General features: G+C 35.3%; 3 protein-coding genes and 1 long non-coding RNA gene across 8 annotated transcripts; 2 read left to right on the plus strand and 2 right to left on the minus strand.

The window, feature by feature from the left end:
• Nucleotides 1-28624: 28624 nt before the first annotated feature.
• LOC139870057 (uncharacterized) lies at nt 28625-29236 on the minus strand. Its single transcript, XM_071857910.1, has one exon. It carries the CDS (start codon nt 29234-29236, stop codon nt 28625-28627), a length of 612 nt encoding a protein of 203 aa, XP_071714011.1.
• A 14713-nt stretch (nt 29237-43949) lies between these two features.
• On the plus strand, nt 43950-46311 carry LOC139873610 (uncharacterized). Of its 4 annotated transcripts, none has more exons than XM_071861548.1 (4): nt 43950-44350; nt 44447-44533; nt 45350-45678; nt 46004-46311. In XM_071861548.1, exons 1-4 carry the CDS (start codon nt 44077-44079, stop codon nt 46190-46192), a joined length of 879 nt encoding a protein of 292 aa, XP_071717649.1. In that variant the 5' UTR covers nt 43950-44076; the 3' UTR covers nt 46193-46311. The 4 variants fall into 4 exon arrangements, with proteins under 4 accessions (XP_071717649.1, XP_071717651.1, XP_071717652.1 ...); XM_071861551.1 differs by having other exon boundaries at nt 44249-44350; nt 44434-44533; nt 45347-45678; XM_071861552.1 differs by having other exon boundaries at nt 44249-44350; nt 44434-44533.
• Nucleotides 46312-47994: 1683 nt separating this feature from the next.
• Nucleotides 47995-50728, minus strand: LOC139871884 (chloroplast stem-loop binding protein of 41 kDa a, chloroplastic). The gene is made up of 6 exons (XM_071859631.1): nt 50323-50728; nt 49778-49899; nt 49584-49686; nt 49301-49439; nt 48440-48717; nt 47995-48329 (listed from the first exon to the last, which is right to left on the minus strand). Exons 1-6 carry the CDS (start codon nt 50698-50700, stop codon nt 48147-48149), a joined length of 1203 nt encoding a protein of 400 aa, XP_071715732.1. The 5' UTR covers nt 50701-50728; the 3' UTR covers nt 47995-48146.
• A 5368-nt stretch (nt 50729-56096) lies between these two features.
• On the plus strand, nt 56097-60719 carry LOC139872406 (uncharacterized). Of its 2 annotated transcripts, XR_011767032.1 has the most exons (6): nt 56097-56464; nt 56552-56674; nt 57395-57621; nt 57739-57902; nt 58184-59248; nt 59332-60719. It is a non-coding gene; the product is annotated as an uncharacterized lncRNA (long non-coding RNA). The 2 variants fall into 2 exon arrangements; XR_011767031.1 differs by having other exon boundaries at nt 58184-60719.
• The last annotated feature ends 9283 nt before the right edge of the window (nt 60720-70002 follow it).

Here is a 70002-nt window from a genome sequence, read left to right on the forward strand (position 1 = left end):
AATCCTGATACATCTTAACAAGATGTTTAGATGTTCGGCAAGTATTAGCCCAGTGGCCCATTCTACCACATCTGTAGCAAGATTCTTCAGAATTTTTAGAAGAATTTTCTTCAACATCTTGTTTAATGGGCTTGTTTTGTGGTTGATATTTATATTTTCGTGGATTACTATTTCTTTGACCACCACGGCCACGACCACGACCACGTCCACGCCCATTACCATTACCATAGGGATGGTTTCTACCATAGTTATGGCTTTTGGCATGATGATGGTGATGGTTATTATAACCACGACCTTGCCCGCGTCCTTGTCCCTGTTTATAATTATTTGCAGTATTTGCTTCAGGGATTGCAAGTGTACCAGTAGGACGGGATTGCTGATTTTTCATTAATAGCTCATCATTTTGCTCTGCAACTAAGAGATATGAATTAAGTTCAGAATATGTTTTGAACTTTAGCATTCTCAAATTTCTTTGCACTGTGATGTTTGCAGCATTCATTGTGGAGAAAGTTTTCTCCATCATGTCTGCATCACTAATTTCATGTCCACAGAATTTAAGTTGTGAACATGTATTATACAGAGCTGAGCTGTATTCATTTACTTTCTTAAAGTCTTGGAACCTTAATGTTCTCCATTGTTCCATTGCAGCTGGAAGTAAAATTTCTCTTTGATTATTGAATCTGCTTTTGAGACCTTCCCATAAAACATGGGGATCTTCTACAGTCACATAATTATTTTGTAAGCATTCATCAATATGTTGATGAATAAAGCAACATGCCGTAGCTTGTTCTTTTTCAGAACAAGTGTTGTTTTCATTTATGGTTTCAAGAATGCCCATTGATTTAAGATGCATTTTTACTTTTATAACCATGGCATGTAGTTGTTTCCAGTTGATTCTAAAGGAGTAAATTTAAGCTTTTCCAGATTCGACATTTTCTATTATCAAAAATTAAAACAAACATCATGATAAATTAGAGTCAATTTATATTCATAAGTATATAAACATTAAACATAAATTTAATATAACATAAATGATAAGTAGGTGACAGTGTCGACCATGTGTAAGCAATCATAAATAAATGTTATATAACAAAAATATAAATATTAGTAAACATAAATGAAAATTTGGCGACAGTGTCGACCATATATTTTTTTCAGGTGGTATAACCGACCTATATCATTCTGGTGGTATAACCGACCATATATCATTTTGGTGGTATAACCGACCATATATCATTTTGGTGATATAACCGACCATATATCATTTTGGTGGCAGAGCCAACCATATTTAGTATTAAGATTATCGTGCTGATAACGTGTTATAATTCAGTAGGCTTATAACTACCTTTAGTGGTTTGATTCTTGATGTTATAATTCAGTAGGCTTATAACTACCTTTAGTGATTTGATTCTTGATTTAGAATACTAATAATGAAGTGTAAGAATAAAGATGATAATGGAGAGAAAGAAAGAAACACTTTGTAAGTGTGAGAAATGGTGCAAGTTTAATGCTTGCATTCATGAGTATTTATAGCCTAAAATCTCAATATAAAAATACATACTTTGTGTACCAAAATTGACTATATGTATACACCAAAATTGACTATCCATATCTATATTATTATTATTATTATAACAGTTTTTTAAAAACTTAGGCTTGATTTAAAGTTTAGAGTTTAGATCTCTAAACTCTACACCGTTAGTGTAAAAAACATCATTTTTGGTTATCATACATTAAATGTAAATGTATGATAACTGTCTGAGAAAAGAAGATATTCGAAACAATGTAAGAAAAATAATATACTCTCTTCGTCCCAAATTAATAGTCATGTTTTGACATTTGAAAGTCTTCATTTCTTAACTTTCAATTTAGATAACTTTTTTTGTTTCATATAATATTTGATGAATGTTATACCAAATGAAACAAATATATAACTTAAATTATTCATATAAACTTCATCAAAATATGATTATTAATTTGGTACAGAGGGTGCTAATCTCTTAATCCTAACTCTATATATTTATATATGGCAAGTAGGCAAACACCCGTGTTAATTTAACATCAAATTATTAATAAATTACCCTAGGCCCTAACTAGGTGTTAAGGTTAAGGTTGTTAAGGCACGTGAGAAGAAGATGAAAAAAGGTCCAAATTCGGAACAAGCTTCTTATTTTAATGTGAATATTATAATGACTAATTTCGAACCTTATAATAAATCACACAAAAAAATTGCACGAATTAATAAAAAAGAAGAAGAAAAAAGAGGCGTACAATCACAAGATCGAGAGCATAGATCCGATTTTCTTGGCGAAAACTGGAATTCAATTCATTCAACTTTTGTTGGAGGAGGTCATCATTATCATTATTGACATAATCATCCTGGATCTTCGCACGTTTCGTACAAAACAATTCAACTTTCTTAATGATTTCGCTACTGCTGTCCACTTTTATGACGTCAGAGTCGTACTTGTAAGCGGATTCGACAACTTCAGACTCCCTCATAAAAAGCTTAGCGTCAATGCATATCTTGTCCGAACAAACAATATTTATGATGATTTCGCTACCGTTTTCGACTTCAGCTATTACAATCAACCAATCAATGAATCAATCAGTCATGTTTTTAATAATTGAAGAATAAGATACTCTAAAACGTCCTTCAAAATTGAGATTAATCAAATAATTAATTAATTGAAGAAGAAGAACAAGAAGAGAACATTATGAATTTACTTATATTAACCTTATACACTAAAATTTTGAGATTTCAATATTTTATGTTGAGTTTCAACATGAGTTGGACATTATTCTTCATAGTTCATAATGAGGAGTTTCATTGGTTCATCAATATCACAAATGGTTTACATGTCAATTTCAGTTACTACAAACAAACAAACAGTGTTAACGATATGACCCACGATCCAAACATGTAATTAAACTGATTAGTGCCAAAAGAAAATCGAAGAACCTGTTTCTGACTTTGGAGGAAGTTGCTCGATGATGGTTTCACTACAATGAAAGCGTCGGCGTTGTTGACAAACTTAAAAGTAGTATGATCAGGAATATATAAGAGAAAGCAGAATTAGATAAAATTTCAAAGATAATAAAACTGGGAAAAAAAATACTCACCGTTTATTTAAAATATAATGTGCTGCTAGCCATTGTCGTCTACAATATTTTAATTCGAAAGGATAACAAAATTAGGCAGGCAGGGTTTATATGTACATATGTAACGTAATTAATATAGTAGCCATAACAAAGTACCAAAAGAGTACATTAAATAATAATAATAATAATAATAATAGTATAGTTAACTTACTGTTTTTCACGGGATATAGTTTTAAACTCAGATAATGCCTTTTTTAGTAATCCAAGATCCCAATTATTGCCTACAATCAATCAAGTTGTTATAAATATGAAAAAAAATCAACAATTGAAGTCGATATTTTATTAATTATTACTGAAGGAGAGAAAAAAATTAAGTATGCAAGTTCGTACCTCTCAAGACTGGTTTATCTGAATCATCATCGGTCTTAGGTTTGAAGAGTTCTGTAGTGGCCCGTGAATGGTCGGAAACAACCATGGAGTAATCCCGCTTGGCTGCGTACATAAGAGTATAAGGTTGGATTACTTGCCCTCTCGGGTAACTCGAACACGAAAAAACCTTGCAACTTTTTAGCATCATGAAGTTTTCTGTTACAATCAATCAATCAATCAAGTGTTAATAATACAAAAGTAATGAATTCTTAAACTCCTTCAATCAATAGAGATGGACTAATTGAAGAACAGAACAAGAAAATAATAATAATTAATTAATAATAATAATTAATAATAATAATAAATTAATAAATTAATAATAATAATAATAACTAATAATAATTAATCAAGAAATGGGAAAAATTGGAAAATAAAGTTTTCTGTTACAATCAATCAAGAAATGGTAAAAATGGACCGTACCAAAATGTATATTGGATACCTGATAAAAAAAAAAGGAGCTACTGTTTGTTCATATTCAATATTTGTTTCATGTTTATTCAAGCTCAAAATTTGTTGTTGGGAAGATATTGATTTTGATTTTCCAGCTGTGCTTTTTTCGTAACATGCTACAAAATTTGTTATCCAACTTTTATGAAACCGAACCAAACAGCTAATATTTGGTCCCCGTCCTCGATAAATAGAAGCTTGAAAAGCTGTGAGTGAGGACTGAAATGAAATCGAAGTAATGTGAAATCGAATTAGATAATTGAACTCGAATTAATAGCGGCTAAATGAGAACTAGGTTAGAGCGTGAGACCAAAGTGGGTCGAAGGTGTACCGTACAACTGAGAAAGAGTTTAATTAAAACTGAAATTGAAAAGAAATCAAACCTTAAGAAGAAGCTTTGCTTCCTTGAGATGACAAGTTGATGGCGTGATTATTACTGTGATCATAGATCTAAGAAGCCCCGGCAGTAAATGAAATAAAAAGGAAACCCTAACTATTACCATTCACAGGTAATAAAAGTTTTTGAACGTTTTGACCCTTATCTTATTTCTCATTTTCTCATACCAATAATTAGACTGATTCTAACCCTGTGATATGCAGATTTATACTTTTTGGCTCAAAAAGTACAAATGCCTGTGACATGGCAGTGTCAAATTTTGACCCCTAATAACCCCAAATGTCAAATGACAATGTCAAATTTAGTAGGGTCCATCAATTTTTTTTTCAAATGATTTAAAATGGTAAATAAATACAACAAAATAAAATAAATTACATTAAAATGGTAAATAAATACAATAAAATAAAATAATAAAATAAATAACATTATAAAAAAAATAATTAATTTTTGATAAGAATTTAAAAGTACATAGATTGACGATTACATAGATTAAAAAAAACTAATTCGCATTGCGAAAAGTCGGTGGAAGGTTCCAAATATGCTCGACTAAATCCTCGGTGAGTTGGTTGTGCATATCTCGATCCCTTATTTCTCTTGCGAAGATATCTCGATCCCGTCCACTGTTTCGTATACGTTGCATACCATTTTTCATTTCTTCGGTAGTGAATCTTTCTTCCCATTTAGAAAGTGCAAAGCCGTTATCTTCAAGTATCATGTTATGTAATATGAGACAACATTCCATCACTCTTCGCATCCTATTAACACCCATACTTCATGAAGCTATGCGTATAATATGAAAACGACCTTGAAGAACCCCAAACGCCCTCTCTATATCTTTTCGGACACTAGCTTGAAATCTTGTAAACTTAATCGTTGGTTCTTCAGTAGGATATGAATATTCTTTAACTAAAGTTGCCCAATCGGGATATATACCATCCGCAAGGTAATATCATTTGCTATATTCATGCCCATTTATCTCAAATGGTGCGGATGGAAATGTTCCGTTCTTAAGTTTATCAAATATAGGTGATTGGTTCAAAACGTTAATATCATTGTTGAAATGTCCCGTTCTTATTGATTAAAAACGTTCCATATTAATTGATTTCGTTGCGAGGTTTTGACCTCTATATGAGACGTTTTTCAAAGACTGCATTCATTTTTAAACAAACCATAACCTTTATTTCATCAATAAAGGTTTAAAAAGCTTTACGTAGATTATCAAATAATGATAATCTAAAATATCCTGTTTACACACGACCATTACATAATGGTTTACAATACAAATATGTTACAACAAAATAAGTTTCTTGAATGCAGTTTTTACACAATATCATACAAGCATGGACTCCAAATCTTGTCCTTATTTAAGTATGCGACAGCGGAAGCTCTTAATAATCACCTGAGAATAAACATGCTTAAAACGTCAACAAAAATGTTGGTGAGTTATAGGTTTAACCTATATATATCAAATCGTAACAATAGACCACAAGATTTCATATTTCAATACACATCCCATACATAGAGATAAAAATCATTCATATGGTGAACACCTGGTAACCGACAATAACAAGATGCATATATAAGAATATCCCCATCATTCCGGGACACCCTTCGGATATGATATAAATTTCGAAGTACTAAAGCATCCGGTACTTTGGATGGGGTTTGTTAGGCCCATTAGATCTATCTTTAGGATTCGCGTCAATTAGGGTGTCTGTTCCCTAATTCTTAGATTACCAGACTTAATAAAAAGGGGCATATTCGATTTCGATAATTCAACCATAGAATGTAGTTTCACGTACTTGTGTCTATTTTGTAAATCATTTAAAAAACCTGCATGTATTCTCATCCCAAAAATATTAGATTTTAAAAGTGGGACTATAACTCACTTTCACAGATTTTTACTTCGTCGGGAAGTAAGACTTGGCCACTGGTTGATTCACGAACCTATAACAATATATACATATATATCAAAGTATGTTCAAAATATATTTACAACACTTTTAATATATTTTGATGTTTTAAGTTTATTAAGTCAGCTGTCCTCGTTAGTAACCTACAACTAGTTGTCCACAGTTAGATGTACAGAAATAAATCGATAAATATTATCTTGAATCAATCCACGACCCAGTGTATACGTATCTCAGTATTGATCACAACTCAAACTATATATATTTTAGAATCAACCTCAACCCTGTATAGCTAACTCCAACATTCACATATAGAGTGTATATGGTTGTTCCGAAATATATATAGATGTGTCGACATGATAGGTCGAAACATTGTATACGTGTCTATGGTATCTCAAGATTACATAATATACAATACAAGTTGATTAAGTTATGGTTGGAATAGATTTGTTACCAATTTTCACGTAGCTAAAATGAGAAAAATTATCCAATCTTGTTTTACCCATAACTTCTTCATTTTAAATCCGTTTTGAGTGAATCAAATTGCTATGGTTTCATATTGAACTCTATTTTATGAATCTAAACAGAAAAGTATAGGTTTATAGTCGGAAAAATAAGTTACAAGTCATTTTTGTAAAGGTAGTCATTTCAGTCGAAAGAACGACGTCTAGATGACCATTTTAGAAAACATACTTCCACTTTGAGTTTAATCATAATTTTTGGATATAGTTTCATGTTCATAATAAAAATCATTTTCTCAGAATAACAACTTTAAAATCAAAGTTTATCATAGTTTTTAATTAACTAACCCAAAACAGCCCGCGGTGTTACTACGACGGCGTAAATCCGGTTTTACGGTGTTTTTCGTGTTTCCAGGTTTTAAATCATTAAGTTAGCATATCATATAGATATAGAACATATGTTTAGTTGATTTTAAAAGTCAAGTTAGAAGGATTAACTTTTGTTTGCGAACAAGTTTAGAATTAACTAAACTATGTTCTAGTGATTACAAGTTTAAACCTTCGAATAAGATAGCTTTATATGTATGAATCGAATGATGTTATGAACATCATTACTACCTTAAGTTCCTTGGATAAACCTACTGGAAAAGAGAGAAATGGATCTAGCTTCAATGGATTCTTGGATGGCTCGAAGTTCTTGAAGCAGAATCATGACACGAAAACAAGTTCAAGTAAGATCATCACTTGAAATAAGATTGTTATAGTTATAGAAATTGAACCAAAGTTTGAATATGATTATTACCTTGTATTAGAATGATAACCTACTGTAAGAAACAAAGATTTCTTGAGGTTGTATGATCACCTTACAAGATTGGAAGTGAGCTAGCAAACTTGAAAGTATTCTTGATTTTATGAAACTAGAACTTTTGGAATTTATGAAGAACACTTAGAACTTGAAGATAGAACTTGAGAGAGTTCAATTAGATGAAGAAAATTGAAGAATGAAAGTGTTTGTAGGTGTTTTTGGTCGTTGGTGTATGGATTAGATATAAAGGATATGTAATTTTGTTTTCATGTAAATAAGTCATGAATGATTACTCATATTTTTGTAATCTTATGAGATATTTCATGCTAGTTGCCAAATGATGGTTCCCACATGTGTTAGGTGACTCACATGGGCTGCTAAGAGCTGATCATTGGAGTGTATATACCAATAGTACATACATCTAAAAGCTGTGTATTGTACGAGTACGAATACGGGTGCATACGAGTAGAATTGTTGATGAAACTGAACGAGAATGTAATTGTAAGCATTTTTGTTAAGTAGAAGTATTTTGATAAGTGTATTGAAGTCTTTCAAAAGTGTATAAATACATATTAAAACACTACATGTATATACATTTTAACTGAGTCGTTAAGTCATCGTTAGTCGTTACATGTAAGTGTTGTTTTGAAACCTTTAGGTTAACGATCTTGTTAAATGTTGTTAACCCAATGTTTATAATAACAAAAGAGATTTTAAATTATTATATTATCATGATATTATGATGTACGAATATCTCTTAATATGATATATATACATTAAATGTCTTTACAACGATAATCGTTACATATATGTCTCGTTTAAAAATCATTAAGTTAGTAGTCTTGTTTTTACATATGTAGTTCATTGTTAATATACTTAATGATATGTTTACTTATCATAGTATCATGTTAACTATATATATATCCATATATATGTCATCATATAGTTTTTACAAGTTTTAACGTTCGTGAATCACTGGTCAACTTGGGTGGTCAATTGTCTATATGAAACATATTTCAATTAATCAAGTCTTAACAAGTTTAATTGCTTAACATGTTGGAAACATTTAATCATGTAAATATCAATCTCAATTAATATATATAAACATGGAAAAGTTCGGGTCACTACAGTACCTACCCGTTAAATAAATTTCGTCCCGAAATTTTAAGCTGTTGAAGGTGTTGACGAATCTTCTGGAAATAGATGCGGGTATTTCTTCTTCATCTGATCTTCACGCTCCCAGGTGAACTCGGGTCCTCTACGAGCATTCCATCGAACCTTAACAATTGGTATCTTGTTTTGCTTAAGTCTTTTAACCTCACGATCCATTATTTCGACGGGTTCTTCGATGAATTGAAGTTTTTCGTTGATTTGGATTTCATCTAACGGAATAGTGAGATCTTCTTTAGCAAAACATTTCTTTAAATTCGAGACGTGGAAAGTGTTATGTACAGCTGCGAGTTGTTGAGGTAACTCTAGTCGGTAAGCTACTGGTCCGATACGATCAATAATCTTGAATGGTCCAATATACCTTGGATTTAATTTCCCTCGTTTACCAAATAGAACAACGCCTTTCCAAGGTGCAACTTTAAGCATGACCATCTCTCCAATTTCAAATTCTATATCTTTTTTTTTAATGTCAGCGTAGCTCTTTTGTCGACTTTGGGCGGTTTTCAACCGTTGTTGAATTTGGATGATCTTCTCGGTAGTTTCTTGTATAATCTCCGGACCCGTAATCTGTCTATCCCCCACTTCACTCCAACAAATCGGAGACCTGCACTTTCTACCATAAAGTGCTTCAAACGGCGCCATCTCAATGCTTGAATGGTAGCTGTTGTTGTAGGAAAATTCTGCTAACGGTAGACGTCGATCCCAACTGTTTCCGAAATCAATAACACATGCTCGTAGCATGTCTTCAAGCGTTTGTATCGTCCTTTCGCTCTTCCCATCAGTTTGTGGATGATAGGCAGTACTCATGTCTAGACGAGTTCCTAATGCTTGCTGTAATGTCTGCCAGAATCTTGAAATAAATCTGCCATCCCTATCAGAGATAATAGAGATTGGTATTCCATGTCTGGAGACGACTTCCTTCAAATATAGTCGTGCTAACTTCTCCATCTTGTCATCTTCTCTTATTGGTAGGAAGTGTGCTGATTTGGTGAGACGATCAACTATTACCCAAATAGTATCAAAACCACTTGCAGTCCTTGGCAATTTAGTGATGAAATCCATGGTAATGTTTTCCCATTTCCATTCCGGGATTTCGGGTTGTTGAAGTAGACCTGATGGTTTCTGATGCTCAGCTTTGACCTTAGAACACGTCAAACATTCTCCTACGTATTTAGCAACATCGGCTTTCATACCCGGCCACCAAAAATGTTTCTTGAGATCCTTGTACATCTTCCCCGTTCCAGGATGTATTGAGTATCTGGTTTTATGAGCTTCTCTAAGTACCATTTCTCTCATATCTCCAAATTTTGGTACCCAAATCCTTTCAGCCCTATACCGGGTTCCGTCTTCCCGAATATTAAGATGCTTCTCCGATCCTTTGGGTATTTCATCCTTTAAATTTCCCTCTTTTAAAACTCCTTGTTGCGCCTCCTTTATTTGAGTAGTAATGTTATTATGAATCATTATATTCATAGATTTTACTCGAATGGGTTCTCTATCCTTCCTGCTCAAGGCATCGGCTACCACATTTGCCTTCCCCGGGTGGTAACGAATCTCAAAATCGTAATCATTCAATAATTCAATCCACCTACGCTGCCTCATATTCAGTTGTTTCTGATTAAATATGTGTTGAAGACTTTTGTGGTCGGTATATATAATACTTTTGACCCCATATAAGTAGTGCCTCCAAGTCTTTAAGGCAAAAACAACCGCGCCTAATTCCAAATCATGCGTCGTATAATTTTGTTCGTGAATCTTCAATTGTCTAGACGCATAAGCAATCACCTTCGTTCGTTGCATTAATACACAACCGAGACCTTGCTTTGATGCGTCACAATAAATCACAAAATCATCATTCCCTTCAGGCAATGACAATATAGGTGCCGTAGTTAGCTTTTTCTTCAATAACTGAAACGCTTTCTCTTGTTCATCATTCCATTCAAATTTCTTCCCTTTATGCGTTAATGCAGTCAAGGGTTTTGCTATTCTGGAAAAGTCTTGGATGAACCTTCTGTAGTAACCAGCTAGTCCTAAAAACTGGCGTATGTGTTTCGGAGTTTTCGGGGTTTCCCACTTTTCAACAGTTTCTATCTTTGCCGGATCCACCTTAATACCTTCTTTGTTCACTATGTGACCGAGGAATTGAACTTCTTCCAACCAAAATGCACACTTTGAAAACTTAGCGTACAATTCTTCCTTCCTCAATACTTCTAACACCTTTCTCAAATGTTCACCGTGTTCTTGGTCATTCTTTGAGTAAATAAGTATGTCATCAATGAAAACAATGACAAACTTGTCAAGGTATGGTCCACACACTCGGTTCATAAGGTCCATGAACACAGCTGGTGCATTAGTTAAACCAAACGGCATGACCATAAACTCGTAATGACCGTAACGTGTTCTGAAAGCAGTCTTTGGAATATCATCTTCTTTCACCCGCATTTGATGATACCCGGAACGTAAGTCAATCTTTGAATAAACAGACGAGCCTTGTAGTTGATCAAATAAGTCGTCGATTCTCGGTAGTGGGTAGCGGTTCTTGATGGTAAGTTTGTTCAACTCTCGGTAGTCGATACACAACCTGAATGTACCATCTTTCTTCTTGACAAACAAAACAGGAGCTCCCCACGGTGATGTGCTTGGTCGAATGAAACCACGCTCTAAAAGTTCTTGTAATTGGCTTTGTAGTTCTTTCATCTCGCTGGGTGCGAGTCTGTAAGGAGCACGAGCTATTGGTGCAGCTCCTGGTACAAGATCTATTTGAAATTCAACGGATCGATGTGGGGGTAATCCCGGTAATTCTTTCGGAAATACATCAGAAAATTCTTTTGCGACGGGAACATCATTGATGCTCTTTTCTTCAGTTTGTACTTTCTCGACGTGTGCTAGAACAGCATAGCAACCTTTTCTTATTAGTTTTTGTGCCTTCAAATTACTAATAAGATGTAGCTTCGTGTTGCCCTTTTCTCCGTACACCATTAAGGGTTTTCCTTTTTCTCGTATAATGCGAATTGCATTTTTGTAACAAACGATCTCCGCTTTCACTTCTTTCAACCAGTCCATACCGATTATCACATCAAAACTCCCTAACTCTACTGGTATCAAATCAATCTTAAATGTTTCGCTAACCAGTTTAATTTCTCGATTCCGACATATATTATCTGCTGAAATTAATTTACCATTTGCTAATTCGAGTAAAAATTTACTATCCAAAGGCGTCAATGGACAACTTAATTTAGCACAAAAATCTCTACTCATATAGCTTCTATCCGCACCCGAATCAAATAAAACGTAAGCAGATTTATTGTCAATAAGAAACGTACCCGTAACAAGCTCCGGGTCTTCCTGTGCCTCTGCTGCATTAATATTGAAAACTCTTCCACGGCCTTGTCCATTCGTGTTCTCCTGGTTCGGGCAATTTCTAATAATGTGGCCTGGTTTTCCACATTTATAACAAACTACATTGGCATAACTTGCTCCGACACTACTTGCTCCGCCATTACTCGTTCCGACACCATTTGTTCCTTTCGTTCTATTAACCCCTGGTCCGTAGACCTCACACTTCGCCGCGCTATGACCATTTCTTTTACATTTGTTGCAAAATTTGGTGCAGAACCCCGAGTGATTCTTTTCACACCTTTGGCATAGCTGCTTCTGATTGTTGTTGTTGTTGCGGTTATTATTGTTGTTGGGATGATTGTTGTAGTTGCTGTTGTTGTTGTTGTTGTTGTTGTTGTTGGGCCGTTTGTTGTAGTTGCGATTGATGTTGCGATTGTTGGGATAATTGTTGCGATTATTGTTGTAATTGCTGTTGTTGTTGTATTGGTGATTCTTATCACCGTTTTCCTCCCACTTTCTTTTGACTTGCTTCACATTGGCCTCTTCAGCAGTCTGTTCTTTAATTCTTTCTTCAATTTGGTTCACGAGTTTGTGAGCCATTCTACATGCCTGTTGTATGGAGGCGGGCTCGTGTGAACTTATATCTTCTTGGATTCTTTCCGGTAATCCTTTCACAAACGCGTCGATCTTCTCTTCCTCATCTTCGAATGCTCCCGGACACAATAGGCACAATTCTGTGAATCGTCTTTCGTACGTGGTAATATCAAATCCTTGGGTTCGTAACCCTCTAAGTTCTGTATTGAGCTTATTGACCTCGGTTCTGGGACGGTACTTCTCGTTCATCAAGTGCTTGAATGCTGACCACGGTAGTGCGTACGCATTGTCTTGTCCCACTTGCTCTAGATAGGTATTCCACCATGTTAACGCAGAACCTGTGAAGGTATGCGTAGCGTACTTTGTAGCGACCCGACCAAATCGTCATTGACGGCGCCGTCTACTTAGGTCCCGTTACGTGGTCGTAAGTCTTTAAAACAACGTTTGACCAAAAGATATGTCGCATTCATTTCAAATGTAAAGGTTGTTCAAGTTTTACAAGAATAGTTCCACCACAAGTTACGATACAAAGTTTTAAGTACAAATGAAACTTATGCGACACAATTTAAAAGTATCCAAAAGACGCTCCATGTATGCATATATACTCGACATCCCATGCAAGTATCAAAATAATGAGCGGAAGCATGTATCATGTATCGTTCAAGGACCTGAGAAAAACATAGAAATCTGTCAACGAAAACGTTGGTGAAATCATAGGTTTAAGCAAGTAAGTACAAGTGAACCACAAGATTTGCATCAATGAAATAATAGTAATACATTCCAAAAGTTTGTTTCACGAGCACCCAATTATCAAAGCTTAACATTCCTTCCATTGTATACCCCATCACTTAGTGCTAGAACAAACACTGATTCTCGAAAATATATTTCATCCGTAGACGGTAGCGAACCGTCAAAGATGAGGGTTGTCAACCCATATGGCCATATAACATAAGTTCTCGCTTACACCCGGCAAGTGTAACTAATGATAATCGAATTGAGGATTTTTGTTCTAAACTCGTATGTAGAATGTTTGTTTTCCCGTTCTTGTGTTCACTTAGTTCAAAAGAATCGTTTATGTTTTCTCATCCCAATATAAGTTCAAAAGAGTAAAAGTGGGACTATGATCTCACCTTTAATGCACGAGTAGTAAAGTACTTCGACAAGTAAACGTGTGCAAAGAACAATGCTAGTCTTGACCTAAACAATAGGTTTGTATCAATAACGGTAAACACGATAGGTCAAAGATGTTCAATTAGTCCTATGGCTCGTTAAGACTCGATCCTAATAGCATGTGAATCAAATTGTCATGTTTCATGCAAGGTATAAGTATAAAAAAACATGTTAGAACGATTGCACAATTATTTGGTTAAGTTTGATTAAAAGTCAACTTGGTCGGGTCAAAGTCAACAGAAAAGTCAACGGGGTCGGGTTGGATATCCGACAATTTTTCTAAGTTATATAATCATATATGAGCATGTTGGCCAAGTTTCATGTTAATCGGAGGTCCGTAGCATAGCAAACATTTTCATGTCAAATGACCAAAACAAACAGCCAGTTTTAGCCAAATGGGACGGCGTCCCAAATGGCTAGACGGCGTCCCGGTTTTAAGGTTGGGACGGCGTCCCGAGAAGCTAGACGGCGTCCCGGTTCAAAAGGTGGGACGGCGTCCCAAGTTTCTGGACGGCGTCCTGATCTTTTCCCAGGCCCTGTTTGCTGTATTCCTCAAATGGACGAACCAAAACACAAACAATCACATTTTATGATCCGCAAACAATTAGAACATGTATTTTATATCATCGGAAAGCTCTTTCGACAAGGAACGCAACTAAGCACTTTTCATCAAGCAAAAACATCATATACTATAACCGAAATCCCGTCAAGTGATCAATAAAGGTTTATTTTCAAGTTTCAAGTTTATCAATTGAAATTTAAGTTTCGGGAATCCAATTTATACATATGATATGCCGTTTTGAAGGTAATGAAACATGTAACACAACTAAACACTTATCAATAACATTAACAAGCATTCAACGCATCAAAAGTTCGTTTTAAGAGTTGTCAACCCTAACCAAAAGTTCACAAAATCAATAATCGCGTTTATGAAGTTTCTTAAATCAATCTATACATCAAAATGAAACTAATGATACTAGGAACACAATTAGAACATGAACTTTTAACATCTAACAACATATGATCATCCAAAATTCAAGAACAACACACCAAAATTCAAGTTCATGCTAGTTACACTAAAACAACGAGATCGAGCATACAAATTATATACACGACATCACAATGAGCCATAGACACTAACTAACACCATTTCAAGTCAAAAACACGAATTTAGAGAAATCTAGAGTTTTAGAAATGTTACCCAAACGAGATGAAGTTGGTACCAAAATGAAGAGGATGAAGAGAGGATCACGAATATGTAATTTATTTTGTTGTAAGCCTCCTAGATCGGATTTAGATGATGATTGAATGAATTTGGTTTTGAGTGTGTGTTCTTGCTAGAGAGAAAGAGAGAGAGATGGAGGTGGAAATGAATGGGTGAAAGGGGTTTGACCCTTTGACCTAGTCAAGGGTTTAATCCCTTGTCAAGTTTAGTCCCTCAACTTTCGTTCGGGTGCGGGAATTACCTAAACGAGATAATTTAAAACGCGTATCAACGGGAGATGTTATAAACATATAACGGACTTTATATTAGTATAACGGAAAAGTAAATGGAAAAAGGCGGGATGTTACATTACCTACTCCTTAAAAGAAATTTCGTCCCGAAATTTAAGTAGGCGTAGTAGTCGTTGTTTCTTCCTCGAGATCTTGCGTTTCCGAATTCACGAATAGATGAGGATACTTCCTTTGCATTTGATCTTGTCTTTCCCAAGTAAACTCGGGTCCCCTTTTGGCGTTCCAACGGACTTTAACAATCGGGATTCGGCTTTGTTTTAATGTCTTGACGGAGGTGTCCACAATTTCAACCGGTTCCTCCACGAAATGAAGTTTGTCATCAATGGTAAGCTCCTCGAGAGGAATGACTATATCGGGTTCGGCAAGACACTTTTTCAAGTTGGATACATGGAAAGTAGGATGAACGGAGCTCAATTGAGGCGGAAGATCTAAACGATAAGCAACGGTTCCAATACGCTCCAAGATTTCGAAAGGACCAATATACCGCGGATTTAGCTTCCCGCGTTTCCCAAAACGGATTACACCCTTCCAAGGTGCGACTTTTAACATTACTCGGTCACCGACTTGAAATTCAAGATCGTTGCGTCGTTTGTCGGTATAGCTCTTTTGACGACTTCGGGCCGTCCTAAGCCTATCTCGGATTTGAATGATTTTCTCGGTGGTTTCGTGAATGAGTTCGGGTCCGGTGATTTGCACGTCGCCTACCTCGGCCCAACAAAGAGGTGAACGACATTTGCGGCCATATAGCGCTTCAAAGGGTGCGGCTTTAATACTCGCGTGATAACTATTGTTGTAAGAGAACTCGGCGAGAGGTAAGTGCTTGTCCCAAGCTTTTCCGAAATCAATCACGCAAGCTCGTAACATGTCCTCTAAAGTTTGAATTGTACGTTCGCTTTGTCCATCGGTTTGAGGATGATATGCGGTGCTCATGTCTAAACGTGTTCCCAACGCTTCTTGCAATGTACGCCAAAATCTAGAAACGAAACGGCCATCTCGGTCGGAGATAATCGATAAAGGTACACCGTGTCGGGCTACGATCTCCTTAATGTAAAGTTGTGCAAGTTTCTCCATTTTGTCCGTTTCTTTCATGGCCAGGAAGTGTGCGGATTTGGTGAGACGGTCAACAATAACCCAAATGGTATCATAACCGCCCGTCGTTTTTGGTAGTTTGGTGATAAAATCCATCGTTATTCTTTCCCACTTCCATTGCGGAATCTCGGGTTGTCGAAGTAGTCCGGACGGTCTTTGGTGTTCGGCTTTGACTTTGGAACATGTCAAACACTTGGAAACATAAGTAGCTACGTCCCTTTTGATGTTCGGCCACCAATATAGCTGTTTAAGGTCGTGGTACATCTTATTGGCACCGGGGTGAATCGAGTATCGTGACTTATGGGCTTCCTCTAAAATAAGGCTTCGTAGGTCCCCATAACTAGGCACCCAAATCCTTCCGGCGAAATATCGGAGTCCGGTTTCTTTAACTTCGAATCGAGAGGTGAGGACGTTCAAGTGTTCGAGAGAGATGTTTTCATCCTTGAGAGCCTCATCTTGGGCTACCCGAATTTGGCTATTAAGGTTTGTGTGAATGGTGATGTTTAAGGCTCGGACACGAAGAGGCACCACTCTTTCTTTTCGACTTAAGGCATCGGCTACTACATTTGCCTTCCCGGGATGGTAACGAAGCTCGCAATCGTAATCGTTTAAGGTTTCAATCCACCTTCGTTGTCTCATGTTTAGTTGCTTTTGATCGAAAATGTGTTGAAGGCTTTTGTGATCGGTGAAGATAGTACTCTTGGTTCCATAAAGATAGTGTCTCCACATTTTAAGTGCAAAGACAACGGCTCCGAGTTCGAGATCATGTGTCGTATAGTTTCGTTCATGAATTTTGAGTTGTCGAGAAGCATAAGCAATGACTTTCGTTCGTTGCATCAATACACACCCAAAACCATGTTTTGAGGCATCGCAATATACAACAAAGTCATCATTGCCTTCGGGAAGTGACAAGATAGGAGCGGTGGTTAGCTTCGTTTTCAAGATTTGGAATGCGGATTCATGTTCGGTCGCCCAAATGAATTTCTTTCCCTTGTGAGTCAATGCGGTTAGAGGACGTGCAACCAAAGAGAAATTTTCGATGAATCTACGATAGTACCCGGCGAGACCCAAAAATTGACGAATGTGAGTAGGAGTAGTAGGAGTCTCCCATTTGCTAATGGCTTCGATTTTCGTTGGATCGACTTTAATACATTGATCACTTACAACATGACCAAGAAATTGAACTTCCTTCAACCAAAATTCACACTTGGAGAATTTGGCATAAAGTCGTTCTTGTCTCAAGAGTTCAAGCACAAGTCGGAGATGTTGTTCGTGCTCTTCTTCATTTTTAGAATAGATCAATATATCATCAATGAACACAATAACGAATTTATCGAGATACGGTTTGCACACGCGGTTCATAAGATCCATGAACACCGCCGGTGCGTTAGTGAGACCAAATGGCATGACAAGGAATTCATAACTACCATAACGAGTTCGGAAAGCGGTTTTGGAGACATCTTCCCCCTTAACCCTCAATTGATGATAACCCGAGCGGAGATCGATTTTCGAATATACACAAGACCCTTGTAGTTGATCAAAGAGGTCATCGATGCGAGGAAGAGGATATCGGTTCTTAACCGTCAATTTATTTAGTTCACGATAATCGATGCACATTCGTAGGGATCCGTCTTTCTTTTTAACAAACAAAATCGGAGCGCCCCAAGGTGAATGGCTAGGTTGGATAAAACCACGATCAAGTAGTTCTTGGATTTGACTTTGCAATTCTTGCATTTCAGATGGAGCGAGTCTATATGGTGCACGTGCTACGGGTGCGGCTCCCGGAATAAGATCGATTTGGAATTCAACCGGTCGATGAGGTGGGAGACCCGGCAATTCGTCGGGAAATACATCGGAAAAGTCACTAACAATTGGCACATCATCGATATGCTTCTCATCGGACTCGACTTTCTTAACGTGGGCAAGGATCGCAAAACAACCCTTACGGAGCAGTTTTCTAACTTTAAGGCACGAAACGAGGTTGAGTCTGGTGCAACTCTTATCGCCATAAACAATCAAAGGTTCACCATTCTCGATAGGAATTCGGATTGCGTTGAGATCACAAAGAATGTGAGATTTCGTTTTGACTAACCAATTCATACCGATTATTACATCAAAGCTTCCTAGTTCCATGGGTATCAAGTCAATTTCAAATTCCCTACCCAAAATGTTTAACGTACACCCCCGGTAATATGTGTCGGCACTTAATAGTTTTCCGTTAGCCACTTCAATGGTATAAGTGGTATCTAATGGAAGAGGTGGAGTGCTAAAAGAATGAGTCAAAGTCTTGGATACAAAGCATTTATCGGCACCCGAATCGAATAAGCAAGAGACATAAGAATTGTTGAGAAGAAACGTACCCGTGACTAGTTCAGTGTCATCCCGGGCTTCCTCGGTGTTTATGTTGAAAGCTCGGCCGCGCGTATTGGGGTTATCTTTCTTCTTTGGGCATGCATTTCTATAATGACCCGTTTGGCCACATTCGTAACAAGTGCCCGTTTTTGGTGCATTGGGCCACTTTCGAGCGACGGGAGTGGCACTTTTACAATCGTTGGCCTTATGACCAACTCCTTGGCACCGGTGGCAAATTAACTTACTACATTCGCCAAAGTGATGTTTGTTGCATTTGTTGCAAAGAGGTAGGTTCCCGGCATAACCTTTCTTGCCGTCGGAGGTGTAAGGCTTCTTAGCAAAGTTGTTGTTGCTTGATTGGGAGGGTTCCCACTTTCTTTTGTTGCCGCCCGATTTATCCTCGGCCTTAGGTGCCGGAACTACGATTTCGTCAACCGTTTCAATTAGTTGGCGAGCCATGTTCATAGCGGCTTGATGAGTAGTGGGTTTGGATGACATCACCCCTTGTTTGATGCTTTTTGGAAGACCGAGCATGTAGAGCTCAATCCTTTGAGATTCGGGGTTAACAAGATTAGGACACATCAAGGATAGTTCGGCGAAGCGTTGATTATAAGCTTTAAGATCGTTTCCGACCGCTTTCAAAGCTCTTAGTTCTTCCTCAAGCTTTCGGGTTTCTTCGCGCGGAAAATATTCAACAATCATCTTTTCCTTTAGATCGGCCCAAGAGAGGGCATGAGCCTCATCGGTACCCACCGATTGAACATAGGTGTTCCACCATGTTAGAGCAATTCCGGAGAAAGTGTGAGTGGAGTATTTGACCTTGTCTTGGTCCCGACAACTGCTTATGCTAAAGACGGCTTCCGTTTGCTCAAACCATCGGGTGAGCACGACCGGTCCCCCGGTTCCATCAAAAGTGTGAGGTTTGCACCCCATGAAAGCTTTATAGGAGCATCCCTCGTTTGAGTTTCCGGCTCCATTGTTGTTGTTGTTGTTGTTGTTGTTGTGGTTGTTATTATTATTGTTGTTGGATGAGTGACCGGCCATGGCCGCATCTACGGCGGTAGCTATCATCCGTTCGAGAGCTTGTTCGGGAGTTTCATTGCGGCGTACACGACGAGGAGCCATTGTTCCTTCAAGACACAAGAATATCATTGATTAGTATTCTCAATAATACTAACCGTGATATAGAATAAAGATAAAGAGAAGTTTTTCCTCGACTCGCCTTAAATTCTTTATGCCATAATGTCGGAACGTTCATATGAGTCACCGTAATATAATCCCGGAAATTATATTACCCTGATTCATATGTGCATTCGACATTATTCTATAAAGTCAAGGTGGCGTGTCAATCAAATTAAACAACGTGAGATTAAGATGAACTAAGAATAGATATGAGTAGAAGCGTTCGAGTATAAATGCACAAGTAGTCAAGTAATTCCTACTTCAAGTCTATATGCCGGTTGTAGTCTAGACTCACCAATGTACCCTATGACTCGAGGTTGACACCAATGAACTCTAAATCCCTACAACCAACGCTCTGATACCATCTGTAGCGATAGATGGGGTAGAAACCCACCCAGTGCCTTTCCAGCTAACCGCTTGGTGACCACTGAGTGTACCTCAGACACTGATTTTACGGCCCGCATTTCTGCCAAACTGCCAACCCTCAAATTCCAAGGGATCGCAAGGGGTAAGAGCCAATGCTTCGTCACAGGTAACACTGTGAGAACCCCCTCTACGATTAACCCGCCAAAAAGCATAGTCCGTATGAGTGCCCGGCCTGACAGCCGGCGCGCGTGACTACCTTTACGGCTAAGGTTAAACCAGCTCTGATACCATCTGTAGCGACCCGACCAAATCGTCATTGACGGCGCCGTCTACTTAGGTCCCGTTACGTGGTCGTAAGTCTTTAAAACAACGTTTGACCAAAAGATATGTCGCATTCATTTCAAATGTAAAGGTTGTTCAAGTTTTACAAGAATAGTTCCACCACAAGTTACGATACAAAGTTTTAAGTACAAATGAAACTTATGCGACACAATTTAAAAGTATCCAAAAGACGCTCCATGATGCATATATACTCGACATCCCATGCAAGTATCAAAATAATGAGCGGAAGCATGTATCATGTATCGTTCAAGGACCTGAGAAAAACATAGAAATCTGTCAACGAAAACGTTGGTGAAATCATAGGTTTAAGCAAGTAAGTACAAGTGAACCACAAGATTTGCATCAATGAAATAATAGTAATACATTCCAAAAGTTTGTTTCACGAGCACCCAATTATCAAAGCTTAACATTCCTTCCATTGTATACCCCATCACTTAGTGCTAGAACAAACACTGATTCTCGAAAATATATTTCATCCGTAGACGGTAGCGAACCGTCAAAGATGAGGGTTGTCAACCCATATGGCCATATAACATAAGTTCTCGCTTACACCCGGCAAGTGTAACTAATGATAATCGAATTGAGGATTTTTGTTCTAAACTCGTATGTAGAATGTTTGTTTTCCCGTTCTTGTGTTCACTTAGTTCAAAAGAATCGTTTATGTTTTCTCATCCCAATATAAGTTCAAAAGAGTAAAAGTGGGACTATGATCTCACCTTGAATGCACGAGTAGTAAAGTACTTCGACAAGTAAACGTGTGCAAAGAACAATGCTAGTCTTGACCTAAACAATAGGTTTGTATCAATAACGGTAAACACGATAGGTCAAAGATGTTCAATTAGTCCTATGGCTCGTTAAGACTCGATCCTAATAGCATGTGAATCAAATTGTCATGTTTCATGCAAGGTACAAGTATAAAAAAACATGTTAGAACGATTGCACAATTATTTGGTTAAGTTTGATTAAAAGTCAACTTGGTCGGGTCAAAGTCAACAGAAAAGTCAACGGGGTCGGGTTGGATATCCGACAATTTTTCTAAGTTATATAATCATATATGAGCATGTTGGCCAAGTTTCATGTTAATCGGAGGTCCGTAGCATAGCAAACATTTTCATGTCAAATGACCAAAACAAACAGCCAGTTTTAGCCAAATGGGACGGCGTCCCAAATGGCTAGACGGCGTCCCGGTTTTAAGGTTGGGACGGCGTCCCGAGAAGCTAGACGGCGTCCCGGTTCAAAAGGTGGGACGGCGTCCCAAGTTTCTGGACGGCGTCCTGATCTTTTCCCAGGCCCTGTTTGCTGTATTCCTCAAATGGACGAACCAAAACACAAACAATCACATTTTATGATCCGCAAACAATTAGAACATGTATTTTATATCATCGGAAAGCTCTTTCGACAAGGAACGCAACTAAGCACTTTTCATCAAGCAAAAACATCATATACTATAACCGAAATCCCGTCAAGTGATCAATAAAGGTTTATTTTCAAGTTTCAAGTTTATCAATTGAAATTTAAGTTTCGGGAATCCAATTTATACATATGATATGCCGTTTTGAAGGTAATGAAACATGTAACACAACTAAACACTTATCAATAACATTAACAAGCATTCAACGCATCAAAAGTTCGTTTTAAGAGTTGTCAACCCTAACCAAAAGTTCACAAAATCAATAATCGCGTTTATGAAGTTTCTTAAATCAATCTATACATCAAAATGAAACTAATGATACTAGGAACACAATTAGAACATGAACTTTTAACATCTAACAACATATGATCATCCAAAATTCAAGAACAACACACCAAAATTCAAGTTCATGCTAGTTACACTAAAACAACGAGATCGAGCATACAAATTATATACACGACATCACAATGAGCCATAGACACTAACTAACACCATTTCAAGTCAAAAACACGAATTTAGAGAAATCTAGAGTTTTAGAAATGTTACCCAAACGAGATGAAGTTGGTACCAAAATGAAGAGGATGAAGAGAGGATCACGAATATGTAATTTATTTTGTTGTAAGCCTCCTAGATCGGATTTAGATGATGATTGAATGAATTTGGTTTTGAGTGTGTGTTCTTGCTAGAGAGAAAGAGAGAGAGATGGAGGTGGAAATGAATGGGTGAAAGGGGTTTGACCCTTTGACCTAGTCAAGGGTTTAATCCCTTGTCAAGTTTAGTCCCTCAACTTTCGTTCGGGTGCGGGAATTACCTAAACGAGATAATTTAAAACGCGTATCAACGGGAGATGTTATAAACATATAACGGACTTTATATTAGTATAACGGAAAAGTAAATGGAAAAAGGCGGGATGTTACATACTTTACTTTGTCCTCTTCAGTACACTTACTTATGGCAAACACCGATTCGACCTTCTCGGTCCACCGTTTCAATCCGATCGGTCCTTCGGTTCCATCAAATTCCAAAGGTTTGCAGGCAGTGAATTCTTTGTAGGTGCATCCTACACGATTTCCTGTACTGCTAGATCCAAGGTTATTGTTGGTATGTAGCGCAGCCTGTACTGCGGCTATGTTTGAAGCTAGAAAAGTACGGAATTCCTCTTCATTCATATTCACGGTGTGTCGAGTAGTCGGTGCCATTTCCTTCAAAATAGTTAAATGGAACAAGTTAATCATACAGAATATTAAGAGTAGTTAATAGTATTTCGTAGCATAATATGAACTCATTTATAAAAGCTTTTTCTTCATATTAGCGTTTTATAAGTTTAAATTCGGGTAGTACCTACCCGTTAAGTTCATACTTAGTAGCTAATATACATTTCAACTACTACAATTCTATATGAAAAACTGATTATAATAATATTTCGCGTTCAAACTTTTATACAATATTTTACAAACTTACAATACCTCTTATTTTACATAAAGCATGAAATATAGCACACAATAACTTTGATACAAGATAGTTGTGAAGATAATTCTAGCTAGTACACAAGTCGTTCAGCAAAGGCAATAAAGACACGTAATTCATACGTCCAGAAACAAGTCATGCATTCTGGTTTTACTAGGACTACTTCCCATCCTTGGTCTTGTGCAACATAATCGTTATGGCCGTTGATAAGACAGCGTGTTGTAACGTCGTCAAAGGGACGAGGGTTACGTAATGTCCAACAGTCCCGTAACAATCTAAAAACCTCATTTCTTACCCCAATTACCGACTCCGTCACTTGTGGGAACGTTTTGTTTAATAGTTGTAGCCCGATGTTCTTGTTCTCACTTTGGTGAGAAGCGAACATTACTAATCCGTAAGCATAACATGCTTCTTTATATTGCATGTTAGCCGCTTTTTCTAAATCACGAAGTCCAATATTCGGATATATTGAGTCAAAATAATTTCTTAACCCGTTGCGTAAAATAGCATTTGGGTTCCCCGCAATATATGCGTCAAAGTAAACACATCGTAACTTATGGGTTTCCCAATGTGATATCCCCCATCTTTCAAACGAAAGTCTCTTATAAACCAAGACATTCTTGGAACGTTCTTCGAATGTCTTACAAACTGATCTCGCCTTAAATAGTTGTGCCGAGGAATTCTGGCCGACTCTAGACAAGATTTCATCAATCATGTCTCCGGGTAGGTCTCTTAAAATATTGGGTTGTCTATCCATTTTGTGTTTTTAAACTGTAAAATAGACAAGAGTTAGATTCATAAAAAAATACTTATTAATACAAGCAATTTTTACATATATCATAAAGCATAAGAACACTATATTCCATATATTACACCACACGAATACAACTATCTTATTCCGACTCGCTCGTTTCTTCTTCTTCGGTTTTGGTTCGTTTTGCCAAGTTTCTAGGGATATATGATGTTCTCCTAATACGAGCCGTCGTTGTCCACATTGGTTTAGAAAAACCTGGTGGTTTAGAGGTTCCCGGGTCATTGTTACAACTTAAGGACTTCGGGGGTTGACGATACATATAAAGTTCATCGGGGTTGGAATTAGATTTCTCTATTTTTATGCCCTTTCCCTTATTATTTTCTTTTGCCTTTTTAAATTCAGTTGGGGTAATTTCTATAACATCATCGGAATTCTCGTCGGAATCCGATTCATCGGAGAATTGGTAATCCTCCCAATATTTTGCTTCCTTGGCGGAAACACCATTGACCATAATTAACTTTGGTCGGTTGGTTGAGGATTTTCTTTTACTTAACCGTTTTATTATTTCCCCCACCGGTTCTATTTCTTCATCCGGTTCCGATTCTTCTTCCGGTTCCGATTCTTCTTCCGGTTCCGACTCTTCTTCCGGTTCCTCTTCGGGAACTTGTGAATCAGTCCACAAATCATTCCAATTTACATTTGACTCTTCATTATTATTAGGTGAGTCAATGGGACTTGTTCTAGAGGTAGACATCTATCACATAATATCAAACACGTTAAGAGATTAATATATCACATAATATTCATATGTTAAAAATATATAGTTTCCAACAAAAATGTTAAGCAATCATTTTTAAAGAAAACACGGTCGAAGTCCAGACTCACTAATGCATCCTAACAAACTCGATAAGACACACTAATGCAAATTTTCTGGTTCTCTAAGACCAACGCTCGGATACCAACTGAAATGTCCCGTTCTTATTGATTAAAAACGTTCCATATTAATTGATTTCGTTGCGAGGTTTTGACCTCTATATGAGACGTTTTTCAAAGACTGCATTCATTTTTAAACAAACCATAACCTTTATTTCATCAATAAAGGTTTAAAAAGCTTTACGTAGATTATCAAATAATGATAATCTAAAATATCCTGTTTACACACGACCATTACATAATGGTTTACAATACAAATATGTTACAACAAAATAAGTTTCTTGAATGCAGTTTTTACACAATATCATACAAGCATGGACTCCAAATCTTGTCCTTATTTAAGTATGCGACAGCGGAAGCTCTTAATAATCACCTGAGAATAAACATGCTTAAAACGTCAACAAAAATGTTGGTGAGTTATAGGTTTAACCTATATATATCAAATCGTAACAATAGACCACAAGATTTCATATTTCAATACACATCCCATACATAGAGATAAAAATCATTCATATGGTGAACACCTGGTAACCGACAATAACAAGATGCATATATAAGAATATCCCCATCATTCCGGGACACCCTTCGGATATGATATAAATTTCGAAGTACTAAAGCATCCGGTACTTTGGATGGGGTTTGTTAGGCCCAATAGATCTATCTTTAGGATTCGCGTCAATTAGGGTGTCTGTTCCCTAATTCTTAGATTACCAGACTTAATAAAAAGGGGCATATTCGATTTCGATAATTCAACCATAGAATGTAGTTTCACGTACTTGTGTCTATTTTGTAAATCATTTAAAAAAACTGCATGTATTCTCATCCCAAAAATATTAGATTTTAAAAGTGGGACTATAACTCACTTTCACAGATTTTTACTTCGTCGGGAAGTAAGACTTGGCCACTGGTTGATTCACGAACCTATAACAATATATACATATATATCAAAGTATGTTCAAAATATATTTACAACACTTTTAATATATTTTGATGTTTTAAGTTTATTAAGTCAGCTGTCCTCGTTAGTAACCTACAACTAGTTGTCCACAGTTAGATGTACAGAAATAAATCGATAAATATTATCTTGAATCAATCCACGACCCAGTGTATACGTATCTCAGTATTGATCACAACTCAAACTATATATATTTTGGAATCAACCTCAACCCTGTATAGCTAACTCCAACATTCACATATAGAGTGTCTATGGTTGTTCCGAAATATATATAGATGTGTCGACATGATAGGTCGAAACATTGTATACGTGTCTATGGTATCTCAAGATTACATAATATACAATACAAGTTGATTAAGTTATGGTTGGAATAGATTTGTTACCAATTTTCACGTAGCTAAAATGAGAAAAATTATCCAATCTTCTTTTACCCATAACTTCTTCATTTTAAATCCGTTTTGAGTGAATCAAATTGCTATGGTTTCATATTGAACTCTATTTTATGAATCTAAACAGAAAAGTATAGGTTTATAGTCGGAAAAATAAGTTACAAGTCGTTTTTGTAAAGGTAGTCATTTCAGTCGAAAGAACGACGTCTAGATGACCATTTTAGAAAACATACTTCCACTTTGAGTTTAATCATAATTTTTGGATATAGTTTCATGTTCATAATAAAAATCATTTTCTCAGAATAACAACTTTAAAATCAAAGTTTATCATAGTTTTTAATTAACTAACCCAAAACAGCCCGCGGTGTTACTACGACGGCGTAAATCCGGTTTTACGGTGTTTTTCGTGTTTCCAGGTTTTAAATCATTAAGTTAGCATATCATATAGATATAGAACATATGTTTAGTTGATTTTAAAAGTCAAGTTAGAAGGATTAACTTTTGTTTGCGAACAAGTTTAGAATTAACTAAACTATGTTCTAGTGATTACAAGTTTAAACCTTCGAATAAGATAGCTTTATATGTATGAATCGAATGATGTTATGAACATCATTACTACCTTAAGTTCCTTGGATAAACCTACTGGAAAAGAGAGAAATGGATCTAGCTTCAATGGATTCTTGGATGGCTCGAAGTTCTTGAAGCAGAATCATGACACGAAAACAAGTTCAAGTAAGATCATCACTTGAAATAAGATTGTTATAGTTATAGAAATTGAACCAAAGTTTGAATATGATTATTACCTTGTATTAGAATGATAACCTACTGTAAGAAACAAAGATTTCTTGAGGTTGGATGATCACCTTACAAGATTGGAAGTGAGCTAGCAAACTTGAAAGTATTCTTGATTTTATGAAACTAGAACTTTTGGAATTTATGAAGAACACTTAGAACTTGAAGATAGAACTTGAGAAAGTTCAATTAGATGAAGAAAATTGAAGAATGAAAGTGTTTGTAGGTGTTTTTGGTCGTTGGTGTATGGATTAGATATAAAGGATATGTAATTTTGTTTTCATGTAAATAAGTCATGAATGATTACTCATATTTTTGTAATCTTATGAGATATTTCATGCTAGTTGCCAAATGATGGTTCCCACATGTGTTAGGTGACTCACATGGGCTGCTAAGAGCTGATCATTGGAGTGTATATACCAATAGTACATACATCTAAAAGCTGTGTATTGTACGAGTACGAATACGGGTGCATACGAGTAGAATTGTTGATGAAACTGAACGAGAATGTAATTGTAAGCATTTTTGTTAAGTAGAAGTATTTTGATAAGTGTATTGAAGTCTTTCAAAAGTGTATAAATACATATTAAAATACTACATGTATATACATTTTAACTGAGTCGTTAAGTCATCGTTAGTCGTTACATGTAAGTGTTGTTTTGAAACCTTTAGGTTAACGATCTTGTAAATGTTGTTAACCCAATGTTTATAATAACAAAAGAGATTTTAAATTATTATATTATCATGATATTATGATGTACGAATATCTCTTAATATGATATATATACATTAAATGTCTTTACAACGATAATCGTTACATATATGTCTCGTTTAAAAATCATTAAGTTAGTAGTCTTGTTTTTACATATGTAGTTCATTGTTAATATACTTAATGATATGTTTACTTATCATAGTATCATGTTAACTATATATATATCCATATATATGTCATCATATAGTTTTTACAAGTTTTAACGTTCGTGAATCACTGGTCAACTTGGGTGGTCAATTGTCTATATGAAACATATTTCAATTAATTAAGTCTTAACAAGTTTAATTGCTTAACATGTTGGAAACATTTAATCATGTAAATATCAATCTCAATTAATATATATAAACATGGAAAAGTTCGGGTCACTACAATTGTTGGAACCCGCCATCCCAAAAAAAATGCCAAATCCACAAGTCATAAGAAGCAACAGCTTCAAGCATAAGGGTCGGTTTCTTGTGATCACCCCTAGTGTATTGTCATTTTAAAGCAACAAGACAATTCCTCCACTCCAGTGCATACAATCTATACTCCCGAGCATACCCCTAAACCCATGTCTCTCCTCGTGAGCACTATATAATCTAGCAACATCGTGTGCATTCGGAGATCGCATGTATTCCTTTTTGTACAATGTAATAATACACATACAAAAGTAATCTAGACATAGTATTGATGTTTGCTCACTCATTTGCAAATATTCATCCCACATATCGGGAGCGGTGCCATACGCCAATTGACGTATAGCCGACGTACATTTTTGTAAAGTAGTAAATGTAGGCCTACCGATAGCATCAACTCGTTGAGAAAAGTAAGTAAAATATTCTGGCATATTATCACTTTGGAAAGTAGTTATACCTTGCACTATCTGGAGAAACAATTGTATTCGCATGCGAAAACGGCGTTTAAATTTTCTTTGTGGATATTTTGGCGTCTCACAATGTGCAGCAACCTCCCGTTCCCTAGGAATGTAACCTCTAACTCTCGGAATAGATGGTGCCGATTCGACTTCGGAATCATCATCTTCTATTTCTTGAATTAATTGAACAATCCGCAAATCTTCGGAGTCGAAATTAGACCCCCGTAACCTCGAACCCATTCATAAACTAATAAACTTTTGTAAAAAAAAAAAAAGTAGAAAGAAATAGAGTAAGTAAGAATGAATTGTGTGAAAAATGATAGATTGTTGGGGTTTAAATAGGAGTAAAATGGAGTAAAAATTGAATTTAAAAAAAAAATATAAAAAAACTGGTATATATCCGTTGGGTATCGGATATATTACCCCACCCAATCATATGCTGCCACGCCACCAATTGAAGCCCTTTTTTCAGTCAAAAAACACACTGACGCCCCTTAGCGTCAAAAACTGAAGCCCCGATAATGGCGTCAGGGGCGTCACCTGGTGCCAACTCGTCTGACGCACCCCCATCTGACGTCGCGTTAGTTTCAGTCTTACAAATTTACAATGATGTTATAACATTGTGTTTGATTTGAAATTTTTATTTATACGTATCCCTTATGCTTCAATAGTCAAAGATTTTTGAGACAAGTTTCACTAACATGTATGATAATTATTTGATGAATAGAGTTTGTATACGGACTCAGTAACATATGTGATAACTATTTGATGAATAGAGTTTGTATACGGAGTACTTGATTAATAGAGTTTGTACAATGAATTGTGAATTGAATAATATAAATACTAGTTTAATACCCGCAATCTTGCGGGATTAAGACATAAAATACTAATCATGTCAAACATTATGATATCGGATATATAATACTGTATATATTATGCACTACTTACCAACGTATTCATATAGCTTATAAGTAGATACAAATAAATAAGACATTTCACGAGATCAATATGATTATTCGAAACAAATATTTTATTAATTCAAAAACAAAATTGATTTCAGAATGCAACTTAAACGTAAGAACATCCATTGCTATCTAGCAATTTTTTTCATCACCTTTTTGTGACAATTAGCAATTGAATTCCACTTGTAAGAAATGAATAGGGTTCAAACCGTGAACAAATATTAATTTGAAATATACAATGAAAATGTCGATAACAACATCAACCTCGAGTTGCAATATCTTCACATGTATCCATTTGAATCCAGTGAACAAAGGCATGTTATGCATATTCTAATCATAACATTGAATCAATAAATCTTATACATTATAATTTTTTAATCATAACCCATCAATTGATCAATTGCTAATCAGCTCACATACGTGAATCCTGAGACACACTTCTAAAAATAGAAGTTAAAGAGCATATATGGTGTTGTACAAAAATGCTACGCATTTATCATAAATCTGCTCTTGGAACCTATCAATGCAGTCTTCTGTCTTCTATATGTAATCATGATAATGATAGTCCATGAAATCTTCAAGCAGTGGCAAATGCTAAATTTTTTCTTTAAGGCTTGAACAAAGTCGATTGAATTCCTACATACAATAAAACTTAATAAGCAGAGTCTGCTAAACACTTATGAGTAATCCATAAATAACCGAGTTCACAAGATTCATGGTAAATATATAAATCACTATTAAGAATCAAGAATACAGAGCTATGAGCCTATAGAACAGATCATACTCAAGTATTATTAAATATATAAAAAAACTGAGTTCACATGAGTACTGTTAAAATTCGCCAAAGACATTAGAAAGATCTTAACTTAATATTTACTTTGCTACATTTAAACATTATATTAGTAGTGTTTACTTTAAGTACACTCGATACAATAACTATCACAAAATGAAAAAAAATAATAATAAAATAAAACAAACCTTAGTCCACCAATTTGTAACGTGTTTACTTAATAGACTTCATAATTACTTTTAAATAATACAAAACTTAAATGCAACAACCCATATTCCGATTCTAACTTATCAACTTACCATAGTCCACTCATATGCCCTATTCTAGAATATTTTCAAAACCTTACAGTTATTGTTGAAACAATCATTTAATCTATTCAAACATGTTAGAAGTACATCAGTTCCATTTCTTGCTGGACTCCAACTTAAAAAGCAAAAAAGTGAACAAAGTAATTAAATAGGAACTAAATGCTTAAGTGTGGAGAAAGGTTAAAAGAATTATTTGAACTACTAAAACTTTATTCTTTTGTATGAAACAAAACTCAAGTCACAATCACAACTACCACAAGTTGTTTAATATGAAAAAAATAACTCACCAGCTTTATCTGTTTGACCTCCATGAATTATCTGTCTAGAAACCTTATCATCATCCAACAGTTTTTTCAACCTAGCAAAGGGATCGGAACCCGTAACCCACAACACGAGACATATGTCGTGAGTTATCAGGTTCCTTCCAAATAGCTTGCACAATTGTTGTTTTTATTAAGGGCATAGCTGAGAAAATGATATCAGCAAAGAGATTAACATCCACTATAAGATGATTTAACTTGCTTAAAAAGAGATGTACCAAGACTGGAGCATAATCTTTCGTTGCTATTATGTATATTATTGTTGAAGCATCACTTATCTGATACTTTACACCGTGTAGAACACAGGATATATTTCATCACAAGACAAATAGAATGGTGAACCTGGAAAAATGGGTGGCTCTGGCAGGTTGGTCGACCAACTAATAAATAACTGTGCCACATTACTATTATAAGTAGATGGGCATTTGCGACTAAATTGTATGCGAGTTTGGATATAAAGAAGTCAGCTTCCTATGATTTAGTTAAAATTGGAATCAACTAAAACATGACATTTGCCTCCAAGGTCCAAGACTACAGGTCAGATGTTTACAATCTCATTTTTTATTATTTAATTATGATATATAGTTTAAGCTTTATGATGATCCAAGTCCGTACTAAAATTTTTGAGATCAGTTCTTTCAGTTTCATGGGGTCTAACCATGAAATCATTTTAGAACATGAGTATGGAACACAATAGCTAAAAAAAAATGATTCAAGAACAAACCTCAATTGCTCAAGATTGCCATCACTACCACCATCATCGACCTGACGTCAAACAGAGAGTAAACCAATTGTATGAGATGATGATATTATTATTAAGTTACCAACTTATAATATTTCTCAAACCAATGCTAACCTGGCCATTCTGGAAAAAAAAAAATTAATAAAAAAATAACTTCTATAACACATTCTAGTCTTCCGACTCGATTGATCTTCACAACTCATCTTCATACAACTACAGCTATCAAAATTCCCACCCACATCATTTAGTGTAATTATTTCCATACCAGGTATTTCACTTCCGAAGTCTATCAAAATGCTTAAAATTTGAATAAAGTTGATGTCAAGAACACTTACCTTTAAAAGAAATCAAGTGGAATATCAACGGCTAAAAACATCCGATCTCGATTATAGCTTAAAGGTAACTGCACCAAAAACGATAATAAGAAGTTTACATATCTGAGGGTTCAATGAAGCAGAGTAGGTACTCACACAGAAAATTTGAAACTTGAGTGATGAAAACGATTGGATTAGTCATTTTTTAGACAAGCATTTGCATTGAAAAATTGAAGAATCATTCTAATATGATGCATCAGAATTAAACGACAAAAGTTTAACAAATTTAGCCACAAACACGGGCCGTGTGGCAAAATTACCCGGGTGAGACAGCCGTGTGCTGGACTTATGGGCAAACCGTGTGGCATGAGGACATCCCGTGTGGGCAAGCCGTGTGGCTTGTCTTCCTTGGTCGTTTTTGCTAATTTCTTGGATCGTAACCTCATTTCCGGGGTCGTAACTTTACTTTCACCGTTTTTGCTCTAGATTTTTCGTTTTAAGCCCGTTTTCTTCGATTCTTCTTACATCGCCTTTGTAATCACTGAATCTATAATATAAAGCTAATAAGTGCCTAATTTGTGAATAAAGTTGACATCTTTATTATTTTTGGGCTTAATAACAGGGAATAATTGCCCTCGCAATCATTAGATTTACGTTCGCAGCGGACCTCATGCTTGCGATGCATCGGGAGGATTCAAACTAGAGAAAGTGTTTCTCATGTCGTGTTACGGTCGTATATCGTTTTTGTTTGGTCGGACTAAGGTTTGATATTATTTCAGAATTAAGTTCTAGATTTTCTATATTGTTGGGAATTCATTCAATGCTATTGTGGACAAAATAAAGAATGCTCAATTTCATTGAGGAAATTTGGTTTTGATTCTAATTTTTAATTTCAAGGTTTTGTTTTATATGGTTGATTTGGTGAGTGATATTAGGTTTGCAGGTAATGAAATGATGATATCTGGAAAACATCTTCTGGTGGGTGATTAGTATGAAGATGAAGATTAAATAAATAAATGGATATTAAATGAAAACCATAAAGACTTACAAATTCGAATTTAAAACACAAAAATCGCATACCTTGGGCATTGGGTTACAAAACCCCTAAAATCCTCAAAATTGATGATGATGATGATGAACAAGAGAAAGTCCAAGGCTCCAATGACTGTAGCTAGTGTTAGTAAGGTTGATTACTTCCAAAAATCTACAAATTCGGATTTAGGGGTTTGTGTTTGATCTCCAAAAATCGCCTCCCTACTCTCACTCACGCTCTTTTTTTTCTTCAGCATTTAGAAATAAGATTGCTGCTGTCAAGGTTTAATAAAAGTGATTTTACATATTTTACACTTTCTACCCTGTCTACTTTAGTATCTTGCACCCTAGGTCCTTTTTTCTTAACAATTGTTAAACTATTAACTAACAACCTTATATAATAAAATACTAATATATACTTTTATAAAATGGGGTGTTACACTATGACTTCCCTTGTGACTTTTTTACGTGTGTTACAAGTAGGTACGAAGCTTTCTTATGAAATATTGATCTAGGGTGTCACTTTCAGCCGCTTTACTTATGAATGGGTCAACTACTTTGTTTTTGAACGGCGATATGAATGGGTAATTTAGTTAAAGATGACTAGTAAAACTAGCTAATAATGGGCCAACATTTGTTCTAGTGGATACATTTGTGAAATGTCTAAGTTAGACAAGAAGTTATTTTATTCAATGATTTTGATTTTAATAATTTTGTTTTTGGAATCATCATGTAAACACTGTTTTTAGTTTTACATATTTAAAAAATGGAGAAAAAGGTATTTGCGGTTCGGAAAATATCACTCATTTCGGCATTTTATAATGCTAATTTGACTGAACTTTCTATAATCTCGATTATATTCCAGGGTGCTAATAGTTTCTCATCTAACCATTCACGTTATCAAAATTTTGAATGTAAGAATCATGTAATCAGTGGCGATTCTAGGATTAAAACTCAGTGGGGTCCCAAAAAAAATTTCCATTAGGAATTATATTTTAAGGGTATTTTAGTGGTCATTTACCTTTAAAAATCTATAAATTCTGAATATATATGGGGTCCTATACTTAAATTTAGTGGTGTCCTATACATTTTGAACACTAGATTATTAAAAAAAAAATTTTTCCCACATGTGGGGTCATAGGACCCCATTGCTCTTCACGTAGGATCGCCTCTGCATGTAATAACGGTTACAAAGTCATTTTGTTGTAAAAGTTGAGGATTGTGTTGGTTGGTAGGTTGGTAGGTTGTGGTAGTTATGGTAGTTGAAGAGGCATAAGTGGCTTTTGGTGCGGTAATGAAGGAAGATGAGGGACCTGAAAGTGTAAGAAGGACTTTAAGTGATTGTAAAATTATTTCGGATTTTCGACAATGTAAGCATGCCCTTTATTCTTTATCACCACCATATTTGAGTTATCACCTAAATTCCTGCATGTTTATCAATCAAATCCATCCATCGGTAATCCATGATCAGTTGCTCAATATTTTGTTCATTTGACCACAAAAGTCAACATACATGTTCATAGACACTGCTACTAGTCGTACCTTTTCTAATCTCTAACCCAATCATAAAGAAAATATTTGATCTTTATCGTCTGCAGTTTAAATTTAATGACACGTTTGTAAGTCAGCAAGAAAGGTGTTAAATGCCAGTTCAAACTGAGTCAAAACCCGGGTTTCATAACGTATTCTGTTTCATTCCCCATGATTATGAAGTAGTTGATGTCTTGATGATACACCTCCACTAACATACTGTTACCATGAATGATTTGTTGGGATTTAACAAGTTCATAAACACTTAAACCATTTTAAGATTCATATTAAAGCGAAAGCATAAAACCGATTTACAACTTGTTAAACTTTAACCATAAAGGTTAAATTCCGAGAAAAGGATCAAGCTATGAAATATACTTACAAACTAAAAGTGGGTTTAGAGTTTTTACCTCCTCAAGCAAGTTGAGGGTTAGTCTAAATAAGATGAAGAAGATGATGATGAATGGAGCTTCAAATGGTGAAACCTCAAGGAGAAATACCCCAAGCTATATCCCCAACACCCTTACTTTTGGTTAGAATTTGTTTGACACTTGAAATGAGCTTCAAAATCAACTCAAGAACCCTCTCTTCTTCCCTAAAACTTTCGGCCAAAATGGAGGTAAAAGGGAGAGAAATTTTGCAAGTATTACTTGATTGTATGAGTGAATGTGCAAGTACCATTAAATTGGTTAGGTTAGAAGCATTTATAGAAGAGAAAGGAGCTCTTAAAAGCAACCAATCAAAAGCCATGCAATCCACTACCTCCCATGCCCATTTATTTTATATAAATTCAAATTTTATAAAATAAACTTTTATAAAATTAAATATATACAATACTTGCACTTTTATTTTATGTATATATATTATTTTATAAAACCAATTTATAAAATATAACATAAAATAAATAATTATTTAACCTATAAATAATTAAATCCTTTATATATAAATTATTCCATAATTTACATATATATCAAGTAATTTTATTTTAGAAATCATTTTCTAAAATTCAAGTGTCGCGTATTTAATTAATGATCCAATCGTTAAGATTAAATACGTATAAGGTGTCGGTAAGCTTGTTATTGGGTATGACCCGACTTGGATCATAACACATTAGCCACATTAATTTTAATATGTCTCTCGGGCATACGAAATACCTTCAATCTCCCACTTGCACGAGAAACATAAGAAATTAATGCAAGTGATGGATACCACCTAACGACAATCCATCACCCCCAATGTGTTATGACTTAGTGCCATTCAATAACATCATCCCTTTCGAGTTCCCCTCTCGAATATGAATAGGTGAATCTATCATCACATCCTTTTGTCCTAGATGTCATGTTAAATCCAAGAGACACAGAGTGATCACTCTCTTCTAGATTTAATTTTATCAGGCCTTAGACATCTGACTCTCAACGAATAAGAGGGACAAATTCCATCTTGACTACATACGTCCTAAATATACACTTTGCATTATACCTGAGCTCTTCCTTATGAACTACCATATTTCAGAATAGCGAAGGAAAGAATCAAGGCACAATACTTGGTAAATATCCGAACCCAATATGTATCTCAGGTCAGAGGATACAATGATATTCGCCTTTACTCAAGATTACATGTGATCTACCACAAAGGCTCCATTTAGTAAATCTTGAGAGCGGGTCTTCCAATATTTGTATCCCACAAATATCTATGAACCTTGGTTGCAACCTTGCCCCACATTCAGCCCGTGAATGTATACCAATCCAAGTTCATAATAGTCTAAACCTCACACTTGTTCCCACAAATGTGATCGACTACGGAATTTAGAATAATTACTTATTCATGGATAAAATATGCAAAATAGGAACATGACTCAAGATTAATAAATTAACACCATAATTATATTAATGAGTTTGAACCACTTCGTTCCGTTACAATACATAAAACAGATCACAACCAATCACTAGAATATCGAAGCCCTAATGCACTAACATGCCCTTCATGTTTTGCTCCATGTAAGAGCTTCGTGAGTAGATCCGCTATATTTAGATCTGTATGAACTTTGCGAATACATATCTTTCCCTTTTCAACTTCATCCCTTATGTAGTTGAATCTCCGCTCAATGTGACGGGTCTTTTGGTGAGCACGAGGTTCTATGATTTGCGCAATCGCACCCTCATTGTCACAAAAGATCTCAAGAGGGTCCTGAATGGAAGGAACTACTCCTAAGTCGTCGATGAATTTCTTCATCCATGCAGCTTCCTGAGCTGCCAATGAGGCGGCAATGTACTCCGACTCTGTAGTGGATAATGCAACAACATCATGTTTTGAACTCTTCCAAGAGACCGCACCTCCATTTAACGTGAAGACATAACCGGATTGTGATCGAGAATCATCACGATCAGTTTGGAAGCTCGCATCCACGTAACCTTTTACTGTGAGTTCCTCCTCACCAGACCCATATATTAGAAACATGTCCTTAGTCCTCCTAAGGTATTTCAATATACTTTTAACCGCAATCCAATGACTGTTTCCTGGGTTATTCTGGTATCTACTTGTCAAGCTAAGAGCGCATGACACATCCGGTCTAGTGCATATCATTGCATACATGATTGGCCCAATAGCAGACGCATATGGGACATTCTTCATTCTCTCCTGTTCATCTTTCGTGGTGGGGAACTGAGATGAACTGAGGATCGTTCCTCCTTGAATAGGTACCAAACCTTTCTTAGAGTTCTCCATCTTGAATTGATAGGTTTGAATCAAAGTGCATACATTGAAAAGATCTTGAACCTTTTCAAGACCTTTTCAATGTATGCACTTTGATTCAAACCTATCAATTTCTTGGATCTATCACTGTAGATCCCAATCCCCAAAATGTATTGTGCTTCTCCAAGATCCTTAATGGAGAAGCATTTACTTAGCCAAGTTTTAACACCTTGCATTGCCGTAATATCGTTCCCAAATAACAATATATCATCCACATATAGTACAAGGAACATAATAGTGCTCCCACTAGCTTTCTTGTATACACAAGCTTCATCACCATTTTTAATGAAGCCAAATTTCTTGGCCTCCTCATTAAAACGATGATTCCACATTCTATATGCTTGTTTCAATCCGTAGATTGACTTCTTTAACTTGCATACCTTTTTAGGATATTTCGGATCAACAAAACCTTCAGGTTGTACCATATAGACATCTTTCTCAAGATATCCATTTAGGAAAGCGGTCTTGACATCCATTTGCCATATTTCATAATCATAATGAGCAGCAATGGCAAGTAATATCCTAATAGACTTTAGCATTGCCACAGGCGAAAAGTTTCATCATAGTCAACCCCTTGAGTTTGAGTGAAACCTTTTTGCTACAAGTCTAGCTTTATATGTATCCAAGTTTCCATGTATGTCGGTTTTCTTCTTAAAAAGCCATTTACAATCAACTAGCCTAGAGCTAGGAGGTTGCGCAACAAGTTCCCAAACTTGGTAGTCATACATGGATTGCATCTCAGTGTTCATGGCTTCCTGCCATTTGTCTTTATCAATCCTTGATAAAGCATATTGGTAGTTTGTTGGTTCATCCAAATCAACCACATAGCAACCATCCATGAGAAACCCATATCTCTCAGGAGGATTACTAATCCTACCAGATCTGTGAATGTCTTGTACACTTTGATCATCCATTTGATCATTCTCAACATTTTCATGTTGAGTGCTAGTGTCAACCAATTGTGTATCATCTACTTGACCTTGAACCTCTTCAAGATCTACCTTCATTTCACTATTACCTTCCATTAGGAACTTATTTTCAAGGAATTCTGCCTTTCGAGCAACAAATACATTTTGCTCGGTTGGATCATAGAAATAGTATCCCATATCATCCTTAGGATATCCTATGAAGATACACTTCGTGGATCGAGCATTTAGCTTATTTACGACAAAGCGCTTAGGATAAGCTTCACATCCCCATACTTTCAAGTATGATAGAGAAGGAGGTTTTCCAAACCACATCTCATGAGGAGTTCATTCCACTTTCTTGGTCGGGACCATATTTAAAATACGAGCCGCGGAGCATAGACAATAACCCCAAAATGATAAAGGTAACGAGCTTCTTGCCATCATAGATCGAACCATATCCATTAGGGTTCAGTTTCTCCTTTCAGAAACTCCATTAAGTTGGGGTGTTCTGGGAGGAGTAAGTTGCGAGATAATCCCACAACCTTTAAGATGATCTTGGAAAGCATCGCTTAGGTATTCACCTCCTCTATCGGTACGAAGTACCTTGATTGTCTTGTTGAGTTGATTTTGTACTTCGTTTTGATACTCTTTGAATGCCTCAAAAGTTTCATCCTTATGTCTTAACAAGTAGACATATCCGAAACGACTAAAGTCATCAATGAAAGTAACGAAGTATCTTTCACCATTCCTAGTCATGGGCTTAAAGGGTCCACATACATCCGAATGTATTAATCCCAATAAGTCTTTAGCCCTTTCATATGTCCCTTTGAAAGGTGCTTTAGTCATTTTGCCTTGTAAACAAGATTCACATACATCAAACGATTCTAGCTCACTTGATTTCAAAAGGCCATTCTTTTGAAGTATATGCATTCGGTTCTTGTTTATGTGACCATGGCGACAATGCCATAAGTAAGAATCACTCAAATCCTTTTTGAGTTTCTTGGTGTTTGCATGGAACATTGAGCTATTGCATGATGTGTCATCATGAACCAATTCATAAATACCATTCGAAGGCGAAGCCTTAAAATAGAATACATTATTTAAAGAAACATGGATATCATCATCAATAAAATTGAAATCAAAACCACATTGTCTTAAACGGGAAATAGAAATAATGTTTCGAGTTAAATCAGGAGCATACAAAACATTTTTCAAAATAACCTCCAACCCAGTTTGTAGCTTTAAAACAAAGTCTCCTTCAACTTCTACGTGCATCTTTGCACCATTTCCCATGAAGAGACTTGTTGTTCCCGCTCCTTGCTTACTTCTTTTGAACCCCTGCAAAGAATTGCAAATATGAGTTCCACGGCCGAATCAAGCATGAGTGAAACATAAAAATCAAATAAAATGAAAGGTTTTTGAGTGTTCCATTCGTTGCTCCATTAGAAATTTAGAATGACATAATGTATTAAAAGTTCAAATAGATACAAAGTTACTAATAAAAGTATTACGTATTCCATTTTTGTGTTTAATGTATGTAATAAAAGTATTACATATTCCATTTTATGGCATAATTGTATGTAATTGCAGTGGTCGAGAGCACCTTCGGGGAGAAATTTAGGCGAATACGATGACTTGTGCAGGATGCTGTCTTCGGTTTCAATTAACACAAATAAACCAGACTGTTGGGAATGGTCATTATGCAGCAAAGGAAGATTTATTACTAATATTATTTCGTGCAAAATCAACAAATGTATTTTAAATGCAGGGCCGAATGTCATAGAAACATTGAGAAATAATTTAGTTTCAAAAAAAGTCGAGATTTTTGTGTGGAGGGCGAAAAATAAAAGACTACTCGTTTTAGCGGAGCTACATAAATGGGTATCGATTTAAACTCGGTGTATTGCCCAATATGTGATGATGATATCGAGACGGTAAACCATTCGTTATTCCTTTGCAAGCAAGCTTTTGACATTTAGCGCAAAGTTCGTGAATGGTGGGGGTTGGGAGGTATTGGTAATCCAAGTATTGGCGATGCTTTTTGTGGTAACTCATCAAGGTCAAAATCGGTGTTGGGTGCGAAAATATGGCAAGGAGTGGAGTGGACGTGCGGGTATCTTATATGGAAGAATCGGAATCAAAAGGTTTTCAAAAACAAAGTGTGAAATGTTCCGGTCGCGCTAAACGAAATCCAAGTAAAAATGGATCGCGAAACGATGCATGTCGAAGACAATTGATAGGCACAATTGGTTAAATAATCCTCAAACTTTCGAGAATATATAAGGAAACTTACAATAGGTTACTAGCTTAGCATCCTTGTATGTTTGTTTCATAATCTATTTCGTGTAATTGTGGGGTGTTTGTAATTCTATGCATCTCCCCATTGTACTGTACAGTTTCTATTGTTAATAAAGTGATCTGCCTTTCCCCAAAAAAATAAATTAAAATTTCAATTACGAATACGAGTATGTAATATCTGTACATTGTTGTTATATAAGGAAACGTATGTGTATAAATTAAGCTTAAAAAAATTTATGTCATCACTAATGATGATACTATTTTGATGCAGTCAAAATATGTTACATACTTCGATGCATGACTAGTAGCTACTAGAGAGTAACACTAAGTTAGATTAGTACAACTATTCAATTAAAGGTCATGTTACTCATGTAACTTTAAGAATTAAAGATTAATGAATAATGTTTATTGTGTGAATTAAGCATTGAAGATTAACGAATATTGTTTACTACGTAACTTAAGCATTGAAAAGTAATGATGAGTTCAATTACTACAACTATTCAATTAAGGGCCAGGTTACTCATGATACTTTAAGAATTGAAAATTAACTAATAATATTGATGAGTTGTATTAGTACAACTCTTCAATATACTACAAGAAACATGTCAAATACCTACCAATTTTACCCACAAATTATGATTCATGGGTATACAACCACATATTACCCACAAATTAACCATGATTGGATATTAAATTTGTTGATGAAAATTACCCTCGAATTTCTCACACATTTACCCACATAATATTTTTACCTGTGTAATTTGTGTCTAAATTAACAAGTTCAATACATTTCCCACAGACTATTCGTAAATTAAAATTTCATGGGTAAATGTGTGGGTAATTTTATGGGTAAGTGTGTATGGCGTATAAATTACACACAACATTTACAATCATGGATAATTATACGTGACTAATTTGTGAGTAAATTTGTAATGCATCTTGTCATTTTGACTATAATGTTGTGTTTATTTCATGTGTAGAATATGTGTGTAAATACTCACCCACCATTTTAATCATGTCTTACTTGACAAATAGTAATAGCGTTCTAGTAATATCAATCATCAATCAAATATTATAATATCATTCTAACATAGCACTTATATATTCATATACTAGTATTAAAAGTATTACTACATATAACATATAATTGAATTTGGTATTTCCTTCCAAGTAACCATATGCATCCGTGATCAATCTTTAATCGTCTTTTTTATTTATTTTTTATTTACTAAAAATCGAATACTATTTAAAATAAAAAGAAACCTCATCAAAAGATGAAAGAATCTTAAACCGATACAGAAAATGAAAACAAACCGCGATGAAAAAATAAGTTACGTTAAATAATACGTATGTTAAAACTTAAATTTGTTGTATCGTTTTCAGGTCCACCAACATGTACAACATATAAGCTCATGAGTTGCTCTTTTCTCTAAAACCAATTGGTGATAGAGGGAGGTTCCCCTAAGCTTATATACAAGTATTTATTTCTTTCTACTTCCGATGTGGGACAAACTCTAACCGATTAGCTCCAACAATCACCCTCCTAATCGGTTTGTTCATGCACTCGTATCATATAATGTGGCTTATTACCCCGGACCCGTTTATTTACATCTTGACTTTTCCCGGACACCCGACCTCTTCCCCTGGTCACGTCCAAAGTCACCCTGATTTGAACCACCGTTGCTACAATGATTACACCCGTGCCACCCGCTTTGATACCATTTGTAGGATCGATTTATGTCCACCAACATGTCATGCATATAAGCTCATGAGTCCCTCTTTTCTCTAAATCCAATTGGTGATAGAGAGAGGTTCCCAAGTGTCTTATATGCATACATATTTTTCTTTCTACTTCCTACGTGGGACGCCCTAACCGATTAGCTCCAACAATCACCTCCTTAATCGGTTTGCTCATGCACTCTGATACCAATTGTTGGAACACATGCCCTTTAATAACTCGTGAAAATAAAGTAAAGGAACACTATGCTCGGTGAAGAAAAAGAAAGATAAAACTTCACACTTTATTCATATTACATAAGGCTTTAAATAGCCCAAAACAAAGAAAATGGAACCTAAAAATGGTACACTACCGACCACGATCTAATAACAATTCAGTAACCATCTACTAGACTACTACCCACTAACACATCTAATTCCACTATACCCTCAAAATTCGGTCAACAATGTAAACACCCTTCAACATAGCTAAACTATTAATTAAAGTGACAATAACAATTAAAATACTTATTAAACCAATACTTACCATAAACTAATTAATCCAACAATCACCCCCTTAATTAGTTTTTATTGCTAACCGTTTCACACTCATAACATATACCGCGACCTTCCCGGACATGTTCAACACCTTCTCGACTCACCGGACTCCCGACCTCTTTCTTGATCACGTCCACAACACCATCTCGACTCTTCCCGGACACCCGACCATTTCCCCGGTCACGTCCTTAGTCATCTCGGTTTGAACCTCCATAGTCACAATGTATACACCGTGTGTGTGTTCTCCACAAACATGTATAACATATAAGATCACGAGTTCCTTTTTTCTCTAAAACCAATTGGTGATAGAGGGAGGTTCCCCTAAGCTTATATACAAGCATTTATTTCTTTCTACTTCCGATGTGGGACAAACTCTAACCGATTAACTCCAACAAAATTTACGTTTTAATATAATTTAAAATACCCGCAATTTTCAAACGTAACTTTAAAGCCCCCGCTATTTTTGAAAAAATTGGCTCAAGGTTATCATAAAAATTCTCGGATGTACATGTACTCCGTAAAACTGCTTGTAGAGTTGTAGTGCACCCGTTCTTTTTTATTTATTTATTGTTTAAAAAAAAAGTAATTTGTTGAAAAAAATATATTTTATATATTTTTTCTAATTTCCTTTTTTTTTATAATGTATACCAAAAATTGATAGTACTTTTTTTTCAAAAATTATAGTAAAGGGTTTAGAGTATAGATCTCTAAATTATAAACCCTAACGCTAGTTACAAATCCCGTTAAGTGTGTAATGATAGGTGAGTCAGTTCCGTTATCTCCTTGATACGGAGTAATTGATTTCTTTGAAATTGGGAACTAGGCTAGGGTTTGGCCACCGAATTCAAAGCATGAGCAATTTGAGAACAATGTTTAGGCTTAATCATGCGGCATACTCATCGTTCACATGCTGTTACAATCGAGCTAGATGTCGGCCTCGATTGATTGTTAGCCTTTCGAATCCGATACAAAATCCTAATTCTATAAAGCCTCGATTGATTGATTCATCAGATGTTAAAAATATGGAAACTTTATTATCATGGGGTGCATATAGAAATCATCAAAGGAGGATGTTATCTAGGTCTGCTAATTCGACCGATACAAAATCTCCATATGATACTCTTGGTATATATATTAGTATATTCTTTTCTACAATTTTATTATTTATTATTTATTATTTATATTTGTTACTATTCTATTATTAACAGCTTATTGTAGCAGTAAACATGCAGCAGGATAAACAAATAGCAGAGAGTGAGAGTGAGAGTGATGATGGTGATTCATATAAACCAGTAGTAGTCTTGTCAGGTATGTTCTTGTTCTTCTTCTTCTTCTTCTTCTTCTTCTTCTTCTTCTTCTTCTTCTTCTTCTTCTTCTTCTTCTTCTTCTTCTTCAATTACATAATAATCCCAACTGAATTGGATTGAAGGAGGTTTAAGAATTTCCTAGTTGAAGTAAAAAGTGTCGAAATGATATATTATACTCAATGTAGGAGTTGCTTGACTTTGCCTAAAGTCATGGTCTTAAAACTAGTATTCAGTTCAATTCAATCAAATTAACACCACCCTTTTCGGTTGGAAGTTGAAAGTTTAGAATTAGACAAATAAGCAAAAGTGCCATAAGCATAAGCATGTCGTTAACCCTCTTTCCGATAGGAAGTTTAAAGAATATCAAATAATTCATCGAATTCATCACTGATTGCTTTATTATCCAACATTCAACGGACTTGGTGTAACTAAACCCTTTATGAATTTACAACGTAAATTGTTGCTAATTTACTACTCAACTGAAGTTGACCACTCTTACAGATAAATCAAAGATATGAAAAGAAAAAAAAAAAAGAGATATACTTTAACATATAACCACTCAAAAGTGTAAGATATAAATTGCTTTATAACATAACATTAAATAACTTAAGAACAACAACAACAAAAAAAAAAAAAAAAAAAAAAAAAAATGCTCTAATCAATCGTTACCCAAAACATGCAGCAGGATAAACAAATAGTAGCTGAGACTGAGACATTATTTTTATTATTAATTAATTAATTGAATGATATTATAATTATTATTATTATTATTATTATTAACAATTTGATTAATTAATTAATTGAATGATTGTAGCAGAAAACATGCTGCAAGATACACAAATAGTAGCTGAGGCTGAGACTGAGACTGAGATGTGTATTTATTCTTCGGATGATATAAGTTTTGACCCGGAGCCCTTTAAAAGAGAGTCTTTACGGGTCCAAAATAGTTACAAGTACGGCTTGCGCTACATAGATGAAATCACAGGCGATAGTAAAATCCTTGAGAAGGTTCAATTGTTCTGTGAGGAACGTGCGAAGATCCAGAATGATAATGTACATGATGAAACCCTCGCCCGACAAAAGTTGAATGAGTTTAATTCCAATTTTCGCCAAGCCAATCAGATACATGTTCTTGATCTTATAATTGTACGCCTCCCTCTTTTTTCTTCTTATTTTTTAATTCGTGCCTCTTCCTGTTATTTGATTTATCAGTCATAATAATAATCACTTTAAAAGAAGAAGCTTGTTCCGAATTTGGACTTTCTTTTTTCTTTCTCATATGCATTAACAACCTTAACCTTAAAACCTAGTAGGGATTTATTTGTTTATGGGTAATTAATTCATAGTTTGACATTAATTGATAAACACTACTGCCTACCTTTATATCTGGTATCTGAAAACAACACTTTACCCTTTTTTCTATTATTTATGGGTAATTAATTTGCTTCATAGTTTTCTTTTTTCATTTCAGGCTGCTTTCGAGTTGGAGATAAGAAGCCTCGTAGACCTGTTCATGGATGACGCTATTGACATTTTTCTCGAAATGACTGATGATGAGGCTTACAAAATCTTAACCGTGGATTTGAGAGATGAGTATAGTCATAAAGTATTTAAGGAGCTTAGTAACCGTGTCCTGTTTCACAAGTGGGCTTTTGAATAGGTACGGCATATTGTTGCTGCTGTCGCTGCCTTTGTCTTTATTGTAACTTATTATGTGCCAATGCCATTGCCCATGGATGTGTTTACTTTTTTTTTTTTTTTCTTTTTCTTTGTGTACTGATGAATGCTTAAAATAAAATGGTTTGGTTGTATTTGATTTGATTATGATGAATGTTTAATATTAAATGGTTTCGTGGTCTGTCTCATATTTATATTTATTATACATTATACATGCTTGCCTACCTCTCCTTGAGTAAGCTTTTGTACCTATTTCTTCTTGTAAAAACATGTCTACATCAACATCATTATCATCATCAATCTGAGGTGATGATTAGATTAGTTAATTTTATTTAAAAAAAACTGGTATTGAAAGATGTCAACGGCTTTCTCTGACTTGGGAAGTTTTTTTTTTTTGAATTCCTCAGCCTATCACCACTGTAAGCCATCCATCCCCCATCTTTTTCAATTCTTTTTCCATTCAATCCATCACCTACCTGCATCAGTTTCGTTTGATTTCAAGCATTAATTTTGTTCCCAACCTTGCACATCAACTATTTCCACTTCAACCGCACCATTAGGTTTGGATTGTTCCCGGTTATGGTCAATATAGCTTCTTCGACACCGGATAAATCAGATTGTCTGGTGACATATGTGGGTGAGCAAAATGGGGTTGGTGAGAATGGCGAGAATGAGTTGGTTGATTCGGTTGTGATGGCATCGGGATGTTTTGATTTTGTTGTTGCTCTGGTAGAGGAGAATTAAAGGATTGAGGTGGACTTGGGTGGATCGAAGCTTACTACGGGCTGCAGTTTTGTTGAAGGCAAAGGCAAAGAGGCTTGTGGTGTTGTTAGGTCGGATTCTACTCCGTATTCGGTTCATTTTGAAGAGATTGATAGTGCTCTTAGTGTGGAAGGTTTTGGATCTAAGAATAAAAAAGGCGAATTGATGAGGTTTTGAAGCCAAATACATGTAACAGGATGACTAGTGATCTTCTAGATAATTTGGCTAAAGTTGCTATGGGTAGTGGCGCCAGCAGAAAGTTTTGTATTTGTGCGGATACGGCTTGCAAAGGTTTTTGTCGGGAATGGCACGTTCATGCGAGCAAATTTCAATTTAATAATTGTACAATCAATTTAATTTACCCACCAAGAACGGAAGGTTTTATGTGACACTATGACATCGTAAATTTAAAAAAATACTGGTTATATGTAACATATAGTTAGTCCAAACCACCGCTACGTGCGGAGTCATAAACATACATAACCGTTTTGTTTATAACATATTCAGGTGTTACCAACAGAAATTAGGCAACGTCTATCTAAATGGACCGCGGCAACGCGCGATCCGTCATTTATCTAGTTAGTATCAATGTTATGTTCTTAATTTATTTATCAGAATTTTAGGGTTCCGGATGTTGTATTATTAAGACTTTTAGATTTCTTGCCTTGTATTCGAATTCTCTTTATGTTTTAGTGATGAGATTGTCACAACCTAAACTCTTCTTGGATAACTGTGCCTGTTTCCTTGTTTAGGCGGTTGCACCGGTTGTTTATCTTCATATTTCTGGTTATTGTACCCGTTAGTGGTTTACAGGTACATGTGCAAAATGGGTCTAAGGGGTATGGGTCAGAAGGTTTAATCTCTTATATCCGTAATCTGTATACATATTGGGTCCACTTTTGACCAGTTTTCTATATAGCTAATATTTTTTAGTTTTTATCAGTTTGACCTGTTTAAAGATAAGCCACACCGGTTAATTAAACCCATTGAGTTGGTTCCAGATTTTCACCTTAGACATTGATATGCATGCGTTCTTTCTCTCATAATAATCACAAAACCACAGTTGATGACTTGATGCAATACAACATAAATCACCAAACAATTCAATTACATTTTCAAAAACTTCAAGAATTTGGAACTTAAACTCTTATTAGATTCTTGATTATATCTTATTATCAGACTGGGACGGGAACTTTTAGGGATTCTAATATCTTATCATCAATATCAAACTTCATCGTCTTTTTGTCTCTTCCGATCTTCACATATTCTTCATATCTCTCTTTTAAATCCTCTGGTAAATTAGTGCTGCTTTGCCATCCTAGAAGGTCCTTTGCAGCTCTTGGTTCTGCATAGAAATGCTGCCAAAAGAACGGGTCGAGTAATGGGTCAAATAGATCCATTTATTATAAACGGTCCAAAACTTCCATCTCTAATTTAAAGTGGCTATAAATAGTAATAGTGATCATACCATATTGCGAAAGGGAAAAGCTTTCTTTGCATCACTGCCAATGGATTTTGGATCATAATGAACAATCTCGACGGGCAAACCGGCTGCTTTAGCACATAGTTTAGCCATTCCGTCTAGAGTCACAGCTCGGTCACTAACACAATTGAAGATAATCCCACTTGCAGCAATTGGGTTCTCGACTGCTTTTGTTAACATAGATGATAGATCCTTAACGTGTGATATGTTTGTTAGTTGCATACCAGATCCTGGAATTGGAACCGGCCTTCCCCTCACAATACCTGTTGTAAAGATAACTTAATTTTAATAAGAAATAAATATTAACTCATACTAGAATGAAAGTAACGAGTTGTCTCCCAATGAAATGTAAAATGGGTGGGTTAGATAGATAACAGGTCAAATGGGTAATATCTTAGTATGAAAATCTTATTTTATTTTAATAAATATTTTGTCCTTTATATATAAATGACAAAATTACGTGGAAAGTCCCTGTGGTTTACCTAAATTTTCACACGTAGTCCCTGAACTTTTTTTGCGAGTGGTAATGGTAGTACTTTGAATTGTAATTTTTTGCGTGCCTCGTCTCGCCGTCTAACGAACGTTACTTATTTTTCTTTAACTCATGACACGTGTAAGCCATGACGCAGCGGTCGTTAGACAGAGGACGATCCACCCAAAAATTACAAATGAAAGGACTGCCCATGCAAAAAACGTTCAGTGACTGCACACGCAAATTTGGGTAAACCGAAGGGACTATCCACGTAATTTTCTCTACATTAATTTACCAGAACTATGTGACCGTAACCAAAACAAATGACCATGCTCATAGTAAATGGTTTAACATAAGAAGTTGGTGAGACTTACGGTCAAAGAACCACTCTTCGCAATCTTTGTTGTTGCCGGAGCCAATCATGTATTGGGGTCGGAAACTCGCCCAGTTTCCGAAAAGTTCCGAGATGTATTTCTCGACCACAACATGACCCGCATCGGCTTTCACAGCATCCTGTCATTGTTACCAAAAAGTTAATACTTTATATAAACTTTCACAATAGCGTGCGCAATCAACACATTAAACTATTATACCAAACACGTCTGACCCGCCCATTTTGCCACCCAAAAATACAATGATTAATAAATGAGGGTGTACCCCTTCGACATGAGGTGGCTCTTCTGTTTGTTTATAAATTCCCGCACTGCTGATGAACAAGAACTGTTCGGCACCCGAACTTTTTGCCCAATCTGCTACTGGCCTGCAAGTAATTAAAAAATGATCAGTGACCGAGTTTGAGAGTCTGCTGACACTTTAATTTGTCTCTATAATTTGAACACAAGTTAACTAACTTTACTGTATCCAAATCTTTTCCATTGTTATCCAAAACAACATCAAATTTCGATCCTTCCAAAACTGTCCCAATTGCAGCAACATCACCCCATACCGTCTTACCGTCACCTTCAACAATTTCCTGCAAAATAACCCACAACCTATTTTTAGTAATGCCACAAAAAGATCATTTTTTTATGAAGAAAAACTTGTTGTAATTTACTTATTCTAGAAATCAGTATATACCCAAGTGGAAATAGTATCATTTTACATTTATCTTGACACTAGCATGTCATGGTAATTTCTTTACTATTTTACAGTTCTAACTATATAAACCATGTAATAATGTATCACTTTTTTAGTTTTTACCACATATAAAACTGATTTACATTTACTTTAAAAACTCACATTATATGCTAAAAAGTAGATGGAAAAATGTCACAAACTCACAATTATAGGAAACAGTATCATGACAAAACTGATTAAAATCCACAAGACCCAGAAACCGAAACACAATAAAGATCAATCATAATTAAATAAAACATAAAATGAAATGGAAATTTACAGAGAATCTAGTAAATGGAGGCTTCTTCATCTTATCAGATCCTTCATCACCAACAGTAAGAACAGTAACTTCATGACCAGAACTCAAAAGCTCTTTAGCAAAATAGAAACCAATAACTGCATGACCACCACTATTTGTGTTAACAATTAGTACTTTTTTCTTCTCTGAAACACTAGCTTTAACTGTGAACGATGAAACTGATAATGGTCTAATTCTAGAAGAAGTTGAAAAAGAGTGATGAGAGAGAGATATAGATGAAGAAATTAGAGATACATTGGAAGAGAAAGAGAGAAAGGAGAGAGATGGTGAGAGAGATTTGGGAGAGAGATTGGTGAAAACAAGAGAAGCTGATGAACAAGATGAAAGAAGAGTAGCCATTGGTGAGATAATAGTTGTTGAGAACCAGAAGTTTTTGAGATAAATGATATATGTACGCAAGAGATAGAGAAAGCCATAAAGATGATATTATCAAGACTATTCTTTGGCTACAATTGTATCAAGTTACAATCCACTTATATATTTTATTAAAAAATAAATAAATTTATTTAACTCTTTTTTTGTGAGTTTTTACTTTCATTAGTTTTTTTGTCTATTAGTAAACATACTTGGTATTAGTCGTGTAAGTTTTATATGTTATTTTGCATTCATTGTATTTTTCAACTGATAGTTAATAAAAATCTTATATTTATATTTATATTAAGTTCTGTTGGTTTATTTTGGCTAGTAGAAGATATGTTTATCCCACATTGGTGGGAGGAAGATGTGAGGGGTGAGTGACTTGGTTATATAAGAGGGGCTAAGTCTTCATTCCAAATCGCACCAATCAATACACTTTAAGTATTTGATTATTTCTTTCTTTCTTACTCTTGTTTGAGAGTTGTATTAGTTAAATATTTTGGAGAGTGTAGTTGGCTTAAGAGAGTCGTCTATATCATTGTAACAATTTGTGATATAGTGTATTTCTCTCTTTGGGGGCCGGTGGTTTTTCTCCTGTTTTGGAGTTTCCACGTTAAATCTTATGTTGTGTATTGTTCTTATTTCTTTACTATTATTGTTGGGCTGGGTGGTGGGAATTAGTGAGACCGTAATTTCCCAACAACTGGTATCAGAGCGTCAGGTTTGACGGGGGTCTCGGTTATAGGAGTCGGAGTATGCTCTGTGGTTGCCACGTGAGTGGATCGTCCACATCAGAAACGAGTTCTATTGATCGTATAGGGTATCTGGTTAGACAATATTTTTTCTGATTCGTAGTAATAGTTGGATTTGTTAGTGGCCTAGTTGTGGATTTCCGATTTAAAGGGTCCTGGCTACCTGCTACATCTTTTGGCTATTCGAAACGTGAGCAAAATCAGAGAAAGTGTTGTTTATAGGATACAGATACGATGTCGAAGTTCAGTCCAATGAGGTTTGATGTAGAGAAATTTGATGGGAGGATCAATTTTGGCTTATGGCAGGTTCAAGTCAAGGATGTGTTGATTCAGTCCGGTTTACACAAGGCTTTGAAGGGTAAACCCACCCTTGTTCCTGGCAGTGATTCTAGCTGTAAGTTTGATGAAGAAGAATGGGATGATATGGATTTTAGGGCAGCAAGTGCGATTCGTTTGTGTCTTGCAAAGAACGTGCTTGCAAATGTGCACGGGTTATCAACGGAAAAGGAGCTTTGGGTTAAACTAGAGCAGTTGTACCAGGGCAAGGGCATCTCAAATAGGTTGTGTCTTAAAGAACAATTTCATACTCTGCGTATGGATGGGGGTTCAAAGATTTCAGATCATCTAAGTATTCTTAACAGTATTGTTTCGGAACTGGAGGCTATTGGAGTTAAAACGGATGATGAAGATAAAGCTTTGAGGTTGATATTATCTTTATCATCGTCCTATGAGCATATGAAACCTATTCTAATGTACGGGAAAGAAACGTTGAAGTTTGAAGATGTTACTAGCAAGCTCCTATCCGAGGAGAAAAGATTGGAAGGTAACGGAGTCTCGTCATCAGAAGCTACGGTATTGTTGTGTTCGGATAGGCAGAAGAGAAACTCTAGAAAGAATCTGACATGCTGGAAGTGCGGGAAGACTGGACATGTAAGGGTTAATTGTCCCGGTGGAGCTAATCCGGCAAATGGCTCCAAAGACGCTAACATTGTCTCCGTTGTTACGGAGAGTGACGAATTCCTCTGAATTCACGTCATCCTCATGGTGTGTCCGCGCCACCGTGGAAAGAGATGTTCGTTAGCGGTTCCACAATTACACATGGGCATTGGTTTGGCATTGATGCAGGCTGTGTGGTGGAAACTGATGTTGTAGCTGATGGGACTTTCGGGAAAGCCAAACAGGGAAGTTGCACCATAAAGTTTCAGCTGGTTGTTCAACAACATGTGCCGAGGTGAAATGCTTGGAATGTGATATTCTAAGTGCTATACTCTTAATGGTGGAGTATGATAATTCTTGTTAAGAGTTATGATTGTCTGTGATGACAATGACTGTCGGTTTAGACAATGTTCGATGAAGATGCAAGTTTTGTCTCTTGGGAGATAATGTCAACGGTATGAAGATGAGGATCTTGAAGTTGTCGTCGAGGAAGCGTCTACATCGGTTATCCTTGCAATGTGGAAGCATGGTTATCTTCTTCTATCCAAAAGATGGAGATTTGTTGGTTTATTTTGGCTAGTAGAAGATATGTTTATCCCACATTGGTGGGAGGAAGATGTGAGGGGTGAGTGACTTGGTTATATAAGAGGGGATAAGTCTTCATTCCAAATCGCACCAATCAATACACTTTAAGTATTTGATTATTTCTTTCTTTCTTACTCTTGTTTGAGAGTTGTATTAGTTAAATATTTTGGAGAGTGTAGTTGGCTTAAGAGAGTCGTCTATATCATTGTAACAATTTGTGATATAGTGTATTTCTCTCTTTGGGGGCCGGTGGTTTTTCTCCTGTTTTGGAGTTTCCACGTTAAATCTTATGTTGTGTATTGTTCTTATTTCTTTACTATTATTGTTGGGCTGGGTGGTGGGAATTAGTGAGACCGTAATTTCCCAACAAGTTCTATAAATATTTGAAGATTAGTTTTAGGAAAAGAAAGTAATTGTTCACTGAATTCCCAATACATCATAATCAATGTATTGCTGTATAGGATATTAAATATTATTAAAATTAATGAAAGGGTCGTCGCATGGAGGTTTGCACCGTCGTTTCAAACTATTAAGAGAACTGGGTGTCCCCAGTCTTTCGCCGTCGTTCATCACCAACCGACGCCAAGATCGACCGTCGGTCAACACCGGCACAACGTTGATTTCGTAGTCAGACGGTGGGTTTATCGACCGTTGGAGCATGTGTGTTTAAATTTATATCCGTTGGAATTCACTTCTTTCTCCCTTCTACTTGTTAATTTTGTTATTCTTCATTTTTTTTTTCCTTTTTGCAGGTTTGAAAGTTGCACGCTAGATGAAAAACAAGGAGCTAGGTTTTCCAAAAATGGGCCTTTTTTGTTTCTTCATTTGGGCTAACAAATTTGATTTTGGGCTAAACAGTTTTTAGTTTAATATGTTTATTTTATATTATTTAAATAATTAATTATTAATGAAAAGTTTTTAAATATTTATTAATAAAAAGCTTTTTTTACAATTAATAAAAACAATAATCAATAATAAAAAGGTATTATTAATCATTTAAAAATAAAATATAAATAATGAAAATGGACATTTCATGGACACTGAAATTGACACCAGGGACACCTCCACCCATGTCACCGTCAGTCAATTTCGAGGTCCATTTTAAACACTGAAATGGACTTTGGCAAAGGGACTACAGGCACCAAGTGCTCTAACTATGGACATGATCAGTTTTAAAGAAAATAAGCAGTATAATTAGTTTGAATTTTTTTTTTTTTTTTTGAATGACAAGCTTGCATCAGCGTATCATTTATTTCAACGACACTCATCATTTGCACACACACACACGCTTTCGGGAGGAAACCCGAATCGCATTACAGGAACCCGATCCTTTAACCATCCCGAGGGGCAGACGGACCGAGTTTGAATCCTGAATGGATCCGGGAGAAAATAAGTAGTATAATTAGTTTGAAAATTTAAATCAAGAAATTAAGCTGTATAATTAGATTGAAAAATTAATCAACAAAATAAGGTGGTAATCTTATCTTATTTTATTATATAATGACAATGACAATATCACGAAAGTTACCAAACACATCATCCTATTTTCATTGTTTGTTTTTGATTGATAATTTCTCATTACTATCCAACATCCCCCTATAAAGTTACCAAACACATATCTTTAGTTGTTTTTTTAGGGTTTAGTACCTTACCTTCAACCCTAACAGGTTTGTGAGGCATCTCTTCTTCATGATTGTCAACCCTTTGATCTACAACACCACGTGATTCCATCTCCAGTTCCAAATCTTCATTCAAGTCACTCGATTTGTTCTTTTTCCTCTTGTGATTCTTACTAGGACCACGATGAACAGAAGCACCTTCTCTATTATTTTGAAACTTAGACTTTTGAGCATTCTTCTTATACAGATCACAAGCTGATCTGCAGTCTAAAGTGGGACAAAGATGTTTATCTTGTTTTTCATGGGAATGTCTTGCAGAATGAAAAAAAGACATTTCGTATCATCGTATGTTATCTCTACATCGAAATTGGACTCCTCCTGCACAGGCCCATGAGACTTTTGATTTTGTAATGGGCTTGGGCCTGGTGTATCACCATCCAAGTTTTGATTGGTCAAGTGAGATGTTATAGGGCCTAACATTTGTATCGACAGTATCTGGTGTCACCTTCTCTTTAGGTTTATTTTCTGCTGCCGAAAATGTACTTTGAAGATTCTTCTTCAGCTTATCAGATCTGTTTTTATCAAAGAAAACATTAGCTTTCAACTTTATAGGTCCAGTCTGTGCCTTTTTCACCAAAACTGTCCAAAGCACAATTAATAAAGTTAGGGTAATTGTTCAAAATACATTTTTTTTTAAGGCTTCAAACAAAATACATTTTTTTTAAAAAATTGTCTTTTTACACCATTCGGTAGACGGATTTCCGTCTACCACCTTTATCTGTCGTCTACTACAATTTTTACAAAGTAGTCGACGGTGAGATAAAGGTGGTAGACGAATTCCCGTCTACTGGCAGGGTTGGTAGACAGCGAGAACAAAGCAGTAGACAGACATTTACAAAGTAGTCGACCGTCTACTGCCTTGTTGTTGCTGTCTACTGCCTTGTTGTTGCTGTAGACAGACACTAACAAGGCAGTAGACAGCAACAACAAGGCAGTAGACAGTAACAACAAGGCAGAGACAGTCGACTACTTTGTAAATGTCTGTCTACTGCTTTGTTCTCGCTGTCTACTAACCCTGCCAGTAGACGGGAATCCGTCTACCACCTTTATCTCACCGTCGACTACTTTGTAAAAATGGTAGTAGACGACAGATAAAGGTGGTAGACGGAAGACACTGACAAGGCAGTAGACAGTAAGAACAAGGCAGTAGACAGCAACAACAAGGCAGTAGACGGTCGACTACTTTGTAAATGTCTGTCTACTGCTTTGTTCTCGCTGTCTACTAACCCTGCCAGTAGACGGGAATTCGTCTACCACCTTTATCTCACCGTCGACTACTTTGTAAAAATGGTAGTAGACGACAGATAAAGGTGGTAGACGAAAATCCGTCTACCGAATGGTGTAAAAAGACAATTTTTTTTAAAAAAATGTATTTTGTTTGAAGCCTTAAAAATAAAAAGTGTATTTTGAACAATTTCCCATAAAGTTATACGTCCTCTTTAAATAAAACCAATGTTCCTAGTTTTAATTCACTTCAAAACTAGCCGTTACTTTACTTCAATCTTTCTCTCCTGTTCTCCACTTTACTTCAAAAAAAGCTTCAATGGCAACAACATCCATCGAATTCCCATCTCAAGATCCCCTTTTTAAGGTCTGTTTTAAATCAAAGTTCGCATCTTTTTCCCTTTTAAACTACCCCGTTAATTTTGATCTGTCTAAGAAATAGGAATCGAGTAGTATCGTGGATTTGTCTCCGATGACTAGTCCGGTTTCAGAAAAGCAATTTTGGAGTGTTCTTCGAAATCGGATTGATTCACTGCTTGAAAACCAGAAAGATCAATCATTGGAAAATGGGTTTGAATTGAATTTTGTTGATTTGAAACATATTTTCGTGATTATAGTTTTTAGGGTTTTGAAATTTGGGCATTTTTTTTGTTTTAGAGTCATGAAGGGCTGAATCGGGCGAAACGATTGAAAGAAGATTCGTTGCTTTTGTTAAGGGGATCTGATTCTGTTTCTAGCTCACTTTCTCAGCTTTCTAATAATCTTGATAATGCACTTCAGGTAGCGTACTCAATTCTTGTAATTTCTGTTTTATATTTTGTCATTAACAAATGTTACTAAGAAAATGAGTCTGATTTATTGTTTTATCCTAAGTTTAAATAATTGAATCTGGGCTTTTACAAGGAAAATGAAATCTGCTGTTTCTTTATTTTGTTTGAATATAAACTTTGGAAAATCAGAATGTTTTCTTGTTAAATTACCTTTAGTTTAATGATTGATGTTGGGCTTTTGTAAGCAAAATAACCTGATTACTTGCACAAGTTATTTGGTATTTGTATAGAAATTGGTTACAGAGTTGATCATCTACATTTTTTCATGGCTAAGAAAAAGGTTGACTTTAGTTGAGAAACTTCATGACTTGATGTATTTATTACAAAAATGTTCCACCTTGAATATTTCATGTTATTTGTACAACTGTATAAGTACTTCATATGTTTAATGAATACAGTAATCCATTTAGCTATACAAAAAGACTCTCTCACAAAATAGGTATAACTGAATTCTGTTTGGTGCCGAAATGTATGAGTTAATTATCAATGCCTGTTGAATCAGATTATTAGTAGTAAACAAGTACTTTCGATTATTACTTGGTTTTTTTATTTATTGCTTCTTTCATAAGTTCATCTGATTTGTTTTTGTAACAAAATAAAAGGTGAACATTTCATTTTCATGTAAACGAGCTGTAATATGAAGTTAAAAGGTATGTTTCTAATTCAACAGGGGGCAAAAGATGTAGCTAGACCGCCAACAGATGTTCTTCACAACTTGTTACATCAAGCAAAAATAAATCAAAATTCATCAATTGAGAAACTAGCAAAGGAAGACAATGATCAGGGTTTAGATTATAACAAAAGAGGGATGAAAGGAAAGCTGGATCCTGAAGAAATGTCTGATCAAAATCGAGGGATGAACCGAAAGAGTTTGGGTAGCTCAATAGAGCCAAAAATGTAAGTAATTTGTTGTAATTAGAATTCTTGATTCTTGAAGACACATTTTATCTTTAGAAAATTTTCTCATGTTTTTTCTCTTTTTTTTTTCCTTATTTTTATTTTATTATATTCTAGATTGCTATATCCATGGCGAAAAGAGCAGGATTTTTAGTTAGAGAAATGATATTGAAGAAATCGGATCTTTGATTTATGCAAGAAAGATGTAGCATTCTTGAAGAAGAAGTCGGCTTCGGGATGGTTTTGTCAAAGGAGTTCCACCAAAGGAAGATGATGATCTGGTATGATACTGTAATGCATATACGTACCCTTGATAATAGTTGGCATTTTTGATAATTATAAAAAAAACTTAACCAAAAAACAATACTCAATCTCATGGGGTGATAATAAAAAGGGGTTGGCGAAGTTGGGTTAGATCTTGACTAAACAACACCATCTTTTTGGTTCGTTAAATCTTTCGAATAAAAACAACTTAGTAGGTATTTCATCTCATCTCAAACACATGCAGTTTATTACTTATTATATATGACAAATATAAAGGGTTTCCTATCTTTTCAACTAGCTGCATCCTGAATGGTACATGGATGAAGGAAGACACTCAAGTCAGACCGTAGCCGCAGCTAAATGTCCTACTCGCACATTGTACCCTTTGAAATTAATATCATCCGTATCAGTCTCTATTTCATCTACAAGCGTTCCTTCGTATGGACCATGTTTCTCCAGATAAGTTCTTTTATAACCCGAAGCTCTTTCCCCACTTCTTTATCCTTTTCACCATATTCTGTTTATCTTTGAATTCTATTCTATCATCGCTCCTGAACGCATGCTCAATTTTTTCCTCAACGTTTATAAGTCGACTGACCTCACTCATGAAGAAAGCACACTTTGTCAAATCATCATCTGTATCATCTCATGTTTTGGTTCCTGATAGTTGTCTCAGTTCAACGAGAAAGGTCCAATACGAAACGTGACCACCATCAAAATATCCATTATCGTATCAAGAACACCATCTTTTTGGTTCATTAAATCTTTCGAATAAAAACAACTTAGTAGGTATTTCATCTCATCTCAAACACATGCAGTTTATTACTTATTATATATGACAAATATAAAGGGTTTTCTATCTTTTCAACTAGCTGCATCCTGAATGGTACATGGATGAAGGAAGACACTCAAGTCAGACCGTAGCCGCAGCTAAATGTCCTACTCGCACATTGTACCCTTTGAAATTAATATCATCCGTATCCGTCTCTATTTCATCTACAAGCGTTCCTTCGTATGGACCATGTTTCTCCAGATAAGTTCTTTTATAACCCGAAGCTCTTTCCCCACTTCTTTATCCTTTTCACCATATTCTGTTTATCTTTGAATTCTATTCTATCATCGCTCCTGAACGCATGCTCAATTTTTTCCTCAACGTTTATAAGTCGACTGACCTCACTCATGAAGAAAGCACACTTTGTCAAATCATCATCTGTATCATCTCATGTTTTGGTTCCTGATAGTTGTCTCAGTGCAACGAGAAAGGTCCAATACGAAACGTGACCACCATCAAAATATCCATTATCGTATCAAGAACACCATCTTTTTGGTTCATTAAATCTTTCGAATAAAAACAACTTAGTAGGTATTTCATCTCATCTCAAACACATGCAGTTTATTACTTATTATATATGACAAATATAAAGGGTTTCCTATCTTTTCAACTAGCTGCATCCTGAATGGTACATGGATGAAGGAAGACACTCAAGTCAGACCGTAGCCGCAGCTAAATGGCCTACTCGCTCATTGTACCCTTTTGAAATTAATATCATCCGTATCCGTCTCTATTTCATCTACAAGCGTTCCTTCGTATGGACCATGTTTCTCCAGATAAGTTCTTTTATAACCCGAAGCTCTTTCCCCACTTCTTTATCCTTTTCACCATATTCTGTTTATCTTTGAATTCTATTCTATCATCGCTCCTGAACACATGCTCAATTTTTTCCTCAACGTTTATAAGTCGACTGACCTCACTCATGAAGAAAGCACACTTTATCAAATCATCATCTGTATCATCTTATGTTTTGGTTCCTGATAGTTGTCTCGGTGCAACGAGAAAGGTCCAATACGAAACGTGACCACCATCAAAATATCCATTATCGTATCAAGAACCAAAATCTAAAGTTTTAGGCTTTTTTGACACCCCGTCTGGTAATTCATACGTAGCAATGTCATCTATTACGAAATATACACCTTTAGAATTGACGAAACCCGCGAGATAATGTCTTTTGGTTTTATTAATAACGTAGTCAGCAAACACCCTTTCTCAACGATGTTAATCTGTAGAAGTTGGTCACTATCCACTATCTCAATTTGTGTCGATGATTCGCCTAAATAGATTTAAACACTTTGTGTAATCATCGGTTAAGACTTGCCAATGATTACGCAAAGTTTTTAGATCTATTTAGAGTAATCGTAGACGGAAAAAGAGATAATGACCAACTTCTACGGATTGGCATCGTTGAGAAGGGGTGTTTATTAACTACATTATTAATAAAACCAAAAGACATTTACCTCGTGGGTTTCGTCAATTCTAAAGGAGTATATTTCGTAGTAGATGACATTGATGCATATAAATTACCAAAAGGGGTGTCGGAAAACCCTAAAATTTTGGATTTTAGTTCTCGATATGATAATGGATATTTTGATGGTGGTCACATTTCGTATTGGACCTTTCTCGTTGCACTGAGACAACTATCAGTATTCAAAACAGGAGACGATACACATGATGATCTGATACAGTGTGCTTTCGTCATGAGTGAGGTCATTCGACTTAATAACGTTGAGGGCAAAATTTAGCATATGTTCACGAGCGATGATAGAATAGGATTCAAAGATGAACAGAATATGGTGAAATGGATGAAGAAGTGGGAAGAGCTTCAGGTTATAAAAGAACTTATCTGAAGAAACATGGTCCAAACGAAGGAACGCTTGTAAATGAATAGAGGCGGATACGGATGGTATTAATTTCAAAGGGATGAGCGAGTGTACTATGTTCATCTTACATATATGGAAGATTAGAGAGATGCGGTACTTTTTTTATCATCATTAATAGTCAAATGCAATTTAAACTTGTCCAGCCATTGGGGCTTTGCCTCAGTGGTCTAACGCCTTTGGGTGTTAGGTGAGTAGAGACCCGGGTTCGAGTCTCGCTTGCGCCAAGGGGGTTTTCCCCGCCTTAACCTGTGAGACCTCGGTCTCTCTACCCTCTGGTTACGGTCCGGTTTCCTCCTCTGACTGCGTGTGTGCTAACCACTAACCTGCGAAGCTAACGTGCCGTTCAAAAAAAAAAAAAAAAAAAAAAAAAAAAAAAAAATTTTAAACTTGTCCATTTTCGGATACCAGTGTTTTCATTTCTCCTATCATGTCTTTTGGATGGTAGTAAGACTCTTGTGCTTCTGTATTTTTTTCGTACTTTCGTTATGACTATTAAAAATAGATGGTTTTTCTAGGTGATAGAATTTGTGATAGTGATTGCTATGGTATTTTGTTTTAATTGGTGTTGTGACAGTGATTTCTGGTTCTGAGTTTGGGAATTGGGACTGATTTCTGGTTCTCGTGAATTCACTTTTCCTTGCAAATCCAGTTGTCTCCCTTTTTTTGGTTTTAGGATCGATAGTGTTTTGTAGACTTGCTTTCTTGTTCTTGAGGGATACAGTTTCACGTGTTAAATTGTGCACTGATACAGGGATAAAATATGGGAGGTGGTGGTATTTCACTCATTTATTTGATAAATTCACATATATTATGCGTTGATGACTTGTACTATGTGCAATTTTGCACAAAATTGAGAACTAAGAGCAAAAGTGTAGAAATGGTTCATTGTCTAATACAAAAGGCAAAAGGCAAAAGTGTGTAAATAGTTCAGTGTCTAATTCATTATTTAATTATTTTTTATTCTTTTTAAATTATTATTATTATTATTTAATTCATTTAAAATCATTTTATTTATTATTTACGTAACAAAATATTGAAATATTTTTAAAGATTTTGGCCTAGTTTATTAAGAAAATTGACCCAAATTTTTTTACCCAACTTAAACCTAATTTATGCTTCGTATTTCAGTTGTCTTCCCCATCCTTCATCGTCACAATATTAATACAAACGAAAGATGTCTTCTTTTTCGTTCCTCAGTCTTGAGTATCCGTACTTTGATATGTACAGGTGTGTACTTCTCACGTGGTTAGCTCAGGTGCACTGCACGTGCGTTGTTTCTTCCCCAAATTGCAATAAGGAGTTGAAGCCGTTAGCGTTAGTTAGTAATCTGTTGAGAATTATCGTTGTAACAGAACGACCTCATGAGTAGATGCCTATGGCTTGTAAAAATTTCCTCTCTACTCTGTAACATTCAATCTTGAAATACAATCGATTAATTCCATAGTAATTTCTTTAATTGTGTTCTCCGATTAATTGAAAGCTCAACTCCAATCATTAGATTCCGGTTGAGCATATCATAATTTGGGAAGAGACGATTCTAATTGGTAACTAGGGTTTGCAAAGGGTCGATTGAAAACTGCAGTTAAGATTAAGCATTAGTGCTTCGTATACATGTTATATATATTATTAATTATTAACATAGACACAAAAAGACTAATTTACCCCCAGATGGTAAGCACCTGATAATGACTTACGGAGATAACATAATGTTAAGTTAGCACTAGGGATGATTTTGAGACCATATCAAAATATTAAGGGTGAGCATGAAAAAAAAGAAACTTTAAGGTATAGGATGAATAAAAAGGTAGACATTAAGGACGATTTTCGTAATTAAGTCTAAAAATTAAAAACTTATCTGATCTACTCATCTCATATTAATTGGGATAAATTGCAGTTATAAAAGTCCAGACACAACTTCTATCCCCTAAAAATTATAAAATCGCTTGTTTAGAGTATTAGGATTCATGATCAACGCTAGATGAGTCAATGTGTAATAGTAAACGAGTCATGCTCAACCTTAAATGAGTATATGAAAAGTCCAACTCATTTGAAGACTAAAAATTACCAATTACAAAAAGGGTTTTGCTAATGTATGTCACAAACACATACATTAAGGTGCAGTTAGTGAACCCGATGTTTCCTAATATATCAAAATTTGTAATTAATGCACGTATATGGTAAATATGTGTACAGCTAATTGGTCAAGTCAACCTAAAATTAAGCCAAAAACTAGGGAATGAAATTCAATTGCTTATAATAATTACGTAATATATATATATATATATATATATATATATATATATATATATATATATATATATATATATATATATATATATATATATATATAAAGTTAATAAAGCCAATAAACCTGTAATTTGTTTACTCATACCAAATTAGTTATCCTCATCCTCATTGTAATAATATGCATATATATATATATATATATATATATATATATATATATATATATATATATATATATATATATATATATATATATATATATATATATATATATATATATATATATATATATATATATATATATATATATATATATCATTAAAAAACTTTTTTGCTCCGTTGGTCCTTGTATTCACATTTTGCTAACAACGTCCCTCGGTTTTCAATATTGCCTTTAGAATCAAGTGTTTATCAAAAATTTGCAATCAACATTCCTTTGAGGGACGCTGTTAGTAAAATAGGGTATAATACTGAGGTATGTTGTTAGCCAAAAAAAAAAATAAAAAAAAAAAATGACGGAGGAATGTTGATTGCAAATATTTGATAAACAAAAGTTTCTAAAGGCAAAATTGAAAATTGAGGGACGCTTTTAGCAAAATGAGGTATAATATAGGAATCAACGTAGCAAAAAAGTTCATTATTAAAAATTTGATATTTTTGAAGTGCAACCGTTCATCTATCATTTGCCATATACCTTTTTGTAATCACTACTACACAAATAAGAATAGGAACCCTCGAAAGGAACCGGTTTTAGAGAAACATGGAAAAACAGGTTCCTAAAGTGAATTGGAACCGATTTTAAAAAAGAAGGAAACGGGAAACCGTTTTTATATATATAAAAAAAAATCTCTATTCCTAACTTTAGGAACATGTTTTTCTAAAAAAACTGGTTCCCATGTTTAGAGACCTGTTTTTTTTTTTTTAAACTGGTCTCGTTTCTCCAAAAATGTTTGAAGTGATTTGGGCGGGAACTAAAATCTTTTTTAAGTCTTTGCCCTCTTGTTCATTTGTCTCTGTTTGTTCAATAACACTCACAAAACATTATTGGATTTTTTAAGGTTCATGGATTTCAACACAGGTTCTGTACTTTGATTTATTTGTTCGATAATTTATTTGTCAGTTTTCAGTCTACAACTATCTGCTTTTCTTAACTTGTTTGCTCTACAATATCCATTCTTGTCGGTTCATTTGTTACTTGTAGAAACATTTTTAGAAGTAACACTTGATGTTTCTGAAGTAATTCTGATATTGCTTTTGTTACCTGTTGCAGCTTTCAGCTTACAAGAAACGAAAGCGTGAGGAAAACCACAAATATGAGGAATGGAAATCTATTGTAGTAGAATCCAATAAGCAAAGTGTTAGTGCATATTTTGTAATCCCTAGTTCCATGAACTTTAACGTTTTATTCGATCATGTTGTAACCTGTAATATTGTTAAACGTTGATTGTCGATGTGTTATTTTATATTTGTAATCGTTTAAATATAATTCGTAATATTACTCGACAGTCGGCCGACTGACATGGTCAGTCGACCGACTGTCATTCACTGTCGACCGACATAGGAACTGAGGTATTTAAGCCTAATTAATCTTCATTAATTTGGTTAACAACTCAGGACATTTACACACACACGAAAAACACTTCTTGGTCGAGTCTCTCTCAATCTTCATGTCCAAATACCACAGAATGTCAGTCTAGGCTTCGTGTTTATCAAGATCTAGTCTTGGTTTGACTTGTACGAACCCGAAAACCCATAGATATTCGTTTAAGCTCTTTCTATTGTTATTCCGCCTCTTGATCGTGTTAGGTTGATTCTAAGATCCTCTCTCTCAGCGTCTACACAAAGCAAGGAAAATGGAAACCACAACAGCTCCCATTCACTTTTATCTTTAATTGTCAGCTCCAACTTATTTAACCGAGAACATACTGACGTGGGTTATATAGTATCTGCAAGCAACTAGTCAAATGGGTAAAACATGAAAATTAGTCAGCAAACCGTCGTTTGCAACCATGTTTAAGCCATTTCACCAATCTCTAACAAGTCAAACTTCGTTAACTTGCTGCAAAAAAGAACAACCCAAGGTGACCCATACAGAAGTAAGTGGGTAAAAACTATCACTGTCACCTCTACTAATGAGTGTAGTAGGCATCACTCTAGATATTATAAATAAGGTTTTTACATAACTTTAAAATGATCATAGTAGAATTGTATTGAACATAAAGAAATAAGATCATGAAAGCACCTGGCCTTCAATCATATCTCTGTCAGGTTCAACATTTGGGGTAACGAGGACTCTTTGATCCTGGTTGCCAGCACCAAACAGAACATAAGATCATGTAAAGCGGGTTTGGATTTATATATGATTACAATTACAATAACAATATTTTATCAATAATCGAAACCTCATTAAAAAGAATGAACTTTTGAAGTTTGCTGCATTACAAAAACACTTTGGGCAACTTTCAACCTTTTGACTTGTTTCCTTTTGTGCTATATGTTTTACTTACCCATTTAACTATAGTTATGCACACACATATGACCGGTTAAATATTAGGAGGAAAGCTCGTTCTGCCTCTAGAAAAAAGGTCAACAGATGGAAATAAACTTTTGAAAGAGTGGTCAACACAAAACACTGGTCATCCATGTTTAGCAGATGTTACTAACATTAAATGTGCTTCGATGAATTGTACTCCAGCTTTGTCTGATGAAAACAAGAGGAACGATTCGTTACCAAATCAAAAGAAGTTAACTTGGATTTGCGTTTTGAAGATGGATATCTGGTTATTATGAATCTAAGTTGCGATAATTATTTTATAGTATTCGAGTAACATAATTTTCTACCTATTTAAGGTTCCCCAAAATTCCCTTTCGTTTCACTGGGTGCCACATCTGAATTTTCCATTCCCAACTATAACATCAGGAGATAGTGTATTTAAACTGCTTTTAAATGTTACAGTCCGTCCCATGTTTCTACACGTCCTCTTTTTTGGCCATTTCCATAAATCGCCAAAAGTTGCTTCACCATTTGTAGCCTCTTTTAGCTTCTCCAACAAGAAACCTGTATCTGAATTACCCAATTTTCTTTTAAAAATGTTATCCAGTTGAGTCTTCTTTGAACGTTTTACTGATGACCCATGTTGTCTAGTTCGAAGAAGCTACAGGTGTAAAGGTTTCTACTTTTTTGTCAGAATGTTATTTTCCCCTGTTTTGCCTAAAAACTTTTGAAGTTCTATTATGAAACTTCTTCACATTTTTAGTTGTTGACTTTCTTTTTGCCTTTACGATGCTCAATAACTCAACATTCTGACACCTTTTGGTTTATACCTTCAAGTTCATTAGTATAAACCGTAGAAGGTGGGCCATACAACAAAGTTTGTAGAGTTTCAGCTGCCATTTGTGTGTCAAAACTGAACCACAATCAATTTCAAAAGGGTGTTTCCGTAATTCTACCTGGAGCTGTTCATCACACTCATTTACAGGCTGATTATCATCCCGGTTGAAGTTTGAATTATCAATTTTGGATGAAAGATTGATTTGCACTGCCAAATCTTTGGACCCTTTTGCACATGATGTAATAGGGGATCTTAGCCCATGAACTTTTGGAATTGTGGTTTCTGGAGATGAATTAACAACACTGACTGACAAATAACGATCCACAAATTCAAATGCATTAGCTTGTGATGACTCACCAGGTTCTTGAAATTCATCATATGCTCCATTATCATTCTTATTGTGCTCAACATTATTGGATTTCTTACTATGCTGGTCTGGATCAACCATAGGTCCATTTTCATTATTTGATATTGAGTTTATATCTTTTTATCTTGCAATTTTCTGTTCTTGATAATGAGTATCAGCATGTACAAGATTTGGATCATTATCAGACTTTTTGTCTGTCAAATTGCTTCCTGCAGAAGACCAAACGTCACATGATTCATCAAATCACTTGCATCAACCTTAGCAATCCTTAGCAATACAGTGATCGATCTCAACACTTGCATCAACCTTATTTCCTGATAATTCAGAAAGATGCAATGCAAAACATATTTCGTAACCATTACCACTGAGATCTACGTCAACCGAATAAACTGTTGATCGCGAAATTAAATGACATTTTTACCTCTAAATTTCCCCTCCTTTTGATCCTGACATATACCTTTCATCATCACTATCCAACAAAACTTCATTTTCACTGTCATCAAGCATCAAAGCTCTCAAATCACCAACAAAATTTGGAATATCCAACTCCTCCATATCCGCATCCAATTTCACAAATTGATTTCTCGTATATCCGCTTTCAATTTCTTCAGTATAATCAAAATCATTAGCAATACCATGATCAATCTCAACACTTGCATCAACATTATTTTCTGTTAATTCAGAAAAACGAGTCACAATTGTATTACATCTTATAATCATAAGATCACACATACAGAAAGACGTAAAGAGAAGATAGTCAACCAGCTATATGATCGGTAACTGCAGCTATAGATTAAACCCTAGGAGCAAAACCAAAACCCTAAGTAAGTTTTTTCAACTCAAATCAAAAGCTGTAACAAAATACAATTAGATACAGCAAAACTTATATATAAATATATAGTATATTATATATTATATTACATAATACATAACTATATATACCTTTACCAGATTAAAGTACGATAACGATGAGTATTTAAGTAATTAGTAAACAGAATGGAACTCTGATAGTGGAAAACAGATGAAATTAGTGAAACGTTAAATGTGATTCTGGCAATTGATGGTGAATTTAGGAATTGAGAAATGGTAAGATGGAGAACCAAATAGGTTATTTTGAACCAAATCACTTTTGTGTCCACTTATTCCAATGTAGTACAAACATACAACATACATTAGACAACATTCGATCCGTTTGACCCATTTGCTTTTAATTACTCTTTTTAACATGTTAACAATCAAACATACCCATATAGACCCATATACAGATAAACTGGTCAATATTGCTCCTCTAGTTATTTTTTTATACGATTTGTCTCTAACCTCTATTGTGTTGCATCATTTTTCTTTACTTCAAGTAACACATCTATTGGGAACTAAAAAAGGAACATAAGTATGAGTGGTCTTAGGATACTGTAATAGTCAGCTTGTAATTTGGGGCTTTTCATCAATATTCACACATGTCAATATAGTTCAGATTACCTTACATATTCTAGTTTTTGAACAACGATCCCATTTAGTAAGAGTCCTGAACTGTAAGCTAAGCTGCTGCACCTGCAAGTAAACATACACGATACATCTGATATGTTTATCATATACATTTCAAATACTCATGACATGTAAAGGAATGAAATATGGATCTACAGATACCTTTGTCTAACAACGGAATGCATGCTTCATAATCTCGTTCACAAGAGATAATCAAGAGATTATCTGGGAACCTGTACTCCACGTTGGCTTGCTGAATGCTTTCCATGACCTGTAACATGAATATCAATGGCGGATACAAAATGTTTGATCAAGGTCTGCATTGTTATAACATATATTATTTAAGGACAAACTCCAGTAGAAAGTTAAAGACAATAAATATGATTACAAAAATGCTTTATTATAAATAAAACTCAACAAATGTATAGAAGGGAGCGATTTGAAGACTGTATGAGGTATACAAACACTATTTGTGATCTTCAACCTGTTTAAACAAGTTTGAAAAGACGCAGACGGAGACGTACCGGTCAAATTTGGTCAAGACGTGGTCGAGACGGATGTTGACTAGCGTTGACTTTTATATAATATATAGGTCTTTTATAATGTTTTGTATAATTATTATAGTGTATAGTGTTTATTTAATAATTTATCTTTAAGGGATAATATGTAAGTCGGTGTTCTTCCCAGCTAATTTTTAATTGGGCTTGGGATTTTCGTTTACACTAGAACAAGGCCGAAAAAAAATGTCAAATTTTCAGCGACATTGACCGATTTTCCTGACTTTTTTTTTTTTTTTTGGGCAAAAGAAATATTTTATTTATAAACAACCAACATACAAAAGGAGGGACATACCCCACACCTAAAACATCAAACCACAAGATAGACCCTAATCTATCAACTACACAAAAAACAGCCTGCAAACTACAAATTCCATTTTACATTCCAAATTCTTTCTGCACTCAGTACAGCAGCAGACTTTTTGACTTTTAAAGTCAACAACTTGATTCGAACATATTCCAAAGCCAATTCAGCAACAACTTTAGCATCCCTCTTATTCCCTTTAAACAGACATTGATTTCTTTCATGCCATACAAAATATACAGCAGCAGCAACAACAAGCCTTGAAATGACACTCCAAATTTGATTTTTCCCCTTTGACTTGGACAATACATCAACAATATCTTTGAGATTATTAGGCAAACCTTTAAACAAAATCTTGTCCTTCATAATCTCCCATACCTGAACAGAGAAACTGCAACTAAAAAACAAATGTTTTATGGAATCTGCACCCTGATCACATAGTAAGCACTTAAAAGTAGCATCCTGGTTCCATTTCATCATTCTCTCTTGTGTAGACAATCTATCCCAAATAGCTAACCAGAGTATAAAAGCATGCTTTGGAATCATCTGTTGGAACCACACTACATGATACCAGGCCTTCACAGGGTTTTCAACCCTAATATCCTTCCAAACCTGTTTTGTGATGTATTTGACCTTCTCATTATTATTAGTAACCCACAGAGTTTCATCTTCCTTTTGAGTGATGTTAGGCAACTTAATTTGACTTAATATTGGATATCTTGAAATCCACCCATCAGGCCAACTATTTCCATACTTATCTTTATAATGAGACACCAACAAGTCATCTTTTAATCTTTCACTGTATCTATTTCCTGACTTTTAGAGTTGACCGAGAGGGAGTAGTCACCAAACCCTCGCAACGGACACCGCGACTGTCGTTTGCAACCATGTTTAAGCCATTTGACCATTCTCTAACAAGTTATACTCCGTTAATTTACTTGCTGCAAAAATGAATAACCCAAAGTCACCCATTACGAAGTAAGTGGGTAAGAGTTGTCACTGTCACACTTACTAATGAGTATAGTAGTCATAACAGATTTGATAAATAATCACATAGCTTTATGATGATCATAGTAGAATTGTAATGAACATAAAGAAATAAAAGCAAAA

The sequence above is a fragment of the Rutidosis leptorrhynchoides genome, chromosome 10 (genome assembly GCF_046630445.1).
Source record: "Rutidosis leptorrhynchoides isolate AG116_Rl617_1_P2 chromosome 10, CSIRO_AGI_Rlap_v1, whole genome shotgun sequence".
NCBI lineage: Eukaryota > Viridiplantae > Streptophyta > Magnoliopsida > Asterales > Asteraceae > Rutidosis > Rutidosis leptorrhynchoides.

Excerpts from the sequence above, each read along its gene's own strand:
- LOC139873610 (XM_071861548.1), top strand. The coding sequence starts at position 44,077 with ATGAGCAATTTGAGAACAATGTTTAGGCTTAATCATGCGGCATACTCA. Across the intron at positions 44,534-45,349 it reads ACCAGTAGTAGTCTTGTCAG|AAAACATGCTGCAAGATACA; the intron begins GTATGTTCTTGT and ends TGATTGTAGCAG. Across the intron at positions 45,679-46,003 it reads ATGTTCTTGATCTTATAATT|GCTGCTTTCGAGTTGGAGAT; the intron begins GTACGCCTCCCT and ends TTTTCATTTCAG.
- LOC139871884 (XM_071859631.1), bottom strand. The coding sequence starts at position 50,700 with ATGGCTACTCTTCTTTCATCTTGTTCATCAGCTTCTCTTGTTTTCACC. Across the intron at positions 49,440-49,583 it reads AGCCACCTCATGTCGAAGGG|GATGCTGTGAAAGCCGATGC; the intron begins GTACACCCTCAT and ends TAACAATGACAG. Across the intron at positions 48,330-48,439 it reads CTTTTCCCTTTCGCAATATG|CATTTCTATGCAGAACCAAG; the intron begins GTATGATCACTA and ends TTCTTTTGGCAG.
- LOC139870057 (XM_071857910.1), bottom strand. The coding sequence starts at position 29,236 with ATGGGTTCGAGGTTACGGGGGTCTAATTTCGACTCCGAAGATTTGCGG.